Source organism: Polyodon spathula, chromosome 1, assembly GCF_017654505.1.
Source record: "Polyodon spathula isolate WHYD16114869_AA chromosome 1, ASM1765450v1, whole genome shotgun sequence".
Classification (NCBI taxonomy): Eukaryota; Metazoa; Chordata; class Actinopteri; order Acipenseriformes; family Polyodontidae; genus Polyodon; species Polyodon spathula.
This window is the reverse complement of record NC_054534.1, coordinates 79,884,362-79,956,450: the sequence shown is the minus strand read 5'-3', so window position 1 is coordinate 79,956,450 and position 72,089 is coordinate 79,884,362. Positions and strand designations below refer to the sequence as shown.

The 72,089-nt window shown below is 39.4% G+C and overlaps 1 protein-coding gene across 1 annotated transcript in view; it reads right to left on the bottom strand.

The window, feature by feature from the left end:
* Positions 1-71,711: 71,711 nt before the first annotated feature.
* LOC121322910 (Golgi-associated kinase 1B-like) overlaps positions 71,712-72,089 on the bottom strand; it is an 11,687-nt gene continuing 11,309 nt past the window's right edge. Inside the window, exon 4 of the mRNA XM_041263498.1 lies at positions 71,712-72,089. This exon is cut by the window's right edge and continues 165 nt beyond it. Within this exon, the coding sequence (XP_041119432.1) occupies positions 72,047-72,089 (43 nt within the window). The 3' untranslated portion in view covers positions 71,712-72,046.

Genomic DNA, 72,089 nt, shown 5'->3' with positions numbered 1-72,089 from the left:
CTAAATGTTTGCAACTAAGGTTGAGTCAGTATACACCACAGGTGATCAATAGCACCCTCTTGGGCCTTATGCGGCACTATAGAATTTCTAAATGGCCCCAAAGCACAAGCTTTGTGAATGATGATAATGGTAACATTTGTACTGCAGTATGCACATGATATGCCTATTGAAAACAATTCAGACATGCCTGTAAGTTTATGTCAAAACGTTTTTTGAACCCCTGATGCAAGCTCATCGTGGCCATGTACACAATGTTGTTACGGGCACTGTCATTGTAATGAGAATATGACCAGAGCACACAGATAATTACCAATACTATTATTTTATAAGTGTATAATACAAGTATGTTTAATTTTTGCTTTTCTTTTGGTGAAACATTACAGTGTGTTCATTGAAACATAAGCCCTGACTTATAAATGTCTAACCTTATATACTGCAAGGAAAGCGTCAAGAGTTCCATAAAGTACATAATACTGTGTAAAAAATGTCGCCACAATGGAAGTTAAAACATTACAGCACGTATACTGCATGCACATTCCACTGATTAAAGTTATTGTAATACCTAGGCCATTTTTCTTAGAATACTTCAGTGCCATCTGATCCAAAACATCAAATCCATATTTTGTTGTTTAGTAAAAGTACACAGTCTCTGGTATTTATTTTCACTAGTCCCGATGCTAATCGACTGACCAAAGCAGCGCAGCTGACAAGCAGGCACCGGCCTTCAAAAGGCTGACTGAAAACAATAGACTGTCAGTCATTCACTCAGGCAGAGAGTAGAGACTAATCTGATTAAAGCTAAACACATTGCAGACTGGTAAATAAAATTAATAAAGTAGAATACCATTCTGTATAATCAAAATACAATTGTTTTCTGTGTGGCAGTCAACGTGACTGCTCCCGGAGCTTTTAGGTATAATGTAATAAGTCTCCTTTATTTCTGCACTTCTGCATTTCATGCTTTGTGAGAATATTTAATACATCCGGACAGAAAGGTACATGAACGCTCAGCCCCATATCTGTTACACGACTGGAGAAAATTACATTTTAAAAACAAAATGACCTCCGCGGGGCTTCTAGTGTTAAGAGGTCCCCTACAGCACTCTGCCTCTAATAGTAGGGAGGTCAATCATAATTTTAGGTTTTAATAAAATAAACAATGAACTGGCTTTTGCAAACAGTTTACATTCAACTTAAACATATCTAAAATGAAAACACTCCAAAAAATGTTTTTTAAACGTTTAAAAAGGCTTTTTAATGCACCAAAATTAGTTTCTTGTTTGGCAGGCCGCCATCTTTTTTTTTTTTTTTTTTTTTTTAAGCGCCTGTTAGTCCTAAGCTTTCATAATAAAGATTACCCATTTATTTTTATTAAATCAGTTACACGTTAAAAAAAAAAAAAAAAAAAAAACTTTACTCTGAAGTGATTGGCAGTTTAAAATGGGAGGATCTAAGTTTCATGCAAAGAAGCAGTCCTCCTAAAAACCGGGCACCTCCCCGTTTGACGTGGGGTGTTGTCATCGCGTAGGCGCGGCACCGAGGCAGCCGCAGGTGAACCGCATCAGCTGTGCACTAAGTCCGCCCAGCAAATATGTAAATTAATCATTTTTATAGCGTTGTGATTTATCAACCTAGCAAAGACTGAATGAAAACATTTGCACATCACTTAATCCAATCCCTCTATCTCCAATGCCACAAAAGGTTGGTTAATAATTCAAAAATGTTTGTTTACATGACACCTAGACCTACCAATCATGTAATTTTTGTGTTGTTTGAGGGTGGTTATGGTGTTAAAAAAGCGCTCCAAATATTTAAATTGAGGTTTTTCTAATGTTCTGATTGGGGGATTTCTTCTGGACAAAGGGGATTAAAAAGGTCAAAGGGTACTGTGTACTTTTAAAATAGTTTTGAGTGTGTACTATATTTTTCCTTTTGTGGCCATTCCAAAATAAAAAGCATAGCCCCAGGTGCTGCGAAATATAACACAGTGACTAAGTCTAAACAGCACTGTATACTCGTCTTAAAAAAATCACCTATTATATAATAAAATCGACTGTGTTTTTATGGGTATTTGTGTGCAGTTTGTAATCAAGACAAATGTTAAAATAAAAAATAGTCTTATTTTGTGGGGTTGGTTTTATATTTTAAGAAATTTATATTTTTTAATATGGCATGTTTCGTTGGGTGGAGATTTTAGACCTTAGTAAAACAAAATCAACTCAAACATACATAAATATTTTGATACGCACTTGTAGTTGATATAATTGTATATGAATATATAGTTATAAATTTGGATTCATGATAACTCTGATAATCTTAAAACGATTTCAAAATGTCTTGCATTTGTGATGCGCACTCCCATAGGAGCCAAAGTAGCCCACGCTGTGTTCGCTGGCCCTAGTAATGACAGTAAGAAATGCATTAGTAATAAATACTGTGGTATTTCATAAATTCCCTAGGGGATTGTTGCAGGGAACAGTTTTACCTCTCATGACAAGGCAGAACCTCTGACAGCTTAGCGATGGCCCTGTTATCATACCTTTTACCTTTGTGGCTGTGGCACCATCACACATGTGAATTCATAAGGAAGTTGTATTCATGTAAATTCATATTCATTACGAGCATGTATAGTAGCAAAATGCTAGCTGTTTTGTCCTTAAACCTGGGGATCTACCCTTGTGGCTCTGCCTTTTTGATGTTTCCACATCGTCAGTCATCATCTGTTGGCTTCAAGGGGGACTGCAGATGGTCAAAATATTTCTCCAGGTTTTCTCTTTTGATCTGTGGCATCCTTTTTTCATTTGTCCAAGCAAACTGAAGCCCCCACATATGGAAAATATACCTTACTTAAGGTATACAGTGCATTTGTATTTCCTAAAGAAATATTTCTTGTAACCATGCAGCTTGAGATACTACTGTTTTTTTAGGGTTGCCATAAACAAGTAATTAATTGGTAAATTGATTAATTTGTACAGTGGCTGGATCCAAACCACCCATTTATTTATACTATGCATTGCATAGATGTTAATGTAGTTTGAAAATGTAATTTAAAAAACGGGGCTTTCGAGCTGTTATAAATTTGTTTAAAAAAATAAATAAATAAATAAATAATTAAAATACTCTAATTTGAATATATTTCCAAAGAACTACTGTAAGACTAATTAATGCCCCAGGAAATACTGTAATGTTGAAAAACTAACCTTTATCATAACACATCATTGTAAAGATTGCTCGCTGAATGCTACAGAGATATTTTGTGCAGATGTGACCAATGGAAAAAAAAATCTGAAACTCAAATCTAATTGCTAGTGCTAAGGTTAGGATGACAGACTGCATACAAAGCCATCATAAAAAGCCTCATATGGTTTAGTCCAGTATCTAATTTACTTAAATTGTTTGAAGAGAGAAACACAAACTACAAAATGAGAAATAATAAACTTCCTGGGGTAATATACAAAGAGAGTACAATCTGCTGCTCTGCTCTCTCTCTCCACTCTCACTCTCCACTCCACACTGTTCCAGCTGGGCAAGCGCCTTCACTGAACCCTCTCTCCGAATGTAATAACATATGGCTGTACAAACGGCAGCCATCTTGGCTCCAGGCTGTTCACCCACTTCCAAGCCAAGATGGCTGACAGCCACAAAACACACATTCCAATGGGCAAAGCCTCTCGATGGGGTTGGTCAGGAGGGCTTGCGGGTGACGTCAGACCAAGAAGGAGACACGCACAGTACTAGGAAGTAAGAAGCGCTATTGCACATTTTAATAATAGAATAAATGGTTTATGAAAAACAAAACAAAAGGCACAATGGCTGAAACAAAAAAAACAATAAAGCAAACAAACGCTGAACAAACAAGTATCGTGCTGGATTTGCAGCAATTGCTTTATCTTTCATTTCTGTTTCACTCACTTCTCTCTCCCGTTCTCCACTCTGAACACACAAACCTAGTTCAGCCAAAGCTGAGGGTTTTATACATGTGACCGTCTCCAGATTAGTAATAAATTAATCTCTGGAGATGGTCACATTCTGCACAGGTTTAGCTGGATGTGGAATTTTAACCCCATCCATGCTGAAAAACATCAATAATAAAAAAATGTGTTTTTACACACTAAACAATACATTTTAGATAATAATAATAATACAAAATACACACAGGGACGGGACGTACCCTGTCACATCAGCTTTTATAGTTACCAAGGGGAAGATTCTGTCTATTTTCCTGACAAGAATATCATACATGAGGTTCAAGATTTGCAAAAACACTGTGGGCATTGCCATGGAAACAGTTCTCTAGCTTTTCCTTGTTGTTTACTTCATAATATATGTGTAAAGAAATGTGGATACAGAGACTGACTGCATTTGCTCTGGCCTTAAAACATTAGTGTTAAAATGTATTAAATTAGTGAGTTGTAAGATGTTAAAACCTGTTAACACATAATGGATACTTGAGTATTTAATTAACTCCTGTTTTATAAAAACTATTTAAACACCAACATCTTCTGAACAAATTTAATTCAAAATGGAGATAAATATTTAGAATAATAGATCAACAGAAAAAAAAATTACAATTAATTTTAACTTTAGTGGAGTTCGGGGGGTTTGAACCAGAGCTTCGCCCCTTTCTAATTTCACCAGCCTCATTATTGACTAATTTCCTTTGTCTATCATCATTGACTCCTTATTTAAACCCAGTCACAGCTCAACTGTTTCTCTTGTACTTTGCTTTTTTGTATAAGCTGCGACACGTTCTCTCTCCCTGCCGGATCTCCTCAAAATGTCTCATTAATTTCCCTATGTCATCATTTCTCCAATGGAAGCTCAGTACCTTCTACTTCTAATGCAGACCTCTACCCAGCAACCCAACCTGCTGTCCAGGCACTACAGAGATGAAAACCCCCCACCAGGAGGCTCAACTTCCGGAGCATTTTATACGGATCGGCAAACTCGTAAAAACCCTGCACAACAACAATATCAACATCCCGGCTAGAAGTGAGCATATTGCATTGTTCAATAATAATTGTACCTTTATATCTGCTGCACCCACGTCGCCTCCTTCTCGCAAGCATGCTTCCGCAAACTAACTCGCCCAGAGTCCCAGGACAGGCCACAGCACAGCCCCTCCTCTCCAGTCATGGTCGTCCCCTCCTCTCCAGCACAGTGCTGCCAAACAGATCTTATCCTTCAGCTTCATAATAACTTTCGAGGACATGAAGTCCCTCATTCACCCATCGCCGTCTCAATTGCTTCAATTAATACACAGCTCAACGATATGGACAAACGGGTTGTTTCTAACACTGCAGCAATCTCCATTACTTCAACCCTAGTTTTCGCCACTTCAATCATGGCCGCCATCTTTGGGTTCTTCTTTCAATATCTGTGCAACATTAAAGGTTATTTTTCAAGCTTTTAATTTAATTTTTCTAAAAGGGAACATTTGCAAGTACAAAGACAAGGCTGAGTTGTTGTTTCGGTCAAGTTGAATTTTTGGAAACTGGCTTCACACGGCTATTACTTCCCCATAATGTACACTTCCCATTTTCACTGCTATTGAACTAAGGATATTTTCATAATTTTGATTCTACCCCGCCTTGTCAGCAATAAACAATCATTTAGATGGCTTAGACAATCGCTCCAGCACAATTGCAGTTCCTCCTTTAACCTCTTGTGCCAATCTCCACCCTCTCCTTCATTACATGTTCTGTTTCAGCGGCTCCGTTGTTCGCCCCAGCCCAGGCAGTTCCAGCACCGCCCCCATCTATCAGCATTCCAGAGTACAACCTGGTTACAGCATCTGCTTCAGGCTCCCAATCAGCAGCCACCATATGACATCACAACCTCTCCCCATTGACCCAAAGGCAAGTAATAGCAGACACACATAAGCTCTGCACTGCCCCACGGCCACAGACACACATACGCCCTGCACCGCCCCACGGTCACAGATAAACATACAGCTCTGCACCGCCCTGCGGTCACAGATAAACATATAGCTCTGCACCGCCCTGCGGTCACAGACACACATACAGCTCTGCACCGCCCCACAGTCACAGATAAACATACAGCTCTGCACCGCCCTGCGGTCACAGACACACATACAGCTCTGCACCGGCCCACGGTCACAGATACACATACACTCTGCACCGCCCCATGGTCACAGAGTCGCCCAACTTTGAAAGCCTTGCTTGGTCCCCTTTGTAATCTCTCTTTGTCCCATTCATATGTAAAATCTTCGTTCTGCTTCCTCCAAAACCCAGAATCACTGAGTCTCTAATTAAAGTCAAGGTGGACAAATATTCAGGATTAGCTCCATTGGAATAGCGACCTGCAAAATATCAGGAAAAGTGCCTAATAATCAATCTTTACGCCCTGAGAGGCAATTCCACTCCAGTCACAATGCCCTAATTCCATCACAACAACAGGCCACAGCTCCTAGCTCACAAAAGCTGATATTTTAAACGCTTTTAAATCATGCCCATTCATCCCTCCCCCCACCCCGGTTCAAGCAATCATCAATCTGCAATCCCTGTTTTCTTCAGTACGCGCACCACTCTCAAGATAAACCAGAATTCCTCAGCATCACCATGGAAACTGTCAAATCCAAAGCCAGCCTCCCACACGATAATCCTGGAATGCATTTGTCAGCTCATTAACAACTTATAAGTATCAAAATCAATCTCTAAGCGCAACCCATTATGTCTCCTCAGCCACTTGAATTTCGCAGGCTATATCACGCCTTCTCGCTCTCGCCTCAACTGCAAAAACCTGGATTCTCAAGTCAAAATCTTTCAGAAGCAAGAAACCCTCCTCTAGAAGCTTCCAATGCTCTAGCTTTCCTCCAATACTTAGATAGTGGCAGCCATTTCCGCAGTCAAGGCTAACATTAATTCCTATCTAATATATACGCTCATCCTTTCAAATAATACAAACATTAATCCATGGAAACTGGAAATCTGACTTGATTATGAGTTAAGAAGTTCCACTATTAGGAGAACGACTGGAGTTGTGAAACCCAAATCTCTGAATGTGAGTTCACTTTTTTCCATTCTAAGAAGACATGATAGTAGAACCCCACTGCATATTCTTTTAGACTTCCTATAATTGCTCCAAAAGCATCATTACCAGACCTTGGCTCTCTTTCCCCCTGGTTCTCTTCCCACCTCTCTGCTCTCGTCACCAAAGCAGGTTTTTCTCCCCTATTCTACACCACACACTCCTTCAGGATTGGCACAGCCTCTTCAGCAGCTAGAGCCCGCATCAGCCATTACCAGATGAAGACCATGTAGCGTTGGTCCTCTTCAGCAGTTAACTCCTACATCCGACTGCTGCCATCCAATATAACTGCAGCTCACCAGTCTATAGCTAGTATGCCCGGAGTGGGGGCTCCCTCTCCACCAGAACCACCAGAGGTTTTCCCCTAATAGAAGGGTTTTATCCTCTCTGCTGAGCAGATGGCTGACACAAGCTTGTTTCACTAACCATCTATTTTTAGTTATTTTGCTTGTCATTATTTGTCTTTGTCTTTTTTTGTTTTTATGTTATACATTGGCACGTGGTCTTTGTTTGTCTTCACAGGTGTGAGGTCAGCAGGTGTCCATTTTTGGGGGTGGGTAGTGAGTCTCACTTCCCCAGCTTGGATTTCTAGTAACTTTGCAGGCTCTTCGTGTGGTCAGAGGGGACCACCAGGCACACTATTCTTTCACAACTCATGCGCTATATATTGCCTCAAGAAAGAAGGCTCTGTCTTACTTCCTTCTTTACCCTCCTGGCACATGGCCCTCTTACTCTTAGTGCTCAAGTTCCATAACTAACAATTACTTGTGTTCTTTCAGATTCTCTTTTCTTCCTTACGTCAAGGCTTCGTATGAGCTGTTCCGCCCTCTGAGGGTCGAACCCGGTCACTAACTGGGACCTGGTCGTGAAGCCAAGCCTATAACGACTCTTCAAGAAGTCAGAGGATTCTGTCTTTTCAGAGGCCCGGAGGCCATTAGGGTTAGTCTTGACTCCATAGGGAAGGCCCTCTCAGTTGGAGTCTGGCCTGTCCTTTTCTCTCTCCCTTATCTCCTAAATTGCAAAAAACACTCCCTTCCTCTTGCAGCCTTGGCTCCCGCCCTGTGAACTGAAATTAAAATTATTTGACATATTGGATCAATATTAAGGAGAAATTTTAATATATAAATATATATATATATATATATATATTTTGTATGAGTGGTAAACATATCATTATAATCTTTTATTAAATAAATAAATAAATAAATAGGTAATCTAGAAATAGACAAATATAATTATATTTTAAAATACAGCACAGCAAACACATTGTTTTCAGTTAGGTTATAGCAATAAAAGCAATTTATATCAATATTAGTTTTCTTTCTGGCACCTATGGCATTATGAAATATACCATACATAGTTTTAATTTAAACTTCTTTTTTTTTGTTTGTTTCTAGGACAGTTCCCAGGAGTACTGTACAAAAAAGGGCTGTCTTCATTCTTTCTAAAAATACACCCTGTGCCTCAAAGGACGCTGCAGCTAGCACAGCACAAATAGAATTAATTTATTCTTACAGTTCTGTAGTATTTTAAAACAAAATGGTGATTTATTTAAAGCAGGAGCAATATCTAAGCAGAATGACTTAGAAGTATACTTTAAAATGTGTGGCTTTTTCTTATATCAAAAATACATTTGGTCTTTATTGTACTAAATTGATTTTTTTTAAGGTTGTGTGTACTGTACTGTAGATGAACTGTGTAGATGGTAGCGAGACCGAAGATGATATTTAGCCAAACCTCGCGATTGTGCAGTCACTGTAATTATAAGTAGGAAGAAGTTACATGAAAGCTGAGGATGATACCAGCATTTACAGTTCCTCTAGAGTTCATTTAGAAGTACTGTATGCAAGCAGAAAGCTACACGTTTAAATATAGACCTTCAGATAGTGTCTAGACACAGGGGTTCTGATTTGTAGGTTTTATTTTGTATTTCTTTGGTGAAGCCCAGGAAGCCTCTTAAATCCATTAACCAGAATTCAGGGTATGCCTTTCTAGTTTTTGTCTTTTTTGAAAAGCAGGTTTAATGTAATTTTAAATCTGCTTATAAAAATTGAATAAGGAAAACCAGGTAATGCCAGTCTTAAAAAATAAAACACTCCATTTAGATTTGTATTTATTTATTTATTTTGACAAAGGAAAGAGCCTGATCACTATTAAATAATTATTTTATAATAGCTAAACAAGATAAATGAAGGGATCTGACAGGTTGATAATAAGTTCTTTACACCTTTGTTGGGTGAATTCAAGTTTAAACATCATTTCAAGCAGTCAAGCTTTGTCTGGTTTAACAAAAATCAGAAGCCCTATCTATTGTATATGTTGGTTTTGGGGATTGTCTGTGTGCATTTGTACTAACACGTTTGAACTCCAAAACATTGGATCAGCCTGAATAATTTTTTTTTTTCAAATACCAGGGTAACATGCAGTATATGTAAAGTGGTCCTCAGAATGCAGCCCATCTTTGCTGTTGCCTGGTAAGAGTACATTTGCTATAATAATTTGCCAGAGCAGCACGCACTTTTACCACGTGCTTGATGTCAATTTAACCAACACCAATCAAACCAGAAGCAGGTGGCCTAATGTATGAACATCTATGAAAACAACAGTTCATAAAGCAAAAATAACAACATGAAGATACAGTCCAACAAATGTGTCAAGGCTTTTACAATTGTAGATCATTATGTGTTATTCAGTAAACTATGACAGCAGGTGGGATGCATTATAAGCCTCTTAAAAGCAAGTACATTCAGATTTGAGTATTAGTCACGGTGATACATTGTTTTTTGTTGTTGATTCGGGAATCGAGTATTCTAATGATGGTGGTGGCAGACGATGATTTTTGACTGAAGTTCAGACAGCCAGAATTGTTCAGATGCTGGAATCTGCGGATACACAAAGACATGTAGCTGGTAAAATTGGTGTGAGCCATTCAGTTGTTTTCAGATTTGTATACTAGATGTCCTGGGCAAGGTTGTGGGTGGTCAATCACACCACGTAATAGCTGATCTTTACATAATATGGCAGTGAGGAATGACCAGTCCATTGAACATGGGCTCAATATCCGATATGTGTGTCCCTGATGTTATACATATAAAACAAATTAATGAATCTGTTAATTTCATTAAGTAAAGAGTGCTGCCTTGAAATGCCTACATTTTATTCTTGATATGTTTTGGAAAAATTCAGGTTTGAAATGTTAGCCCTTTAATTTTTTTGAGTTGTATATATAGACAGCAGCTCAGTGCAGAAACGAAGCTGCTGGATATAACCCTGACACTGTTTATATCTGTCTAATACTCCCTCTAAACAAGTTTCAGTGGAGATATCCAGATGCTGCTGGCACCATTTCGTTTGGAAAATTAGTATCTATAAATATCATTCATGTTCAATTGGAGATCCTTGGCAGAGGAGTTGACATGTTATGTGTGAAGACAAAAGTGAGAATTAAATTGGCATTCATGTGTGTTGTAGCAGGGATTTCATCAATCCAGAAATCCAGATCATGCAGTAATTGTACAAACAGAGATTACTTTTATCAGGTGGATCTTTAATAATCCAAATTGTAAATACTGAAGTGCAAAATATATACAAATAAACTCAAGCTAAACAGTTAAGCTGGAGTAATACAATACTAATATATACAATTAATTGTCTTGCAAGACATTTGACAGAACTGTTTTCATATACAGTATAAGGGCTTGTGACAGAGATCAAATGAGTCTTGGTGTTAGATCTTCCTCCCGACCTGTGAGGGCACTGTGTTAAAGGAACAGAGTACCCTGGACTAAATGGCATGACAATTTATTCCTTGGGTTAGATGGAAGCCGGCCACCTAGAAAAAGGGCGGAGCTACGATACCCAAACCCAATGACCTGGACAGGGAACGGTGTGGCATCCTCAGATTGGAGGAGCGGATGCACTCGTTAAGCTAAGGGTCATGGGGGAGAGTATATAAGGGGTCGTAGTGTAAGTAATTTGTTCCTTGGTAAATGGTTAGATTCAACCTACAAGGAGCCCGTGTTGTAAAAGTACAAAACCAGAAAATGGTGTGTTTGTTTGTCTGTGGAAGTAAAAACTGTTGTTTGTCATTTTCTAGACTACTAATACGATCCGGAACTGTCGCTACTCAGCCAGCATCAAACTGTGTGTGTTGTGTGTTGCGTGTCGTTGTTCAGGACTGGACTTTTGGTTACGGGTTAAACCCGGGGATTATAAGTACCGAATAATACACGTCGCTGTATCACTGCATCATTATTATTTACCGGTGTTTGCCGTCAGGCTCTGGGCATTGTTCAATCAATAAACACCCTTGCACCTGTAAACTGCTGTCTGTCTGTTCATTCTACCCTGCTGCATTGCCTTCACCAGCACTCACTTACCCAGTTGTCCACAGGGGTGTACAACAGGTGCTTTTTATGAGTCAGGCCAAAAACATAAAGTGCAAGGCAGTCTCTCCCATCACTCCTGCTGACACTCTCGGCTCCTAAGTAACTGCTGCTGCTTCTCTTGCACAGGTTATTTATTTATTTATTTATTTATTTATTTTTAACAGCTTCACTTCTCTTTAGCACCAACAGAACCATTAGATCCATCATTCTGGCCTCCGGGTCCTTGTGCTACCCTGTCCAGCTCACTGGCTGCATTCCTGCCTCTTGCTCCAGACATTCACTGATTCTTTCCGTGTTGATTCAGACTATAGACTGTCTATCTATCTATCTATCTATCTATCTATGAAATAAAAATAAGTTATAGTCTGATATACGTGTTACTTGCAGTCTCTTCTGTATTATACAGCTGCTGGAATCATTACACAAATAGGAAATACCACCACTGGTCTTGACTGAAATCTGTGACAGCAGCAAGTTCATTAATTGTAACTAATAACTATGTGTGCTGATGCTGGAGAGCCTTGTGTCTGCAATGACAGCAGGTTTGCAGGGGAGTTCTGTTTGTGGTGTGCAATGACAGCAGGTTTGCAGGGGAGTTCTGTTTGTGGTGTGTCAAAGCTTTTCATAATGACTTGCCAATGACAATACTTTTTAATATTAAATGGCAATAGACTTGTTTCTTATTTATATCAATTGTGCCATGGCATGCCTAGAAAGATCAATTACTTTTTTTTTGGCTGCTAAGCAAGTGTTTTTTTGCTGTTGTTTTTGAAGTGTCGCCAGAATGAAATCAGTTTCTCTGCTTTGGAGATAAAACAGTTCAACCCAGCACATGCAGTGTACAGACAACAAATCAATAAGCCTTTGGTGTCAGGATTGACACTATTTTATGTCTGCAAGCGATGGTATCTCCACATCTGAAGCTTTGTCTGCTGTCCCCTAACATGTTTCTTTTCAATCTGTCTTTTGTTGAATTACAATTTTTTTTTCCCCAAAATGCTAACAAGCAGCTGGCATTGTGAAAATGAGATATTTTATCAAATGATCAGTCTGCTAAAATTTTCTGGCTTCTTCATATTATATTATTTTTAGCTGCACTGTTATGAAGACCCGAGGATATGCAGGATTATGCAGCTTATTGGAACACCATGAAATTCTGGCAGCAAAGCCTCTGAAACATTCACTTTTTACTTGATCACTCAGAGGACAAAAGTTAATGTAGGCTGACGACTGCAATTGTGGAGGAGGGATAACCTCATGCTCACTAGCAATTATGATACAAGTGGTATATTTCTGAGGCATATCTTTAATAAGGCCAGTTTTCTAATTTGCATAAGTCCTGTAAAGAAGCAGCAACTGTTTAACAGCTTCAGTGATACAGGAATAATATTTTTTAATTGATGAAGGCACTATAGTTAGGTTACTTTTCTGGGACCCTGTAAGCATTTTTAGCAGTACTAGTTTTGAAGGTAAATTTAGGTACTTTGAGACATTCTCTTTAGTAAGAGCTGGGATATACCTTGTGAAGCAAATGAGGAACAGCCACCATTGGGCTACTGCGTATATCAGATTTCGACCTGTTCCACATACAGATTTGTCCAAGGTGTCTATACTGAGGTTTTTTTGGGAGGGTGGGGTGGGGGAGTGGGGGATGCTGAATAGATTTTTCACTCACATGTCTCTATCCCACTCAGAAATTTTAATAATACTATTTTGAATGGCGCCATAACAGGCTTTATTTGGTTCAAAACAATATTAAAATATAAATATGTTTTTATTGCAGCGATAAATCATATCAATGGCCTATCAAAGCCACTGATAAAATATTGTCCAGATGACAGCAGAAGAAAAACAAAATGCTTATCTAATTGTATATTATGTGGAGAACTTAAAGATGATGACAAAAAGTAATTGAAGGAACTAGCAGCATGGCAAATGTTAAAATGAAGACTGGGCTTGGTGCTTTCATCCCGCTTATGCGCGTCCCCCAAGTAGTTTCTTGACATGGCTAGCAGATCCACGTGAACAGGGTTTTTAAGGAAGCTGCAACAGTCCTCAGATCTGCATGTTAAGTGATCATCTCTTTCACATAAGGGGAAAATTAACACCTTTACAGGTAAAATATGTGTTGTAAATCAATGATTTGCAATCTTTTGATGTCTATTCATTTATATTATATTCCCTTCAGGTTCTTACTGCAGTGACTGAGTATGTAACTTATAACCATGTTCAAGAAACTCGGTATCAAGATCTCATACAAAGACATGGGCTATCTCTGGAGTGCAGCAACCTCCTCAAAAGAAGATAGGGAAATACCTTACACATGTGATTATGTCATGAATATGTTTGGAAGGGCAGTTGAGGGCATCCTGGAGCTACTAAATTTCACTTTGTGAATGACCAAGATGATGTGAGAGATGTGATAAAGGATTGTGAGCACAAGAGGATAGCTGGGAACTTCATTAGTGGAAGTAAAAATGTTCTTATCAAGCCTGAAAATGAGCTCCTCTCCTTGTGAGAACTCTCTACCTTCTTTATGAATCCTAATGTGGCTCTAAGCATTGATCTTTCAATAATTTCAATCTTTCTTCACCCCACATGAAGATCAATTGTTCAAGAAGGCCACCAACATGAGGCTGATTCCAAAATGTTCTCAGCCAGAAAGATCCCTCAACAGCAATAATCATTAACGCTGAGGATACTGACGTGACAGTGACAGTGCTGGCCGCTTGCATTTTCCACGAAACTGACTGCTACAGGTTGTGCACTGAAGAAGTATCTTCAATCATCCTCCATCTCCATGTCTTTACAGAAGCTAATTGTGTGTCTGCTTTTTATGGTCATGGGAAAACGTCAATATTTATTAGTGTAACAAGCTTTAAGGAATCCCAATCGCTCTTGTCCTATCCTGGAGATCTTTTGTCTACTACCAACTCTCTCACCTGGGATCTGGAGATCACCACTATTCACTTTATTTACTATGACAAGAAGGCACAATCGATGGGGCAAGCATGGGCTAAAAAGTAGAATCAGATGAAGAAAACAATATTATCAAGTATTCCCTCAGACTCTAACTCCCTCTCTTTCCACATTGCAAGGGCCAATTATCAAGTGGGGGTTCTCAAGACCTATAGCTGTCCAGACCCTCCTCCTTCTTTGTTGGCTCATGGCTGGATGAAAGATATGTCTGGAACAATTATCCCTGTTATTCATTCCACACCCATGATGCCAGAACACATTTCTCTTGTCCTTCCGAGTCAGCAAGACTCCTTTGATACAGGTAGTGATGGAACACATTCCGATTCTTCTACTCATTCATATGCCAGTGAAGATGTAAATACATATGATGACTGATCAGCACTGTAAGCAATAAATACCGACCAAGATACTTAACAAATAACTGGGAGCATCACATTGATACTAAGTTAACAAAGCTTTAAACAAAGCTAAGAATTTTTGATTCAGCACCCCCAGAAACCACAGTTAGACACCTTGGACAAGTCTGTAGGTGGAATGATATACGCAATAGCCCAAGGCGACCATTCCCCATTGTTTTGTGAGGTATACCCCAGCTCATATTAAAAAGAATATCTTGAAATACCTAATACCACTTTCAAATAAGTTCTGCTAAAAAATACTAGTGTCCCAGAAAAATAACCCCACTACTAGCTAAAAGGTTTATCCAATAAGGGGTTGATTTGATAAAATAAATACACCCCCCAATGGATAAGCCACAGCTGTATTTTTAGAGCATTTTACAGCTCCAGAGAATCCAACTAATTTACAACCAACTAATTTACATTGTAATTCCAGGATATCCACAGATGGGTAACCGTATGTTGCTGTAGCCTATTTATTATTATTATTATTATTATTATTATTATTATTATTATTATTATTATTATTATTATTATTATTATTATTTGTTTTTTTAAACTACTACCAATTCTAAACAAGGAAATAAAAAACTCCATGTTAATTAAACAGAGAAACAAGAACATGAATATACTCAGGTATACTCAAACTATTATATAAGAGCCTTCAGAAATGTATAATACCTTTCTGTTCAACTGATCAGAATCATGGCTTGGTCTGGCAAACTGCAGCATTGTGCTCTATATATTAAAGACTGAATTTGAAAATCTCCTACACTGTTGCTATGGAGACAAAATTCAGAGTTTATGCACGTATATGTTACACATTGAAACAATGTATCATTCAAAAGGCATTACATATTTAAAACGTTTCCATCTGCATACTTGAAATGGTTTACAGATTAACAGTTGACATTGCTGTAAAACAATGTAATTGTAATGAATCATACTACACCAAGAATTGCAGCTGTGGTAATGTATACTTCAATTCTTTAACTATACAATGCACGTGGTATACATAGAACACTTCATAAATGTTCATTGAGTTCTTTAGCTATATAATTAGTAAATATGGCTGGATAACACACAAGACCACCTAATTGTATATACATTATGGAGATAAACTGCATGCTGGTCAGCTATTCATTTTTAGAGGAATCACACATTTTATGTAATAATTTAAATACATGTTGGATGTATAAGTTCTTAACAGTTGCATGCTCAACTGAAAATTGTTATTCTATCTGCCTGTCCAAATTAAAATGTATTATTCACGAATATAAATGTGTATGCATTTCTAAATGTGTAACCCAACTGCTGGCACATTTTACAAACTGATCTTTACTATTATCTCAATTAATGGCTCAGTGAACCTATTCTGAGAACAGAGGTTTACTGAAATGCAGCTTTAGATTCCTTGAAGAAACAGAAGCTAGACTCTTGCAAATGTGAACCGTAGCCTACAGTCTGAACAATGCCATCGCAATAAATTACATGCTGACAGAAGCTGCGGAAACCATACTTCAATATCATAATTTTATGAAAAGTATGTAAAACATTTACTAACTGTCTCTCAACTTTTGTTAAAAAGAGTTATTACTGATTTTTATTTATTTATTTGCATGGTACAGGTTAACATTAGTACTCTTAACAAATCTCTAAGCTGAATATCATGTGGTGGTCTTCTATATTTACAAAAGCACAAGCAACATTTTCTCTATAAAACTGCTATGACAATAAGAAGTGCCATCTACATTAAGTGCAATGTTCATACAATCAGGGGTGGTCTTCTATTGATTTTTTTTGTGTTTTTTCAAAAAAATCATATTATATAATGGAATTCTCAAATGAATCAGATTGAAATGTTTTGGAATGTTGGACAGCTGCAAAGGGAAAAGTTGACGTTATTTTTTTAACAACTCGCAAAAACAAAAAACCCACAATCAATATTTTTCTGACATTCATTTTTGTTTTCAAAGCTTTTCAAACAAGCTGATTCATTTTTGAAAATAGCATTAAAGTTCACATGCACTGCATAATGGTCCATTAAAAAAAAAAAGATGAATGCAGAAGCAATCTTTTCTTTTTTACCTTTACTTGGAATGCATCCTTTAACTGCTTTTAGTTGTTTATTAAACAGAGCAACAATGTGTTGTTTCTAACCTCCTATTCTTGGCAGGTATTTCTCTCATAGATAGACATAATGTTGAGTTTTATTACACTTGTTTATTGCATATTCTGTCCCTACTGTGTATGTTGTCTCTACAGCTTCAGCAAGAAGTAGACAGAGCACAAATAGTTAACAGGCCAACATAATCTACTTCAGTGTAAAAGAGACATATGTAACTCCACAAACAGAGGTGCACAGGCAAAGGCAGTTTGTCAGAAAGGAATAAACAATGTTATCCATAGAAAACTAGCAAGAAACTACTCAGAACCATTTTTTTTATTTAAATTTAAGCAACTAAGTCATTTCTTTCTTGTTTATACCATTAGAAGCGTTTTGTTCCTCTCAGAAAATTGTCCTTTGCCTTTCTGCTTCAAAATTGGGACACAGAGTTTAATATCGGTACCATTTCATTTGCAAATAAATTCTACTTATTGCATCTGTTTCTTTGTGAAATTGAAAGAAAAATAAATGGAAGACAACATCAGGAATACAAAAGAGTAGCCGCTACCTATGTTACGTAAGTAGTGTGGTATAAATAATATTGAGCCTGAATGAACGAAGAGCCTCTCTTTTGCAGTGGAAGAAATACACAGCTGTTGTGTGGTGTTCAGTGCTGGACAATGCATAGTCAAAGACCTGGCAGGGGATTTGGTGGCTGGTGTGAGTTTATCTTGTTTGCCCCTTGTTGAATAACAATTCATCCTGATCTTTTCTTTAGCATTAGCAGCATAGTATTAGCTGAGCTATTTCTTGAACAGCATCAGTATTCAGTCTAACAAAAGAATTTGCATCTAGGTTTTCCTCTAGCTCTGGATTTATCAGGGTTTTAGGATAATTCATTTTATTTATTTTTGTATGTGTGAGAGCACAGACTGTTTATTCCCAACTACCCCCTGCTTGTAGTACTTGAACATTCTATAAGTAGAAAAAAATGTTTGCATTTAAATCTGCTATTTTTTTTTAATTCTATTTATTATATCATGTTTTAATTAATATGCTAAATACAGTAGGGTTGATGGAAAATCTGTCTTTGTATTATTAAACATCACAAATAACTGTATTGGTTTTACCCCTTTTGGAACCTTGAAACAGGTATGGTCGTTATGCATAATTCACAAAGCCATGGTTGTATATTGCAGATGCTGAGATCCCACATCAAATTGAGGTTGATGTCTCATTATTGCAGATATAGGGCTGAGATAAATTAATTAATGCACAAATGTAACTCTGCACAGCACTGTGCTGTGTGTCTAATGATCAAGGTTACCTCTAATCAGAAAGAAACAAGAATTTCTTTGGATGATAAAAGGCTTTTTATTCCAATGAGTCACTCAAACCCAGTTGGTCAAACTCAAGGTCAGTCATAGTCTAGATATACAAAGACTTGTTATTTTGAAATAAAATGTATCAGAATTCACTAAACCATTTCCATTGTTTATGATTTCATTTCCAGTGTCTTTAATGGTGCAGGTCATCAGCCAGTCAGCTTTTAAATAGCAAAGTCCTTATGGCAAACACCCTGGTTATGTGTCATTAAATTGTTATTGTTATAAACTAGTATTCCTTATTAATAATACATTTCTTTTTTTAATGGATCATTAAACTTAAGAGTGACCACTAACACATCAAAAAACATAAAACGTCAATAAATTACTGTTAGACCAGACAATCTGCTTGCTGATCCCAAAACACAGTTTTATCAGCAGGCAGCCAGAATATGAGCGGCATATGCATGTATACAATCCAATACACCATTTTTACTTCCACAGTGCGAATCCTGCTGTCAGTGCTGAGGAATAGCTAGTTACATATAAAAAAAAATAATGTATGCAATTTCTGAGACCATTATATATTTGCATTCATTATTATAAAAGTGTTTAACAGTTATTTCATGACAGGGGCATTTAACTTTTATAAGGTGAGTCTACACAGACAAGTAAACATACTCTATAACTAAATCTAAGCATAATTGTCCTTACCTGTCACAGAATCACACTGTGAGACAGCTTGCTGCATGCATTTGCTGTAAGTGGTTCATATATCACCTTCAGTGACATTGCATTTCCATTCTTGAAGCTCCTGGAGGTATAAAACAAAAAGCAATTTGAAGTCCAGCTTATTGGGAATGGTCCACTGAGGGGAAACAGGTATAAAATCTGCTACTGTTGTAGGTTTGCCTGGGAAAAGGTTAAACTATAATGAAGCCAGTGACCATTCTTTTCAATGATAACAAAAAAAACAATGTATTTTGCTAATTTCTTTGGACTATGCAATACATTTTACAATGTAGTTTCATACCCATTAATCTGCCTTTTTTTATAAACCAGCTACAGTAATGATGGCTTATATTACAACCCGTAAACCATTTCAATTAAAGATACGTCAGTTGTTATATAACATGATTTGACCCCACGGTGATTCCGATCACACTCACTATAACACTTTTGTAGAGTTAATTGGCAACAAAACACAAAAACAGTTTGTGCATTTCCCTGTCAGGGGGAAAGCTAAACTAACTTAAATACTGAGCTTGCACTATGTTTAATTATAGCTTGAAAGTTTGTAGATAAACAGAGCTTACTCACTTCATATATGCCAATAATGTGTAGTTTTAGGAAAATCTGTTACTGCCCATAGCCATAGAGGTAAGCTGAATCTGCCAGCATCACCCCAGCCGGTCACACTGAGAGTTAGCATTCCTCACATAGCCTGATCAGAATTACTCACTAGCTCCATGTCCCTAATAAGTGGTAGAAAAAGGCTCTCTAATATGGCAACCTAACAAGCTGCAATGCTTATTAGGTTGGCTCCATGATCCATCAGTATTCTCTGTTACCATTCCCTGAGGGATTACACCACCATGGAGGTACATTAAATCAGCAGTGTGTATGGAAGCTGCTGTTCAATCCAGTGACCTGTATTCTGTGGCTCCCTTGTTACTTCAGCACCTAATGAAACACTGCCTTTCTAGAGTGTTAGACAATCAGCTTAAACTCCTCAGTCCCCACATCTCCAGATGTGTCCTCATGCCCAACATAACCGGCAGTAATATAAAGCTACAAGGTTTTCAGGCAGGAAATCTATAGTACAACTGCCTAGTTCAATAATTGGTTAATCTACAAACCTATTTCACAAACTCAGTCTTGCCTTGCTTTCAAATTTACCGCTTGTCGTTTTTTTGGTTACGTACCCCCACCAGATGTGTCGACGTTGTCCTTTACCTTCACATTATGGATTTGACTCTCCAAACGCTGCAATGCTTCAATTTGCATCAAGTAGTTCATTTCAGTGACTTTGTCGACAAATGTTTCTCATTCAGTAATACTCATGCTCAAAATCCGCAGGTAGATCATAAAATGTAGTCATATTGTTACTTCTCCTTGAATTGCATAAACATCAAATTTAGGACTGCAACACCTCGCTTGTGCAAAAAACCTGTGATGCATATCCAATGCGCCATCAGGAGGTATTAAGGCCATGCGGCGTAGCCGAATGCAAATCAGATGTGCATATCAGAATTTCAGAAAAAGAAAATAAATAGTTCACAGTTGGTAACATATCATAGGATCACAACATTACATTCATATATATACACAGATGCCTAGAAAAAGTTTGTGAATCCCTTAGGATTTTCACATATTTCACATATTTCAGACCTAAAATGTTATTAGATCTTAATCCTAATAATAGCTAAAGATAGCCTGATTAAACAAATGACACAAAACATGATACTTTTTCAACATGTATTTATCCACAAATGATTAAACATTCAATATACATGTATGAAAAAGTATGTGGACCTTTAGATTCAGTAACTGGTGGCACCCCCTTGAGCAGCAATGACTTCAACAGTGACTTTCCTGTAACTGTTGGTCAGTCTCTCACATTGGTTTTGAGGATTTTTGGCCCATTCCTCCTTAGAGAACTGCTTCAACTCGGTGACATTTGAGGGCTTCCTTGCATGGACAGTTCACTTCAGGTCCTGCCACAACATTTCGATGGGGTTTAGGTCCGGACTTTGACTAGGCCATTCTAAAACATGGAATTTCTTCTTCTGCAGCTATTCTTTTGTAGATCTGCTTGCATGTTTAGGATCATTGTCTTGCTGCATGACCCATTTTTGGCTCAGCTTCAGCTCACGGATGGATGGCCTGACATTCTCCTCTAGAATCTTCTGATACAATTCAGAATTCATGGTTGCGTCAATGATGGCAAGCCATCAAAACTACGGCGTCTCTGCTATTGTAGGTTCCTCTGGCATGGAAAAATCCTCACCGAAACCTGTTCCTTGATCCATTATCAGACCCCTGCATCGGAGACCTTAGACTTCAATCACAGGTCATGTATTCCGTAAATTTAAATTCACAAGGCGTGAGCTGGGGGTAGAGATAGGGGTAGAGATAGGGCAGAAGAAGCAGAAGGGAGCGGTTAGTAGGACAGAGTGCCGGCTAGAAAGGACCGGACCTAGGATAGAAGAGCAGGTGAGGCCCACTCTAGTAGCAGACCAGCGAAGCTGGACATGGAAGCTAGGATAGAAGGTGGTCACTAACTGAGCGTGGCAATGCCGACACAAGCTTAGGGGCGGAGGACCCAGCAACCAAAGACAGGATACAGAAGTGGTCACTGACTGAGGGCGGCGATGCCGACATGAGCTCAGGGCCAACGGACCTAGCAACCGAAAGACAGGAAACAGAAGTGGTCACTGACTGAGGGCAGCGATGCCGACATGAGCTCAGGGCCGAAGGCCTAGCAACCGGAAACAGGATACAAAAGTAGTCACCGACTGAGGGCTGCGATGCCGACACGCTCAGGGCCGACGGACCTAGCAACCGAAAACATATATGAGGGTTAAGACTCGTGGAGCCGCCCCTCAGAGGAAATGGTCCCGGAAGACTGGGACACGAAAGGAGATAGAGAGGGAGAGGTACCCAGCATCTGAGACTTCTGTAAAGGGGCGCTCGTTAGACCCCCAGTTGGCTGAGACTTCACGCTGCCTGGGACCTGAGATAAGAAAGAGGTTAGTATGGGACTCGAGCATGAGTAGCCACGTCCCGAACTGAGACAAGATAAGCGCAGGAGCTGCGAAAGAACAGAGTGTGGCCGGGGGTCTGCTCTGACTCACACGGTGAGAACCCCCCTGAAGGTCAAGGGTTAGCTGAAGCCATGCCGTGAGGTCAAGGAAGTGAGATCACTTGCCCCCCAAAGAATGGACCCCCGGCACTCCACCAAATCACCCACACCTGAGACAAACAAAAGAGCACATGCCAGCGCATAACATAAACAAAAGACTAGAAGGACAAACGGGACAAACAGGAGAGTGGTTAGTAAATTTAGTAGGATATGACTATGTGTATACCTGCTGCTTAGTGGAGAGGAAAAAACCCCTTGAAGCTAATTAGGGGAAAACCTCTAGTGGCTCCAGCAGACAGGTAGCCCCCACTTCAGGCATACTAGCAATTTTTTGGAATGGGCTGCAACTATGTCAGAGGGAGATGAATGAACATAAGAATCCACTGCAGAACAGGACCGCGCCGCTGGTCTTGATCAGGCTCTGATTGATGCTGGCCCTTGCAGCGGAGGTGGCTGCAGCGATACGGAAGGAATGGGGTAAACAGATGAGGAGGGAGGCCTGTCCTTGACATTGCTGAAAGGGCAGAGAGCAGACTTGGTCCTTGAAAGCTAAATGAATTGACCGCACCGGGGTTGGTCTGTCTTTGAAGTGTGCAGCCGAAATAAGAAAATAGGAGTTAGAAATAGAAGACGGGTCACATAAAAACGAATATCCACTGAGGGGAAGCAAGAAGCTGAGGGAACTGTGAATTCGGAGCTTTGAGAAAGCCAAGAAGGCTGTGAGGCAGATGGTCTCCATGAATAGATCCTCGTAGGGGGAGAAGCAGCCTTTCCGAAGAGTAGAGATGATTCTAGCATTTTTTAGAAGGAGCAGCAACTATATCAGGGAAAGTTGAATGAATGTAGGTATCCACTGCAGAGGAGGACCAGTTCCCCCACATTCATGATCAGGCTGGGGGGGAAAGGGGGATGAGAGGGGGGGGGCCCTGCTCTAGAGGAGAGGAGGGAGGTCTGCTCTGGAGAAGAGGGTGGAGAGGAGGGAGGCCTGCGAAGAGGCGAGGGTGGAGAGGAGGGAGGTCTGTTCGGAGGAGAGGAGGGAGCCATGCAAGAAGGCGAGGAAGGAGGCCTGCTCTGGAGGAGAGGGTGGAGTTGAGGAAGGAGGCCTACTCACGAGGCGAGGTTGACAGGAAGGAGGCCTGCTTGGGGGGAGGGGCGGAGAAATGGAGGGAGGTTTGCTCGAGACGAGATGAGTGATGATAGGTGTGAGAGGAATCAATGAACAGATGGTCTGAGGAGGGGAGTTGGGGGGGGGGGGGTTCCTGCTGTGGAGATACCTTGAAAAGGGAGATAGGGAACTTGATACTTGACGTGTGAGTGGACCGACCGCGCTGAATTGATCCATCCTGAGGTACGCAGCCAAGTGATGGAGTAAGCATGGAAGGTGGCCGAGAGGCAGCTAATCTCCATGGGTAAATCATTGTAGGGGGAGAAGTGGCTTTTCAGAAGAGTGGAAATTAGCAAATGGAGAATATATTTTGATATAGACAGATGGGAAGGTGAGGCAGGGGGAAAGCCCTTAAGAATCCCACAGAGGGTCAGATAGAATGCTGAATATGGAGAGACTGGAGGGAGTTGGAGAGAATCCCTAGCACGGACCATGAGAGCCAGGTTTTGATTGAAGGGCTATGATTATTCAAATCTGGGCTCAGGGGATTGAAGACGCTGAGCAGGCTGTAGAATAGGAGCTCTTGAACAAGGTGGAGGGCTGCAGACATGTAATGCTGAGCAGATTGAAGGGGGTTACAGAGAGTAGGTTTCAGTTAAATAGCATCTGGAGAAGCTGAGGATTCTGGATGGGGGTTGTGGAAAATGGGACCAACTGACTGAACTTGGATACTGAAAGTAGAGGCAGAAGAGCTGAACCTGAGTGCTGAGGTGGCAGCTGGACTGAACAAACATGAATCGGCTACTGAGTCAGCACGGCTCCTTTGCGCCTCATGTTCTAGAAATGAGGGCAAGGATGAGATGCTTCCTTTCTATGTGTTAGTTAATACAGGATACAGGATCGATCAGCGGTTTGCTACTATCATGTCTGCTTGAAATGGAAAAGGTAAACTCACTGTGGCAGAGCAAAGCTCTGCCCTTTAAATTGGCAGGGATGGGGTTAATTTCCCCTGCCTGCCTGGGTTTATTATGTTCAGGTGGCTGGGGTTGATTAGTTGATTAGGTTGATTAACGATCAATCAGCGCCCAGCCACCTGATATAAAAGGAGGCCTCTGCTTCTCATTTGGGAGGAGGGAGCTGAGGAAGCAGGTTGGTGTTTGTTTTGTGGTTTTTGAATTTTCTAAATCCAGTGAAGGCATTGCCCAGCCTGGAAAACTTTATTTTTGTGAGTTTTGTTTTTGCTTTATTTGTGTTTGAGTATCTGTTATTTTGCCCTTGTGCACTTTATTTTTGTTTATTTATAATAAAATTGTTATTTTTTTTGAACTGCAGACTGTCTCTGGGCCTCTATCCACTCGCCAGCCTGCCACATTTGGTGTCAGAAGTGGGATAGCGCCACCTAGAGGCTCAGAGCAGTATTTTTTTTTTTTTGAAAAAAAAAAAAAATGGGAAAGAAGAGCAGACAGTGGAAAAGGCAGGACAAGCAGCAGCTGAAGAAATGTAAGCTGCTGCAGCCACCGCTGGAGGACCCGGCCAGCCTCTTCCCCTGGTGTTCCTGGTGTGGGAAGGAGGACCATCGTTGGCGGTCCTGCCCAGACGTGCCACCGGCAAACTGGTGTGGCCGGTGTGAGGAGGACGGCCACAACTGGGCAGGATGCCCCTACAACCAGGCCCAGGAAGAGGTGCCGTGTTCACCCCGGGCATCAGGGGCCACCCCACTACCTCCAGCACCACCACCTTCACCACCGTCCCAGGAGATCTGGGACTGGTTGATGCACCCTGAGGCAGACCTCGTCCACGATCTCCCCATAGTTATCAACACGCTGTGGCGTCGAGATGGGGAGAGGTGGGAACAGTGGGAGGAACAGCACCACCCGGCCTCCTTCCCAGAGGTTGCCCTCATGGTGGTTAATTACCTGGCGGTAGACATGGGAGATCCACCGGTCACTCCAATAAAGAGGGGTGAGGAGCTGCCGTCCCCAGAGCCAGAGAGGGGTGAGGAGCTGCCGTCGTCCCCAGAGCCAGAGAGGGGTGAGGAGCTGCCGTCGCTCCCAGAGCCAGAGAGGGGGTGAGGAGCTGCCGTCGCTCCCAGAGCCAGAGAGGGGTGAGGAGCTGCCGTCGTCCCCAGAGCCAGAGAGGGGTGAGGAGCTGCCGTCGCTCCCAGAGCCAGAGAGGGAGGAGGATCTGCCGTCGCTCCCAGAGCCAGAGAGGGAGGAGGAGCCTCCGTCACTCCCAGAGCCAGAGAGGGAGTGAGGAGCTGCCGTCGCTCCCAGAGCCAGAGAGGGAGGAGGATCTGCCGTCGCTCCCAGAGCCAGAGAGGGGTGAGGAGCTGCCGTCGCTCCCAGAGCCAGAGAGGGGTGAGCTGCCGTTCCCAGAGCCAGAGAGGGAGGAGGATCTGCTGTCGCTCCCAGAGCCAGAGAGGGAGGAGGAGCTGCCGTCGCTCCCAGAGCCAGAGAGGAGTGAGGAGCTGCCGTCGCTCCCAGAGCCAGAGAGGGGTGAGGATCTGCCGTCGCTCCCAGAGCCAGAGAGGGAGGAGGATCTGCCGTCGCTCCCAGAGCCAGAGAGGGAGGAGGATCTGCCGTCGCTCCCAGAGCCAGAGAGGGAGGAGGATCTGCCGTCGCTCCCAGAGCCAGAGAGGGAGGAGGGGCTGCCGTCGCTCCCAGAGCCAGAGAGGGAGGAGGATCTGCTGTCGCTCCCAGAGCCAGAGAGGGAGGAGGATCTGCCGTCGCTCCCAGAGCCAGAGAGGGGTGAGGAGCTGCCGTCGCTCCCAGAGCCAGAGAGGGAGGAGGATCTGCCGTCGCTCCCAGAGCCAGAGAGGGGTGAGGAGCTGCCGTCGCTCCCAGAGCCAGAGAGGGGGGAGGAGCTGCCGTCGCTCCCAGAGCCAGAGAGGGGTGAGGAGCTGCCGTCGCTCCCAGAGCCAGAGAGGGAGGAGGAGCCTCCGTCACTCCCAGAGCCAGAGAGGAGGAGGAGCTGCCGTCGCTCCCAGAGCCAGAGAGGGAGGAGGATCTGCTGTCGCTCCCAGAGCCAGAGAGGGAGGAGGATCTGCTGTCGCTCCCAGAGCCAGAGAGGGAGGAGGATCTGCTGTCGCTCCCAGAGCCAGAGAGGGAGGAGGATCTGCTGTCGCTCCCAGAGCCAGAGAGGGAGGAGGATCTGCCGTCGCCCCCAGAGCCAGAGAGGGGTGAGGAGCCGCCGCCGCTCTCAGAGCCCGAGAGGGAGGAGCCGCCGCCGCTCTCAGAGCCCGAGAGGGAGGAGCCGCCGCCGCTCTCAGAGCCCGAGAGGGAGGAGCCGCCGCCGCTCTCAGAGCCCGAGAGGGAGGAGCCGCCGCCGCTCTCAGAGCCCGAGAGGGAGGAGCCGCCGCCGCCGCTCTCAGAGCCCGAGAGGGAGGAGCCGCCGCCGCTCTCAGAGCCCGAGAGGGAGGGGCCGCCTCCGCCACCAGAGGGAGCCGGGCCGCAGTCGCCGCCTCCGCCACCAGAGGGAGCCGGGCCGCCGCCTCCGCCACCAGAGGGAGCCGGGCCGCCGCCTCCGCCACCAGAGGGAGCCGGGCCGCCGCCTCCGCCACCAGAGGGAGCCGGGCCGCCGCCTCCGCCACCAGAGGGAGCCGGGCCGCCGCCTCCGCCACCAGAGGGAGCCGGGCCGCCGTCGCCGCCTCCGCCACCAGAGGGAGCCGGGCCGCCGTCGCCGCCTCCGCCACCAGAGGGAGCCGGGCCGCCATCGCCGCCTCTCCCACCAGAGGGACCCGGGCCGCCGTCGCCGTGCTACCTTGGAGATTCGGGGCCCCCTCAACCAAAGAAGGCTTGGGGGCTCCGACATCAACCCCGCCCACCACCACCCACCATAACAGCCCACCCAAGGGACATAATTGGACTCTTGGGGGGAGGGGGGTGGGGAGGGTGGGGGGAAGGGGGGAGTTGGCCGATTGCGGCCGGTGTACGTTGTACATGGGGGGAGGTGTGTGGCAGAGCAAAGCTCTGCCCCTTTAAATTGGCAGGGATGGGGTTAATTTCCCCTACCTGCCTGGGTTTATTATGTTCAGGTGGCTGGGGTTGATTAGTTGATTAGGTTGATTAACGATCAATCAGCGCCCAGCCACCTGATATAAAAGGAGGCCTCTGCTTCTCATTTGGGAGGAGGGAGCTGAGGAAGCAGGTTGGTGTTTGTTTTGTGGTTTTTTGAATTTTCTAAATCCAGTGAAGGCATTGCCCAGCCTGGAAACTTTATTTTTGTGAGTTTTGTTTTTGCTATATTTGTGTTTGAGTATCTGTTATTTTGCCCTTGTGCACTTTATTTTTTGTTTATTTATAATAAAATTGTTATTTTTTTTGAACTGCAGACTGTCTCTGGGCCTCTATCCACTCGCCAGCCTGCCACACTCACATTCAGAGATTTGGGTTTCGCAACGCCAGTTATTCTCTTAATAGTGGAAAACCTTAACTCATAATAAAGACAGATTTCCAGTCTCGTACCACATCTCAAACCAAGTATTAATGCTGTAACATTTGGGAGGAATAGGATTGCTGAAGAAGTGCCGTATTTGATTAGCGTTAGCCTTGATTGTGGGAATACTGCCACGATCTGCGTATTGGAGGAAGGCTGGAGCATTGTTGGCTCTGGAGAAGTGCAGCTGCAGACCTCAACAGTAAACTAGAGCGACTTTGCAGCTGCGGTATTGAACAGATCTGAAGAGGGAGTGGAAATCTGCTGTAGTGAGGAGCAATTAACAGTAGAGGGTGGGATCTGCTGAATAGAGCAGAGGTCTGAAGAAGAAAACAATGGAATGCTGTCAGTAGTGTGCAGAGGCCCAGCTGTGAGAGCAGAGATTTGCTGAAGCAGAGATCTGGAATAGAGACGGAGGACTACCATCGGTAGAGTGGGGTGGTCTTCTGTAGAGAGTAGGGATCTGCTGAATGCAGTAGATATTGGTCTTTCGGTGTTAAGGCCGATTTAGATGGAGCCAGAGATGGGGCTGCTTTTGGGCAGAGATGAAGATTGCAGAGATCTGAGACAGCTGCAGAACCAGAGAGGATGAAGAATATGTTGCTCTGAGGTGTATGCAAAACCTGTTGATTGGTCGGAAGCAGTTTATTGTCTATTGGGTGTAGGAAGACATTGACTGAAACACTGATAAGTTGTAGGACATGGTTCCATGACTGACTAGCGGCTCGCGTTGATGAAATGATGACTTTTGATGAAGCTGGTCGGATGGGAGGAGCAGCGCCAGATGAGAAAACACGAATCTGGGAACAGGAATCAGTCACAGGAATGGATGCGTGATGCAGGAAAACAGGACGTTACTATGATGGTAGATACTGAGCATCTCAAACAGCTGATTAAGGTTGCTTCATGACCAGGTCCTTGAAGAGGGGAACTGTTGAAATTGGAGAATGTCAATTGCTACAAAAGGTTAAGGAGGAGGTCTCCTGTAAATCCCTCAGAATGACAAAATAAACTGGAGCGTGTGAGCTTCGCAGTGATAGCAAACCAGTTTAGAGACTGTATAAAATTTATGGTGTTACACTGCCATCTAGCGGTTATGATTAGAATTAACCATTGGCATGAGTGAAGCCAGGTAGAATACTTGGTTATTGTGATTAAAATCCTTGTCGGTGTAAAACAACAATTGCGTATTCTTTTAGATTTTAATATCTTCATTACATGTTTTAGGACAGTCATGTATATGAATACGTTAACGCAGTATTTAGATGTCACAATTCGGCGAGTTGAATGAGCCCTTGCAGGTTGTAAAAGCCCAGCATCAAGCAAGCCAGAAAATTGCAGTACTGAAGTAGGGAGCTTGCTGTGCAGATTAAGCTGCCTGGTCACCATGGTTACTTTACCACTCCCTGCAGTCACGCAATGAGGGATAGCCAAAAACCGAGAAGCGTTGGTGAAAAAGTTGCAAAACAGCAGTGTTGTTGAATCTTGTTGTGACGAGTCAAAAGCAAGAGCCACCAGACGGCGAAACGGAGCATGAAACTGAATGGACAGGTCCCTAAAACGTTGAACGTAGCCAATAGAAGTTCAGGGCAGGATCCCATGAAGGAACGGTCATTTTTGCTGGCTCTGGGAGCGGAGGAGGGGGCGCTTGATTGCAAGCGAAGAGTGAAGGAATATTCAGCTGACAGATCTTTATGGTGGATTAAATAGGAATGATGGCAAGGCAAACGCTGATGGCGGGAATGTTGATGTCTTGTTGAAGGAGCTTTAGAGATTTTAATGGAGGGCCAGTTTGTCTAATGAAGACGCGGATGAGATGAGAAATGGAACTGCGGTTGAATGGTGCTGTTGCTGGCTGGAGGCTGGAAAGAGCAGGAAGGACTAAGGCAGGAGCTCCTGCAGCCGAACGGAGAAGCTGAATGATGAGAAACAGCACCGGAGCAGGTAGGAAAATATTTGATAATATCTTGGGAGCGCTGTGCAGAGAATTGACCTCCAGTGAAAGGCAACGAAGTGTAGATTAGCGGAGAAACACGAAAAGACGGTGTCTGAGCGTGTGCTACAAAAAACAAAATGCTAGACAGCAAAAGGTGCAAATGATCAGGGCTTAAACAGTAAATAGGAACTAATTGACAGGAAATTGGAAACCCCCTTGCTACACGCCTCCTGAACTTACGCAAGCTAACATATATCGTACTAATTGTATTAATTGCTCTTTCTGCTTCTAGCTGCCTGTCGATGCGTTTTGCTGCAGTTTGCGTGGACCTTGAACTTTGGTCTCGGGTCACGTATTCATGCATTTGCAGCTGCTCAGCAAAACATTCCTGCGCATGTCAAAAATTTGGTGGGTGGTCATTAAATGCTTACAAGATCACATAATGAACAATATTAAACATTCTCGTTGCCCAGCATCCAACGAAGGACTTTATTCCAGGACCCAACCCTACCATATCCTTTGTTATATTGAAAGAAAAAACAAGCAAACTGCATTGCTATATGACGCCACCTATCATGTATAATTATACTTCTGTAAATATATATATATATATATATTTTTTTAGGCCTGCAGGGGAGGCAGCTGAAGGTCTAGGGCCCCCGGAGACTTTTTCCTTTTTTAGGTTTTTTTTCTTCCCTCCATTAACTTCAGTCACACAAGTAGATATCACATTATGCAATATTATTATTATTATTATTATTATTATTATTATTATTATTATTATTTTTTTTTTTTTTTTTTATGGGTTCTATTTCTTGCATTCAGCACAATGTGTGAGGTGGTGTAGATGACCATAATACCTATATATGTATTTACATATTACTGGTTTTAGTTTTTTGTGCATACAACTGTTGTTCACCAGGATGAACATGTCTGATAGATTTTTTTTTTTTTTATTGTTTGTTTTTTAGCAGGTGGCACCAGGATGCTCCAAAGGATGAGGCTGTGCTCCATCTATTTTTACTTTATCTTCACCCATTGTTGGGTTTTGTGATACATATAAGACTTTGTATTCTAATAAAGGTGATTATTTAATGCAAGATTGTCCTGACTGAATACCTTGTAATTGTATGGGTGATTAGGATAATGTGCCAGAATGCTATAAGCACAGATGTATTATTTTTGTATGCCAGGGCTATCTAGACAGCATTAACTATTGTGTTATTTGATGTACCCCTCTTGTAACTAGGCAGTTATTCACTAGCATTAGAGGTTGATAAAGAACAGTATTATGTCTGCTGTCTGATTACACTGATTTCTAAAGAGCAGACATTTTGCATTGTCTGTGATAATAGTTTTGTAATTAAGAACAACATCTTTTTTAATGAGTGTTATTTTTCATTTTGATTATCTTCTTTAATTTTGTTCATTGCCTTGAACCACATATCCAAAAAGAAATGCAAGTGGAAACCTTAAAAAAGGCCTGTATTGAAGATACAGCTTAGTGATTGTTTAATGTTATAGGACATCTTCAGTATTACAAGCCAGAACACAGATGTTTTGCTTTAAATGGTATTTGCATAGTCTGTGACTGACTCATCAAAGAAGGAAGAGATTGAGGATGTAATGTAGCTAAATGATACAGAGTGTAATTACAAGGCCAAAAACAGACCAATGTTTCATCTTTTTTTTTACTGATAAGTGAGGTAGAAAGCAGGCAATCACTCTTCCCTAGGTATTGCAAACCTACACAGGCTCAAGCCAACCAAAACCAGTTAAACGTGGTTTCCTTTATCAACAAGCAAAATGTCATGATGAACAAATTTAAGTTTTTAAAGATAAATAAAACTGAATTTAAAAATCCAAATGTCAAAAACAAGAACTTTAGATTTGTGCAAATGTTTGAAGACTCCTAATTTTGGTAACAGGGATTGTGCTGTCCTGTACCATTTAACAGCCTTGAAACAGCTCATTGTTATTTGACTGAGAAGGCAGAGTGTTATTATTCTCTGGTTTCCCTGAGGGAGGACAGACTTTTCAAGCTCTTTTGTGCTGTCTAAATGTTATTTCAGCCCTGTTTAGCAGTATGAAGCCTTTGACTCAAGGAAAGCGCTGGGCACAAGTTTGATGGGCAGGGTAAATTAGGTGCCTGACATCTCTGAAATAGGAGCAAAAGCAAGACCTAGATTGAAAGAACTGATTTTATTAAAACAGCAATGTGACGGGTCATGCTCTGTTGCTGGTTTCTCAACATATGCGTGCCGCTGCGTTAGCAGCTGGACGTGCATTGGAAGACGCGTTGCCAAGCAACCGGTTGTGAGCAGGGAAGCTCAATCAGGAGATTAGCGGATTGAAAGTCCCAGGTTGGCTTGACTGGACCTTGAAGAGCGCCAGACCATTCATAAGAAGAGGCTACTGCAACACCATGGCAGCACAGACGGGTGCTGAGCGAAAGCTTGCTTTGTGTACACCAAGGAGGACAGCGTCCACTCCAGAGGAGAGAACTACTGCACGAAACCCTTCCACTACAAGACGGTGCTCGTGAAGACATTGCCCAGCCAAGGCCATCGGATGAGGCCGGCGTCACCGGTAGAACAACAGGACTTGGCCAGGTTAGATTATTAGATTAGATTTTAGGAATACTGCCAAAGTATAGCGAGGGTGTAGCGCGCGCACTCTGTAGCGGGACCCTACTTATAGTGGAGGTAGCCCTAGCCATATTGACGGCACCTTTTATTTGTTTATTTCATTGTGTTTGTTTTAAATATTTTACCATTGTTGGTATCCTAGTGGCAGCACCATTTAACTGCAATTACTAATTCATGGACTGCAATTGTGCTTAAATAAAACCTGTGTGCCAGTGAGGCATGTCAAACGCAATATTCTGTGTCCTGACTTTTAATCCAGTGATCACCCACAAATGTAACACTTCCCCCAGTTACAATTAAAAAGTAATAAAAGACTAGAAATTCTTATTTTCTTTCTGTATAGCACCTTGTGTTCTTGGGGAGGAGTGAGACACATCAGTAACTTGAAAGAATATGGTTTTCTTTTTTTCTCTTCATTGTTTTTTTAATTCTAATCAAATAGTGCATTACATGAATGATTGAAAGCAAGCTTCAAGAAAGAAAGAAAAAGAAAGAAAGCTTATAAGGTCTATAGGAGTGATGGAAGATTAAGCTGGTCGACATGCACTAGGAAGGGTTGCCAGTCTATAAAACTTCTCAATGGATCTACTAAGTGTAATTGTACTATTCCCCAATTTAAGGAAATTAGAACATAAGAACATAAGAACATAAGAAAGTTTACAAACGAGAGGAGGCCATTCGGCCCATCTTGCTCGTTTGGTTGTTAGTAGCTTATTGATCCCAAAATCTCATCAAGCAGCTTCTTGAAGGATCCCAGGGTGTCAGCTTCAACAACATTACTGGGGAGTTGATTCATAAAATCCTTGACCCAGTGACAGACACAGACCGATGAGGAGTGCACTTGATTAAGGATGGATTTCCAGTGAGTGCAAAGCTCAGATTCTGCTCCCAATGGGCCTTTAGGATATACAATCAGAGGCAACATAGGGATAGGATAGTGTAGATCTATGAAATCATTCATTTAGAGGGGCCTAACGAGCGATGTGCATGTTCAGTTAGAGGTGGAGAACCTAGCTTATCCGTTCCAAAGACTTCAACCAGAAGATTTTGCATGAACTCCATGGGGATCCGTTTTTCAACCCCTTCAGGGAGCATTTTTTCAAATCATCTGTTTTTGATAGCAGCAACCTATTCTGTTCGACTAAACTGTAAGGACGGATTGCAACTCTCTTGTCCACATTAGCCAGTGAGACTTTCATATCCTTCAACCGATCAGCCCAGGCATCAAGTGAGGTTTGCACTGCAACAATCATCCTCTTGTTTTCCTCACAGAATGCCAAAATCTCACTGTGGAGCTACTGTTTGATTTACTTCGACATCATTTCAAACATCACTGTCATTTTGGGGCCTAGACTCGCCGTCGCTGCGGACCCAGGCAACAGAAGGATCCCTGAGGTAATCTTTATCGACTGAGCATGCTTGAATGTAGGTTTATACATCTCGGTACAGGTAGGAAATCCTTATTTGATGACTTTAAAAATAAAAATAAAGGAGTAGCAGGTTACTTTATTAAATACAACAATCTCTACAGCATGGTTGTCACCACAGAATATGGTTTTCTGCTATGTAATGCCACTGACATCAAATATAATTTGCTAACGACAAAAAGTGTTTTTATCTCCACACCCAACCTATGACATAAAAAAAAAATTCAGAGCAGTCGACACAATAATAAACGAATAAACACAAAATAAATAAAAAAAGGAAACTAACAAACACCAGTACATAAATTCCAGCAGGCAGGACTGGCAGCTGCAACTAATAGGCAAGACCTTCATACAATATAACACCTTAGCTTCATCCACAGTGCCAAATCAGAAAGTCCAGTGATAACAGTAAAAAAAAAGCATCCCCCTAGACGAGGACAGGAAACCTCTGGGGAATCAAGACTCATACCAGTTTAATCACTGGGAGAGGAGAGCAGCTGTCCTGTATGATGATAATTTGTCTACACCACAAAACTGTGCACAGGTATTCAAAAATTGCAGCAGCATGATAAACTACCATAATAATAATAATAATAATAATAATAATAATAATAATAATAATATAATAATAATAATAATAATAACACACTCATACACAGCTGGTAAAATTGAATATTTTAACCATGGCTAAAACTATTAAGCATAGCAATGAGATTTTTTAAAAAATACAGTTTTTAACCAAAATGTGATTTTGAATGCTTGCAGCAGTTATCTTCAGCACACATTTGAAACTCAGTTGTTGAAGCTTCTCTCATAATAACCTGACCACGTGAAGTATAGTTGTTGTTTTCTTCTTTTGTTCTGCTGTGATCTAGGTTAAGAATAATAAGGGTATCATGCACGAATATGTGGAGTCTCATGTTTGTCACTGTTAATTAATTGATGTCTTGGGAGTCTGGCTCAAGAATTCACTGTCCCAATCTAGTTTCTAGAAGTCAAGGGCACATTTTAAATAGCTCCATCATCCTAATGGAATAAAATCCAAGTGAAACAGTCTCAGTAACTGTTAAAAATAAGTGGGAATTGATTTCCATAAGCCTTCTGATTTTGCTGTGTGAGCTGACTTTGGTTATAGCTGTCATCCCAGTCATCCTATTTTCCCTTTGCTATGACCTTGTAAGAGAGAATTTGAGAAGTTCATTTATTTGTTTCATTACTTTTATTACTAACGATGGTTTGATTTAACAATGTATATTTTTTTAACAAAATATAGTTAAGCTTAACAGTTAATATGAGTATGCATGTTAGATTAAGAAAATACTTTAAGCAGAAGTTGCCTGGAGTTGATAAACAACTAAAAACAGATGCCTCAAGAGAGAACAGACTGCAAGAAGGGGGGGAGGCTAGTAGATAACAGGAAAGTACTGAGAACACACAGTTTGTGAAGGTTGATGTGATAAAAAAAAAAAAAAACACAGTTTGTGAGGCGTACACTGATGTTGTTTTGCCTGCATGTATAAAAAGTTGTGTAAACTCTGCTGCGTTAGAGAATTTTGAAGTTCTCTCCAGCGCTGTAACTCCGCTCTTGTGTGATTACAATAAAGCAACCTCTGGTTTTGAAACTAAAACTTGGTGTGTGACATATCTCTTTTCTTACAAACTTGATTCCCAATCTCATTTATTAGCAACTCCTTGTTAAAAATCAGAAAGCTTACAAGTATAAAGCGAACCATTTTAATGTATTTTCTGCCTACAAATTAATATGCATATATACATTTTGGATTTGAAAAGTCTCACTTTATGTGTTACAAATAAGAACTTTATGTTCAACACCTCTGCTTTCAGCATTTATGCGGTTACCATAGTTACAAGCTCACAAGTGCTAAATTCTCCACACTAAAGCTCTGCATAAAAGACCATGTCTGAATAGAAAATATAAGCTTTAAGACAATTATGTTGCTTTTACATTAGTCTGTAACAAACACTTCACTAGCATTTCATTTTAAATGAAATAAAAAAAATGTAACGATCAATTAACACATCGTGACTGTATACAATGCTTAATATAAAAAAAAAAAAAACACTTGTTCTGTGGGAAATATAAAGAACAAAAATAAATACAGTACAAAGTTTTATAAATACAATATACATACAATAGATTACAGAAAAAAACTGCATAAACAGAACATCACAGAGCTGTATGGACAATTAATGTTACAATATTGTTCCCTTTAACATCTGTTTTTATGTAAAGAGAAAGAAAAGGGGGGTGTTGTGCGACTCATTTTGAGTGATAACATTAGCCAACCATCTATTTTAGCATTAGTGTACGTGTTGGTGGCTAGTGGGCAGATGATAAAGGGATATCTAGATTGACACAAATGGCAAATAATTTGTAGTGACCAAATCTGTATAACCCTTGTATATATTAAGTCATAGTAAATTAACCTATACATTATCCTTGTTTTTACTGTAAATATATCGTTGCTAGAGGTTCTGATTTTAGGGTTATTTTTTTCCTACTTTGGTATATTTTCTTCTCAATTTTTTATTTTTTTTTGTTTTACTTTAATTAAAAATGTTTAATTGGGCTACATGTTTGCACAAATACACAAATATCTATTCGATCATACTTTTAACAAATAGAAAAAAAATCCATTAGGGGAATGTAGGTAGAAATCAGCTTATATTGGTTAGAAGTAAGAATAGACTATTAAAGATCAAATCAAAATGTATTTATAGAGCGCCTTTCATGGCAAGCTATCTCAAGGCACTTCAATAAAGACAGAATAAAACAAAAGATTAAAACAGAACAAAATCAGGTTGAAAGTGTGAAAGACATATTATAAAAGGGAGTTTTTAATCTCCTTTTAAAAATTGCCAGCTTAGGTGTGTCACCGAGCAAGGGAGACCATTCTAGAGTTTGGGCCCCTATAACTGAACACTACCACCTGTCTTTTGCTTTAAAATCATTGGTACAGTCATGCATATTGGGATCAGAGAGGCCGTCCGGGAACATTGGGGATTAAACGCCTCACCTTGGAAATATTTCAAAGGTGAAAAAAAAAGATGCTTTGGTTATTTTCCGAATATATGTGGCTCAAAACAGAGGTCAGGGTCAAAAATTACACCCACATTCCTCATTTCATTTTTTCTGAGAGATCTTTCATTAAAGTCACTCTATACTCTGAGGAAGGTAAGACATTCTAGTATTGTGTACTGTGTGAAGAATATTCCAACAAGGTTACAAAAAGAAAGAAAAGAATGCAACCCTCCATTGTAAGCTCTTTTTATTGAAAGGGTGACAGAGGAGATAAACCATGATAAGGTCTTGATTTAAAGAAAAAAAATAGTGGCGAAGACCACAGTTCTTCATATAACTGTGTTTACATTGTTGACTCACAGTGACACCAAGTGGTAGAAACTCCTACTGTTCTGTTGTAGTTACAGTACACCACTGGCAAATCTAAATAGTTTATAAAGACATTTTAAATTGGTCTGGATACCCAAAGAAACTTGACCAAGCTTTGTCAATTTGGGCTTTGCAATTTAAAAATGTGATACAAAATATAGTGTGTGAAGTGTTCCATCTGTAATAATGGCTCCTTAGTGTCCTTTAGTTGCTGTTATAGACCTAAGGTTACAAGCAGCTTCAGGACCTTTAAGCTCTATCGTTCATAATAAATACCCTTGAGGATTTTTAAAAATAACATTATATGAGGCAATACAAATTTCATGAACTTTCAGAACAGATGTGCTATCCTCTTTCTTTTGTATTATTGGGAAGACTGCAGAATCCTGATAACATGCATTTATTGACCTAGTACATGATTAAACACAACATAGTATGATACATGCATGAAATATGCATGAGGAAAGCATGCTAAACCATCAAATTACAATGAGAATGTACCAAACTATAAGAGAGACTAGTCAATGCAGAAGGTTTCTGTAGAAACTGTAGATGTAACAATGTAGTTTATTTATTTTAATTTGCCCATATTACGTGCAACATAAATAAACTATTGTTACATATGTATATTTACAGTACTGTGCTTTTTTTTTTTTAATACAGATATGTCACTTTTAAATTTTTATTGATGATTAGCCTATGACAATCAAGTAAAAAGTATGTATCAATGGGGATACCCTTAGTTTTTTAATAAGTTTATCAAATAAGGCATGGCTCTGGTCCTTTCACAGTGCTCCCGTGCTGGTGGTGAATACACAGTATTAAGTGCCTGGTGCAGTAGTTTTAATCCCGGGTTAATGCTGGCTTGATAGCAACAGCTCCCAGTTTTTTTTTTTAGCCGTCTAATAATTTATAGTGAGCAGGAGACAGTACGAGAGCGAGTGGGAGACAGAGCGGGAGCGACAGTGGGCGAGAACCAGAACAAGCAGGAGCGTGTGCATAGTCCCTCTACAGCATCTACTGTAATTGCAAAAACTACCGTCTACCAAGCGAATCTACTTACTTAATTACTTAGTCCTCTTCGTTCCCATTGGAACGTCATAGGGCCTTTACCACATTTATCAATTTTTCTGTGTTAAGCCATATGCTTTGTCTCCCTGAGGACATGCCGATGGACTTGAGCTCGGCTTCCAGCCTTCTTCACCATGTTATGGCTGGTCTTCCTCTCTTTCATTTACCTTGAGGGTTCCAGTCGAGGGCATGGTGAGTCTTCCCAGCGACAGCGAGTGGAAGCGACAGCGAGTGGGAGAAGTACAGGCGTGGAAAAGTACAGAGCAGTTTCGAAGCAGTTTGAAAGCAGGTTGACGGCTGCAGAAGAAACTCAACTTCAAAAAAAAAAACCTCAACATGGTCTTCAAGCCAGTAATCTGTGCTTGATGCGGGAAATCCGAGAAAACCCAGCGGAGCTAAACCAAGTGTGCGTAAAGTGCCGCGCGATCCAGGATTTGCATAAACTAGTAAGTATGCTAGAAATGGAGCTGGAAGAAGTGAGACAGCAACAGGATCTTGAGGAACTGGCACACCCACAATTCATGGAAGTCTGCATCACCCCTAACAGACTGAAAGCCACCAGGGAGATAGAAGGTCAGAACAGCTGGGTTCAGGTAGGCAGAAGCAGGGAAAAAAAGAAACTTCGTCAAACACAACCACCAGAAATCAAAACAACCAACAGATTTGAGTCACTTCAGAATTTTGATGAGCAGAACCAACAACAAGAGAATGAAAGGAACAACATCCAGGACCCTATTGACAGTGGTGACCAGACAGCAAAAAGAAGGGAGGTCATGATTGTTGGGGACTCCATATTGAGAAACACAGCAAGTTCAATTCGCAGTTTGGACCCCCTTACTACAACAGTGTGCTGCCTTCCGGGAGCCTCGGTCAAGCACATCACTGAAAACGTGGACAGGCTCCTAGAACGAACAGGAGACGACCCGGTAGTAGTCGTCCACATCGGTACAAACAACATTGGAAGAGACAGACCAAAATCCCTGCAAAACAAATTCAGAGAGCTAGGAAGGAAATTAAAAGAGAAAACCAAAACTGTGGTATTTTCTGGTATACTACCCGCACCTTGCAAAGGACCATATGGACAGCTGGAAATAATTAATCAAAACGAATGGCTGAAGACGTGGTGCACACGGGAAGGCTTCACCTATCTTGATCATTGGACCACATTCTACAACGAGGACTATCTGTATAGACGGGATGGACTGCACTTAAATAACAAGGGAACCAGTCTACTTGGAGAAAAGATCCTCGAGCAGGTTCGGAAGCATTTAAACTAGAAAGGAAGGGGGGAGAAATCAACAAAAAAAAAAACAGAAGGGAGACCGCATCAAAACAAGAACAACAACTCAGGTAAGACAACCATTAAATGTATTTATCTAAATGCTAGAAGTATCAGAAACAAAATTCTAGAACTTGAAGCTACTGCACTAACAGGTAACTATGATGTGATAGGTGTTACAGAAACGTGGTTATCTGAGAGTGATGGGGACGAATATAATATTTGTGGGTATACACTGTATAGGAAAGACAGGCAGGACAGAAGAGGAGGAGGGGTAGCGCTATACATAAGAAACAGTCTTGAAGCCCAGGTGTTAAACCTGGACAAAGAAAATAAAACCGAATCAATATGGGTCAGAATAACAGACAAAAATTCAAAAGGCATAATAATAGGAGCATGCTATAGACCGCCAGATTCAGACGGTGAGCACAATAATCTGTTATACAATGACATTAGAAATGTGTGTAGCAAAGGAGAAGCCATACTAATGGGGGATTTCAACTTCCCCCAAATAAAATGGGAAAACCCGGTGGGTAGCACGAAGGATGAAATAGAAATGGTGGAAATGACAAATGACTGCTTCCTAACACAATTTGTGAAGGCACCCACTAGAGGGGAGGCATGCCTTGATTTAGTCTTTTCAAATAACGAAGATAGAATAACTAAAACAGAGGTCAGAGAACCACTGGCAAACTCAGACCACAACATGGTCTCATTTGAAGTGTTTTTTAAATCCCCAAAAGTAATGACTAAAGCTAAGGTTTACAATTTTAGAAAAGCAAACTATGAAGGTATGAAACAGAGACTAACAGAAGTAGATTGGAGTAAAATAGAGAAAACACCCACAGAAGAAGGATGGTTGTTCTTCAAAAATGTAGTACTAGAGGCACAAAACAATTATATCCCTAAAGTAGACAAATCTAAATGTAAAACTAAATTGCCAAAATGGTTTAATAGATCAATTAAAAAAAATATTCAGCGAAAAAAGGCACTTTACAGAGCATTAAAAAAGGACCAAAAAGAAAGTACGCAGAAAGAGTACACAGAACTGCAAACGCAAGTCAAAAAGGAAGTTAGAAAGGCCAAGAGAGAAATAGAAATGAACATTGCTAAGGGGGCTAAAACCAATTCCAAAATGTTTTTCCAATATTACAACAGCAAGAGAACATTCAAAGAGGAGATTAAATGTTTAAGAGATACAAATGGCAAAATCGTAGATGAAGAAAAAAAAATAGCAAATATGTTAAATGATTACTTTTCACAAGTTTTTACAAAGGAAGATACTGACAACATGCCCCACATGTCATCCAGTTCCTATCCAGTTTTAAATAACTTTAGCATAACTGAGGCAGAAGTGTTAAAGGGACTAGGAGCTCTTAAAATAAACAAATCCCCTGGGCCGGATGAGATCCTCCCAGTAGTACTCAAAGAAATGAAAGAAGTAATTTACAAACCGCTAACCAAGATCATGCAGCAGTCTCTTGACACAGGGGTGGTACCGACAGACTGGAAAATTGCAAACGTAATACCGATCCACAAAAAGGGAAACAAAACTGAACCAGGTAACTACAGACCAGTAAGCCTGACTTCTATTATATGCAAACTTATGGAAACTATAATAAGATCCAAAATGGAAAATTACCTATATGGTAACAGGGTACTGGGAGACAGTCAACATGGTTTTAGGAAAGGGAGATCGTGTCTAACTAACTTGCTTGATTTTTTTTGAGGATGCAACATCGATAATGGATAATTGCAAAGCATATGACATGGTTTATTTAGATTTCCAGAAAGCTTTTGACAAAGTCCCGCACAAAAGATTAATTCTCAAACTGAATGCAGTTGGGATTCAAGGAAACACATGTACATGGATTAGGGAGTGGTTAACATGTAGAAAACAGAAAGTACTGATTAGAGGAAAAACCTCAGAATGGAGTGTGGTAACCAGCGGTGTACCACAGGGATCAGTATTAGGTCCTCTGCTATTCCTAATCTACATTAATGATTTAGATTCTGGTATAGTAAGCAAACTTGTTAAATTTGCAGACGACACAAAAGTAGGAGGAGTGGCAAACACTGTTGCAGCAGCAAAGGTCATTCAAAATGATCTAGACAAGATTCAGAACTGGGCAGACACATGGCAAATGACATTTAATAAAGAAAAGTGTAAGGTACTGCACGCAGGAAATAAAAATGTACATTATAAATATCATATGGGAGATATTGAAATTGGAGAAGGAATCTATGAAAAAGACCTAGGAGTTTTTGTTGACTCAGAAATGTCTTCATCTAGACAATGTGGGGAAGCTATAAAAAAGGCTAACAAGATGCTCAGATACATTGTGAAAAGTGTTGAATTTAAATCAAGGGAAGTAATGTTAAAACTGTACAATGCACTAGTAAGACCTCATCTTGAATATTGTGTTCAGTTCTGGTCACCTCGCTATAAAAAAAGATATTGCTGCTCTAGAAAGAGTGCAAAGAAGAGTGACCAGAATTATTCCGGGCTTAAAAGGCATGTCATATGCAGACAGGCTAAAAGAATTGAATCTGTTTAGTCTTGAACAAAGAAGACTACGTGGCGACCTAATTCAAGCATTCAAAATTCTAAAAGGTATTGACAGTGTCGACCCAAGGGACTTTTTCAGCCTGAAAAAAGAAACAAGGACCAGGGGTCACAAATGGAGTTTAGAAAAAGGGGCATTCAGAACAGAAAATAGGAGACACTTTTTTACACAGAGAATTGTGAGGGTCTGGAATCAACTCCCCAGTAATGTTGTTGAAGCTGACACCCTGGGATCCTTCAAGAAGCTGCTTGATGAGATTTTGGGATCAATAAGCTACTAACAACCAAACGAGCAAGATGGGCCGAATGGCCTCCTCTCGTTTGTAAACTTTCTTATGTTCTTATGTTCTTATGTTCTTATGAGTGATGTTGGGCTGGTCTTTCCACAGGGTGTGTCCAATTGTGGCAAAGTGGTTGGTAAGGGGAACAGATGTCGCGGTGATGTGGTGCAGGAGTGATGAACAGACAACAGTGATTCAGTGAATAAGTGCTTTATTGCTCTTTTCCAGGTCTGGCGACTGTCAAAAATAATAAATCCCCGGCAATACACAACAATGTGTAAAGCACGGGGATAATGAAAACAAGGGCACAGTCCCAAACAAAAACAACGGTACGGTCACCAGTCCTGGGTGATCGAAAACGTGCAGGTGCTCAGTGCAGTGGTGTTCCGGATAGTGCTCTCCTTTCGACAGCTCCGGAGATGTGCGTTAACTGTCTATTAGTGCGACAAAGACAGACAATTACAGACAGACAGAAAATAACACACAGCACGTACAACACTCTTCACAAATACTCTGAGAGCTCCTCTCTCAGTCCTTCTCTCCTAACGTTAACCCAAAGGAAGGAGAAGATCAGCGTTACCCTGGCTGCTATATGTAATCCCGCATGATATCGAGATAAACGGTTGCAGCTGCCTTATTACTTGCAGCTGCCTCTCGTTTACCTTTCAAATCAATACGGTCTTACAACAGAGTCGCGCTCCTCTCCAGGCTGACCCACTTCCCTGATCCGGAAACGAACTGTCAGGCCAGCCCTTCCAGATACTTCTCCTCCTGTTCTTTAGCGCCCTCACAGGTCAGGAGGAAGATTCATCACCAGAACTCATCTTTCCGTCACACCAATCCATCTCCATTTGCGCTCCTTGATCATATCAGATGGGCTTTTGTTGCATTCTTCGCCACAGCTCTTGGCTAGAGATTCGATCTGGCCATCTAATATATACAATCTGTCAAAGACAAGTGTTGACAAATACCTGCAGTTTGTGATGGAGTCTCTGTGTGTTTCCTGGTCTCTGCCCCATACAGCAACACTGACTTGACATTGGAGTTGAACAGTCCAAGCTTTGCTTTTAAATGAATGTTCTTATTTCTGAGGATTGACTTGAGGGTGGTGAAGGCATGGCGTGCCTTGGCAATCCTGACCTCGACATCCTCATCTGTTCCTCCTGTCTTGTTCACAATGTTGCCAAGATATGTGAACTTGTAGGTGTTCTCTCCTGGCTTGTCCCTCCAGGAGAACAGGTGCATCCTGGTTGGTGTTGATTCTCATGCTGTTGGTCTTTTCTGTGTTGATCTATAGGCCAGTAGTCCGGGCTACAGTTTGAAGATTTTCTGTTTTCGCATTTGTTGAAGCGTGTGTAAAAGCAGTCCAATGTCGTCCATGAAATCCAAGTCTTCATCATCACCCAGTCTATCACCATCGAGAAGATCATCTGTGAAAGTAGGCATCAACAGTAAAAAGTGGAGATAGGTCTGCATTGTGGATGATAACTCTGACGATCTTAGTTGGGATGCCGTAGTGCCTCAGGATTTTCCATATAGTTGTTCTGTCCAGTGTATCAAATGCTTTCTATGAAGTTTACATAATGTCCTATTGTAAGTGACTCTGCATATAATGCACAGTTCACAGCCTACCTCTGTAAAGCGCTTTGTGATGGTGGTCCATTATGAAAGGCGCTATATAAAAATAAGATATTATTATTATTATTATTATTATTATTATTATTATTATTATTATTATTATTATTATTATTATTATTATTTTTGTTATTACAGGGGTGACTGCCACTCCAATGTGAAGTGTTGCTATTTGGTCTGTGCACAACCTCCCAGCCCGGAATCCTGCTTGTTCTTCTCTCAACTTGGAGTCCACTGCAGACCTGATCCTCTCCAAAATGAGCCTTGTAAAGATCTTGCTCGGCAGGGATAGGAGTTGAATTCCTCTCCAGTTCTGGCAGTTGCTGATATCTCTTTTCTTGGGAAGTTTTACTATGTAGCCTTTTTTATCCTTAGTGAAGAATCCTAAATTGATGTCCAGTTCTTCCTCTTCTTCAATGATGGATGGATTTTCTACAGGTGCACCCTTGAGCAGGCTATTAAAGTGTTCCTTCCACCGTTCTAGCTCTTCTGCTGGTTTGCTCAGGATATTCCCATCTTTTCCACGTATAGGTTTGTTCGTGTTAGTCTTCCTCCCTAAAAGCTGTAATGTGATGTTATAGAGGTTTCCCATATCATTCCTTTCTGCAGCTTCCTATCAATGAATTCCCACTTGTCTTTTCTCGCACTCTTCTTGGCTTCTGTGTTCTTTGAGGTGTATTCCTTGTGGAGATGCCATTTCTGTGCTCTGGTCCTTGCTTGTCTAAATGTCTGCTTGATTTTTCTTTGGTCTTCAATCTTCCTAATTGTGTCTTCTGACTCCCAGCCCTTAAACTCTCGTCTTCTGAGTCCCAGCACCTCCTCGCATGTTGACGTGAATGTATTTCTGGCTTGTTCCCATTTCTTCTCTATGGAGCCATCGTCTAGGTTAGCAAGGGCTTGATATCTGTTTGAAAGGGAGATGGCAAATTCCTATCGTTTCCCATCTTTTCCCAGTCTGGAGGTATTGTATCGTGGATGTCTCTGTAGACCAATCTTCTTCCTGCTTGTAATTCTAACTTTAAGTTTTGTTTATGCACATTTGTATGGGGTGCCATGTGTAAAAAATAAATAAAAAATAGCGTTAATATTTTAACATGTCTTTTTTTCCCCAGATTTTGCTTAAATCTTGTATTTTTTCCCTAGATTTATAAATGTTGTGAAAATAAATACAATTTTATAAATCTAGTTACAAAATTTATAAATCTAGTTACAAGATTTAACATTCAGCTAAATATTTAACTAAATCTTAAATCTCTTAACAAGATTGAACATTGAGCTAAATATTGAAATGGACAGCTTAATCTATTATCAAGATTTAACATTTAGCTAAATATTGAAATGGCCAGCTTAATCTGGAGTTTGTATGCAAATGAGCTCTGCCCGCTTTGTGCTTTCACGCAATTTGATTTGCTCTTGTAATGTTAATCGAGGAATATGGACATTTCAGCAAAACAAGAGTGCAACCAAATAGTTGCCGATGTGACACAAAACTGAAATGCCTACATTTAAATGAAAGACGCATTTGAAATTCATTTCTAGAATAAGAAGCCATAGTCAATGTGGATAACTATGACATTATCGGGATAATGGAATTCTAGTTAACTCTAAACAATGAAGACAAGTTGTTTATTATTATTATTATTATTATTATTATATTATTATTATTATTAAGCAGGTGCTTTTATCCAAGGAGACTTACAGAGACCAGGGTGTGTGAACTATGCATCAGCTGCAGAGTCACTTACAACATCTTACCCGAAAGACGGAGTACAAGGAGGTTAAGCGACTTGCTTAGGGTCACAGTGAGTCAGTGGCTGAGCCAGGATTTGAACCAGGGACCTCCTTTTCCTTAACCACCAGAACACACAGTTTATCATGGTAGGATATAAGTTAGTTAGGAAAAAACCTGATAAAATATACTGTACATTAAAAAATGACTGGAAAATACTGGAAAGTAATGGCAACAATAATGAATCAATATGGATTAAATTAAGTGGTGTTTAATTTAATCCATATTAAAGATTTAATAGTGGGATTCTGTTTTAAACCTCCAAGTTCTGATGAATCATTAAACGAAAACGTATATGCAAGCATAAAAAAAAAAAAAAAGGAAGGAAGGGGACACCCTAATTATGGGAAACTTCAACTTCCCAAACACAAACTGGGGCCTCAGACGGAATGATAGGGTTAGTGCAAGATTGTTTCTTATCACAAATAGTGAATGCCCCGACTAGATACAATTCATGTCTACATTTGGTATTAACAAATAATGAAGCAAAGATACACAAATTACAGGTAATAGAACCATTAGAAATAAGTGACCATAATATGAAGGTGTTGTGGTAAATAAATCAAGGGTCATACATAAATCAAAGACAATGGTCTACAGTTTCAAGAGAGTAGATTACAAAGGAAAGCAACAGGAGCTTCTAAACACAGACTGGGATAGAATACTAACAGATAATGAAGTTGAAAACAATAGAATTAAATTTAGGACTATAATGTTAGAAATGCAAGATACATTTATCCCAAAAAAGGTGAGAAAAGGTAAACTTAAGAAAAATAAACTATGACAAGTAAATCGATCTATCAAGTTGAGTATTAAAAATAGAAGAAAATTATATATTTCTATTAAAATTAGCAAATAGAATACAAAGAGACCTGTAGTGGCCTAAAAAACATGAGAGCGAAAAGGGAATTAGAGAGACAAGTAGCGGTAGATAGAAGCTTAATCCAAAAGGGTTTTTTTGATATGTTAATGTTAAAAGGAAACTAAAAGAGGAAGTCAGTAGTTTACGTGACAGCAGTGGTAATTTATTGACTAAAGATAATCAAATCACAGATGTATTTAGTCAAAAATGTGTATAAGTGTTTACAAAGTAGTATGTTATACAATATACCAAAGTTAACAGAATGTACACAAACAGCATTACCCGAGTTTGTTATAAAAGAGAATTAAATACTAAAGGAGCTAGCAGCACTTCAAACAAACAAATCCCCAAGGCCTGATGGAATCTGCCCAGGAGTCCTCAGGGAAACTAGAGAACAGATTTTTAAACCAATATGTTATATATTCAAAAACTCTATAAGCAACGGAGCCATCCCACTGGATTGGAAAATTGGCAATGTTGTTCCTATATTTAAAAAGCTACATTTGACCCTGGGAACTGCAGACCTAGTTTAACATCAATCATATAAAGAATCATGGAAACTATAATAAGGACCAAAACATGGCTTTAGGAAGGGTAGATCTTAACTAATGTACTAGATCGTTTTTCAGGAGGTGACTTCTAGAGTGGACAAGGATAGAGCATATGACATAATGATTTTATTAACTAACTATTAATTAAAAGTACCTTATTACCCCTCGGCCACAGTCTGCACGAGATTAAATAAGGATGCTTGACTGTCAGCCAGTTAAATAATCAGTAGCTGATCAGTCACGCAACCTCACAAGGTTTTCAAAAACTAAAAACAATAACCTGGCAGGCGACGTCTCTCTCGTCCGGCCAAACAATACATAATAATAATAAATAATAATATCGGACGGCTTTCGCCATCGCATTAATATATAAATCAAAACAACAATAAACAAAGGGGCGGGACTCTCCACCACAGAGGGTGAGACCTTCACTGTAATATTGAACTACATGGTATTTTGATTATTATTATGATTGTTATTCTAAAGGCAATAGAGCAGTGGGTTTATTATGTATCGTGCATGCTGTTGATTAAGTGTGTTTGATATATGACGGTGTATTGCTGTAATTAGATTAGGACTCTTCCATTAATGAAGTTGCCGTAGGTATACATGTGGAACAAGAGTTTTGTTATAGCCATATGTTCAGTAATCTTCCAATTGAAGGGGTAATGCTAATTCAGTCTTTACTTGTATTAGTTAAGGACTAAATAATAATAATGACAATGATAATAATGAGTAAACAATATAATAGTTTAATGACTGTGTTTGTAACGACAGTAGCCATGCAGGTTAAACAAATAAGTATAAAAGAGAAAGTAAGAAGTACATGACTGATTTAATAAATACCAGATGTAGCTACTAAAGGCTGAACCCTGATATCACCCTGAACAGGTGCACCTGTTCAAAGAGATACCTGGATGGCATGAAAGTAGCAAAGAAACAAAGTACTGTGTTAAAACTCATATCTAACTTTTCGGTTCATAATTTTAATATATTCTAAACTGAGTGAAAAGTTAGTGTTTGTAATTATTTTTAAGTTATTTTCAATGCTACTTTTTAAGCATTGCTTAGAGGCCGCCATGTCGGTTGGAGGCACTGTAAAGCCTTGGTTTTTTATTATGGCTAAACAAGGCCCAGCTAATTTTCAGATACCATATTCTATGTAATAGGTATTATCTGGGACTTCACCAATGGGGAGGGAAGCCTTGTTGATTTTAAAATGAATAATTATATAACTGTGTCACAAAGACGGCTGCAGTGGGTGATGTCAGACCAGAAACCAGGAACCAGGAAATAAACAACAGAGGTGGAGTTTGGTGAAGCTGAACGAATGGTCTCGCTCAGCATTTAATAATGAACAGACAGACAGAAAATAAAAGGTTGTAAGACAAACAAGACACAGGACACAGCACTCATAACCAAAACAAAAAGACAAACAAAACGGACTATACAGACAAAACATGGTGAGCTTCTATTTTAACTATTATTATTATTATTATTATTATTATTATTATTATTATTATTATTATTATTATTATTATTATTACAATTACCTCCATCTCCAATCCCATTCTCCACTCACCGAACACACAACCCCGAGTGAGTGAAAACATGCTGCTTTTATGCAGCTGTACCGAGACTCGATTGCTAGTCAATCATTCAGTTGGAGTCCTGGTACAACTGCACGTGAATTAATAAAGTGCAATTCCCCATGCTCACATATTATTACATTTTACTTGCACGAGAAGTGCTGTGCAATCCTTGTGCCTAAATTCAAATATACATTTTAAACACTCGTGTTACACAGACCCGTTTATATCCTGTGTACCAATGACTATACGCCAACATTATCACACAACATAGAACACAAAATACACATAGGGGTGGGGCACTTTGCCACACAGAGACAGAATGATTGTTGGTGATACATCTCCCTCCCGACATGTGAGGGCGCTGTGTAAAGGGAACAGAGTGCCTGGACTGGATGACCAGAAAATTCATTCCCAGGATTAGGTCGGAAGTCAGCTATCTAGAAAGGGGGCGGAGCTACAGTTAATGAAGACGGTTGTGTCTGAGTTGTGATTGCTGTTGAAAGTGAATCGCTGGTTTTGAAGCCAGGTTATTTATTACAAGCCTGTATAGGATAAGGTTTTGTTTATTGTATTCTATTTATTTTTCCACAAGTTACTAACTGTTTAAATGGTTGCATTTTATCCACTATTCCGGGGTAAGTGCAATAGCAGTAAAGACTTTTCCACTTTTGGATAAATTCAGTCATTTGTCACTGTGAGTTCCTGCAACTTTACTATCACACCCTGGGGTAACAGGTAACAAGTGGTGTACCACAAGGATCAGTATTGGACCATTGCTATTCTTAATGTACATAAATAACTTAGACCAAGCCATAATCAGTAAAGTATGCAAATTTGCAGACGACACAAAACTGGGAGGAATAGCCAACTCCCAATCAGCAACCTTAATAATACAAAGAGATTTAGACAAGATTCACGCTTGGGCTGATGAAATTTAATGAGAATAAATGCAAAGTCTTGCACATAGGGTGCAAAAAAACATTAGAGGCAAGTACAACATGAATAGTAATGAAATAGAGGAAGCTATATATGAAAAGGACTTGGGGGTAGTAGTGGACAGTGCAGAGAAGCTGTGAAAAAAGCAAATAGAATGTTAGGTTATATAGCCAAGACAGCTGAATTAAAATCAAGAGAAGTTATATTAAAATTATACAATGCACTGGTAAGACCACTCCTAGAATATTGTGTCCAGTTCTAGTCATCTCATAAGACACTGAGGCATTGGAGAGAGTACAGAGGAGAGCAACACAGTTCATTCCAAGGATGAAGAGTATATCATATGAAGCTAGACTGAAAGAGCTGAATCTGTATAGCACAGAAAGAAGGAGAGCCAGAGGTGACTTAATAGAGGTATTTAAAATTGTCAAGGGGTTTAACAAAGTAACTGCTGAGAATTATTTTTCACAGGGTACAGAGAACAGAAACAGGGGACCCGGGTGGAAGCTGAAGAAGGGCATATTCAGAACTGAGGGGAGAAGGAGCTTTCTCACAAAAAAGGGTGGTGAACCATTGGACAGGCTGCCGGACAGAGTTGTTGAAGTAGAGACTATTGGATTCTTCAAAAATAGACTGGATGCTGTCATGAACAATACTGTATAACCCTCTCTGTGACCATAATAAGAATGCTGTCTGGAGGAAGGATGGTCCGTCTAGCCAGGGATTTCCAGAGGTTTCATTTCCTCTACTGACTTGGTTGGGGGTGGGGGGTTGTTTTTCCTCTCCTGAGTGCTAACGGACTGTGCTGGCATCAAAGAGAGCAAGCATAGGTGGGCTGAATGGCCTTTTCTTTTTCTAGAATTCCTTATGTTCTTATGTAAATTCTTATAACTGTTTAAAAGAAAAATATGTGTTTTTGTTTTATCATAGACTTAAAACATTTGATCAGATACAAAAGCAAGAAAAGTTGCAAGTCTTGTTAATATTATTATATTACCACCAGAGGGCATACTAAACTATTATTTTCTTTTTTTTTCTGACTAGCCTGGTTGTCTGTGGCATCGTTAAAGAAGGAAACTAGGAAATAAAATCCAAATAAAATACATTTGTATAGAGAAATAGAGTAGGATCAAAAACAGTTTGGTATAATGTTAAAAATAAATAAAAACAATGTCAAAAGAAAGACGTGTACAGATTATAAAACACAGTTTAAAAGTTCATTTTAAAAAGTTAAACTATAAAGGTATGTTTTTAATTTGGACTTAAAGTCATTAACTGGTTTAGCACTTCTATTATGAGGTGGGAGTGCATTCCACAATCTGGAAGAAGAGTAAATAAGCTCTCTCTCTCTCTCTCTCTCTCTCTCTCTCTCTCTCTCTCTCTCTCTCTCTCTCTCTCTCTCTCTCCCTTACTTTATGTTTATGCTTGTGGGAGACACAGCAGGCCTGCATCGGCTGATCTTAAATCATGTAGAGGAATATATGTGAATAAAAGCTGCTTTAGATAATCTGGTGCATTAAGTGCTTCATCAGTCAAAAGTACAATTTTAAAATCAACCAAACTTTACTGGGAGCCGGTGTAGTGAGGCCAACACCGGAGTTATATGATCTCTTTTATTAGTTCTGCTGAAAACCCTAGCAGCTACTGTACGTTCTGTATAAGCTGCAGGCAAGTTAGAGCATTACAGTAGTCAAGTCGACATGACACAGAAGCATGAATTTGTTTCTCAGTATCAGACAAAAGGGAGAAATTACATAAGTTTAGCAATGTTTCTCAGATAGTAAAGGAGACTTTGGTTTTTAAGTTACTGGTTAAATTGGCCAGTTTATGGCTTCTAGTTGCAGCTGAGGTCCTAATAACAGAATGTCTGTCTTATCAGAGCTTAAGTGTAAAACATGTTGGGACATGCACTTCTTCACAGCTGTAATGCACTTAGTTAAGGCTGATTTAACTAGAGCACCACCCGTCTTTACAGTGATATAGTTGTGTGTCATCTGTATAGCAGTGAAAGTTAACACCATAGTTACAAATTGTCTCACCTAGCTCTAAGATGTACAAAGAAAAAAAGAATGTATACAGGTATAGAGCCCTGGGGAATGCCACAAGCAACAGTTAACAATCCAGACACAGAGTCTCCCAATGAAACACATTGCTGTGTGTTAGTGATATATGACTTGAAGACCCAGCTTTTGAGATGATGGTATAGCCCACTTTATCAAATGTTGCATTTAACGAACCATAAAAGAAACACAGCTAGAGTTTGCACTTAACAGTAGAGCTGTCACTGCTCTGCTTAGCGCAGTCTCTGTACTGTGCGCAGAACAGAAACCTGATTGATAGCAGATCTTTCACTGCTCTGCTTAGCGCAGTCGCTGTACTGTGCACAGAATGGAAACCTGATTGACAGTAGATCTTTCACTGCTCTGCGTAGCGCAGTCGCTGTACTGTGCGCAGAATGGAAATCTGATGCCATTTTTCAAGCACTTTGTTATTCCCCAGAAACAAATTCAGCTGGCTAGCTACTACCTTAGCTAGAAATGGCAGGTTTGAAATAGGTCTATTTATTAAAACAGTAATGCTTAACAACTCAAGCAACTCAAAACTTAAAATAAGAGTGTCTAACTGAATGGGAAGTTTTTGTAATCAATTGGATCAAGACTAATAACTGATTTTTTAACAAAGCGCAATGTTTAAAAAAATATATAAATTGAAGAATCATTTATATACGATATGTGATCTTGTACATTTAAGTCAGTCTATACATAATTGCTTAAGTGTGGCTGTTCTGGCATTTCCTTTCGAGATTCGAACAGGCTGCCGTACAGATTGTTTAGGCAGAGACTAATCGGATCCTTCAAAAATAGACTGGATGCTGTCATGAAAATTACTGTATAATCCTCTCTGTCACCATAATAAGACCACTGTCTGGCGGAAGGATTGTCCGTTTAGCGATGGATTTCCACAGGTTTCATTTCCCCTTCTGAGCTGGTTAGGGGGGGTTTGTTTTTCTCTTCTGAGTGCAAACGGACCATCAAAACAATTAAGCATAGGTGGGCCGAATGGCCTTTTCTTGTTCTAGAATTCCTTATGTTCTTATGTAAATCCTTATAACTGTTTGAAAGAAAAATATTTGTTTTCGTTTTATCATAGACTTAATAATGCATTTGATCAGATACAAAAGCAAGAAAAGTTGCAAGTCTTGTTAATATTACCATATTACCACCAGAGGACATACTAAAATATTATTTTCTTTTTTTTCTGACAGATTAGAACTGTACTAGCCTGGTTGTCTGTGGCATCATTAAATAAGGAAACTAAGAAAAAAACTCCAAATAAAATACATTTGTATAGAGAAATAGAGTAAAAAGAAAGCAGGATCAAAAACAGTTTGGTATAATGTTAAAAATAAATAAAAACAATGTAAAAAGAAAGAAGTGTACAAATTATAAAACATTGTTTAAAAGTTCATTAAAAAAAGAAGTTAAACTATAAAGGTATGTTTTTAATTGCCTCTTTGAACGATAACATTCAAAGTCCTTTACCAGAGAATAGGGACCTTATATTGACCAATCAGGTTAAAGGAAAGCTCAGATCCATTTTCTAAGACTTGATGTAGCAGTAACTTTCTGAAAACTGCAAGAAGCCAATAACAGTGCATTTTGTGGTCACTAGATGGAGCCAATGCTTCAGAAAGTTGTATGTAATCTAGGTAAAATATTCTATTATATAAAAAAAAAAAAAAACTGTATCCACCATTTGTTAAATTCACTTCAGTTCCGCTAACTGAACAGACAATTACCAGTGTATGAATTAAACAGAACATTGACAGTTTCACTGAAAAACGATTCATGTCCATAATAGCATTTGTAAAAAGGGTTTATAGAAAAGGAGGAAACACAATGAAAAAAAGCAGATATGTGTAGATATATGTGAGTCAAAAGACATAATTGGCTGTTGTTAAAGGTTTTGAACATAACTGCAACTTGGCTTAACAGGAAGGCTAAACATATTCATTTCAAGGCATTTCCTAAGACATCAGGAACATACTGATACAATCAGACAGACATTCATAAATAATCCTATGACATAATGTCCTTAAGTTTGTGGATCATTTTGTTTTTCTAAACTGTTAATATTACAAAACTTCAGTGCATGACGGAGGAGCAAATATTAGTAGTTCATTGGTTTTATGTTCTTTGTTAAAAGGAAACATGCATATTTGCCCAAACTATGTAAATCTGTCATTTAATTTAGTCCCATTCTCATCAGTTTAAATTGTAGTTTAAGATAGAAAGGAACATACAGGAAGAAGACACCACCCGTGAGGCAGTATGGCTTCCTTTCCTGTTATTCCACAAAGCAAACGCAACTATTCCCAGGTTTCCACTGACTTAAAAATGCTTAACCCTTCCTGCTCTGAAATATTCAACAAAATCAATTTGCCAATAATAAGAGGAATATTGAAGCTGAAAGGAATCTAAAATAATATTAACTTTTTTTTTTTTAAATACAGTACATTTCGTTCCAGTCAAGTGTGGTATTTGGTACATAGCTGGGAAAATGATTGATGGATAGCAAAGGCTCATCACCTCCTTTGATCTAGCATGGTAAGTATTTCCAGTAAAGCAAGACAGTGACAGTGCTCCACTTCTTTTTCCTTACAGTCCCCTTGACAAACAGCTGGGCAAATACTGTTTATACTATTTTTGGAGACATAATAATAGAGCAATTTATGCATAAATGGTCTATTGGAACATTGCCTGGTACATTCTTTAAGAAGAGTATTTTCCATATTCCCTCTTTCTGATAGAATATGCCCCCTATTTTCACAGCAATATCATGTAAACACTGTTAAATGGCATAACATTATCCATTATTTAGGTACTATGTTTTTTATTTTTCTTTGTATCCCCAGTTTCTCGCCTAGTAAAGGCACTACCGTAAGGAATGTGGGGTTCCGGTGGGGGCACATTTGTGCTCCTGCAGGCTGAAGAAAAAACAGCTTAGGTTGGTCCCTTCATCATGCCATAGAAGCGCCTACTGATCAAGCCCCAGACAAGGGAGGACCAGCAAGATTGGCAGCATCTACTGCGTAGCTTAGTCTTGTGAAAACAGGCAGTTCATTGAATACTGATAAGTAAAAGGGTGATACAAGTTCCCAAGAAAACATTCCATTAAACCATTGATTGTTAAAAACTGCATATAAATGGAAAGAACTGTCAACTTTTATATACTCTAACTATGCTGATGGCAACACCTGTATACGGTACACATGGACAACAGAAAAAAATGTGAAACACCTGGTATTTCATGTCACCATAAGTGTTATAATTGTGGTCACATTTATTTTTAGATTTAAACATAAAAAAAAAAAAATTATAAATTGATTGTCTTAATGGTTTTTAATTAGTTTTAACCTAACTTAAAGATATCTGAAACAAAATCTTAAAAATAAAGTTTTTTTAAACCATTAATCAGCTCATTATTGAACCAGTTTAATTATTATTTAACATCATCATTAAATAAAAATAAAAAATGTAGTGTGCTGTATTTTTTTGTAAAAATGGCAAATCGCTGACTTGGTTATACAATAAATGCCTCCAAAAACAACATCTCTCACTGTAAACCACGTGTCAAAAGTGGGCAGCATCGACTCAGCAGCTGCTTCGGTACACTAAGTCCGCACTGCAGTAAAACACGTTGGAATCGTTTTAAAAGGGTAATACAGTAGTCCATCGAGCATTCGAATGTGGTGGGACCAGAGTAAGACTGGATATGTAAAAAGTCGGATAAATGAATCTTGTTTTAAATACCATTTTACACAGATGTAACAATTACAATATTCACACAATTATTGTTTTCAGATTCAGCTTTTATTAGGAAGCTCCCCTAAATCCCTTGCTTAGAAAGATACAGGGTATTAATGCTTGTGACAGAGTAGCCGCCTGCCGTGTGGATGCATGCATTCGCTGCTGAGTGGCAGGCAAGATTTCAAGACGAAGGTTGAAGTTTATACGCCCCGCAGGCAAACAGGGTTATTTACATATCAACACACTGCACAGCTCAAGTAAGCAGCTCATTACCAGCAATGGTAACGCACTTACAATGGTAAGTGCAGCCAACACAGTCTACCAAAACTTTGGTGGGGTGGGATCTACAATCTCTGAACTAATGTTCTCTGTTCAATAATAAACTAACTCTGGCTACTCACCCGGCTGTCTGTAGTTTCGACTTGCTTACTCAGTCTTTGGTATCCAACCCTGGTTCTGGATGTCTCACGCTCTCCCAGACACACACACACACACACACACATTTCAGGTTCTTTAGCCCAGTTGACTTTGGTTCCCTTTCAAATCGAAGACGACCAACAATACTTTTGGGATATGCCTGCCAGAGGTCTGGTATTTACTGAGCATGCCGAAAGGCCCCTCTGGGGAGTGACGTCCTCAGTCCCGCCTACCGAGGGATTAAGTAGTCGCTCCTCGGAGGTTACATTCTCTTTTGCATCTCACAATCATGCAAGTAAGGTAGGTATAGCTAATCTCTCCAGTTACATGATTGATTCTTTGTAAAAGAAGTTGGTGACTGTAGTCAGCTTTCTAATCTTACAGCATCTGCTGTCTGTACTTTTCCTCTGCTTTTTTCAGCTAAAAAAATAATATTATCGTAATAAGTATTGGAGGCTCTCTCTATGAAGACTGCTTTTTTGTTAGCCATCACCTCCGCTAAGTGGGTTAGTGAGCTACTGGCTCTATCAGTGCACAGCTCCTGCATGCGTGTTTGGGATGATGGAAACATGGTGTCATTACGCACAAACCCTTCTTTCCTAGCTAAGGTGGTTATGGCTTTCCACTTGAATCAATCAGTGGAAATAGGGGCTTTCCATCCTCTTCCTTTTTCTCTGGAGGAGGATCGGAGAATGAATTTCCTCTTCCCAGTTCGGGCATTGAGATGTTAAGACGAGACAATCAAATAAACAGTACGAAGGTCACTCTTGAAATCAGGACTTAAAGGATATGTTGAAATAATAAAACCTCTGTTAAGAAAGGGGAATAAGACTAAAAGGCTAAAATATGCACAAGAACACAAAAATTGGACTATGGAACAATGGTCAAAGGTGCTCTGGACTGTTGATGGTTGGACAACGACGCTTGTGCCTTCTGCCAGTTCTGTTGTCAATTCAATGCTTGTCTTCTTTCTATTCCTTAAAGATATTACCTTCAAGTATTTATCATCCTTGTTAGACAGCATTTTGGGTCCAGTCCAGGGTTTGTCAATTAGAAATTATGTTTCTCTGTACTTCTTGATTATGCTTCGGATACCACACCTTGAAAATCAAGTGATGTAAGCTATTTCACTCAATGTTTTTCCTTCTTTATGCAAGTCAAGGTTGTTATAATAGTAGAAAATAGTAGTGGAGGCTTTGAGTAAATATAACATGTCTAATACTGTGGCACAGCAGTGTGTGTGTGTGTGTGTGTATATATATACACATATATGCATGGTCAACTCTCTTTATACCGCCAGGTAAGGGCCATGGGCAAAAAACGGGCAATAAGCGAGGGTTGTGTTAAAGTGAGGGTCAACAAGAAAAAAAAACATACACACACACAACCTTCTATGTTTGCAAAAAATTTGAAGGTTTTAATTTTTTAGTTATACAATTACAGTATCTCCAGGCCATTTTAATAAAACATTAATTTTTTTTTTTTAGAAAAAGAATTATATTGCTCTCGTTGCGGAAGGGAAGGACTGCAGCACTGCACAAACTGACAAGGAAGTCATTTAGTCCACATATCATCTAATTCTGGTTTACAATCTAGGGAAATTATGCCGGTTACTGGCCATCCGTGTGAAAACAGCCTCTGAAATTATTGGTCAGCTTATCTTGAAGATTGCAAAAACCTGAGTAGGCTCATTTCCTACACACACAAAATAAATAAATAAATAAAAACACTCGGAAGCTCCTCCTTCGATGTCAAGTGCCAGTGCAGTGTTTAGCTGTTCCTAGAATCCTCCCTCAGACGTGAGAAATCAATCTGCTTTCAATTCCCAAATGCCATTTTATCTTGAAAATTTTACTGTAAATGAGAATGTTCAATGTAATGGCAAATAAAAAAGTGCAAAATGTATGTATTCAATCATGCATGATACATTTCTATTTTTTCCTTAAAAAAGCTAGTTTGTGTAATTTTTTTTTTTTTTTAATGTAGCTATTTTATAAGCAAAGCAACCTACTCCAACATGGAATCAAAATGGATTTTATTTGGAGTTTTTGCCACTGACGAAGGAACATTCAAAGCAAATCTGGAATAAGGTTCTTCAAAAGCACCATCGGGTAAGATATAAGAACATTTCCAAGGCATTGAATATCCCCCGAGCACAGTAAAGTCCATTATTAAGAAATGGAGAGAATATGGCACGACTGTGAATCTGTCTTGAACAGACTGTTCTCAAAAAGATCAGGGCGAGAAGGGCACTATGGCAACTGTAAAGGAGTTACAGTCTTCCACGGGTGAGCTGGGAGACACTGTGCATACAGCAACAATAGCCAGGGTGCTTCACAAAACTGACCTTTATGGCAGAGTGGCAAAAGGAAAGCCATTGTTGAAAAAAACTCACATCAAATCTCGGCTAGAGTTTGCTAGAAGGCATGTGAGAGACTCTCAAGACCTTTCTTGCCGCGCTGGTATCACGGTGGAAGGGCAAGAAGACCACTTCTATGTTTTCTGATGATAAAAAAATAGAGCTTTTTGGCCTCAAGCACTATGTTTGACACAAGCCTAAGACACCAGCACGAACTCCTTGTGGTAACACCCATGGGATGAGGCGTATGAGAGAAAGAAACTTCGGTATGCTCAAATAGCTGCTGAAGCGGAACAGCGAGGATGGAGAGTCCGCGTTTACCCAGTGGAGGTGGGTTGTCGAGGATTTGTGGCACACTCTACAACCTGGTTTCTCAGCAATGTCGGCTTCAGTGGACAAGAGTTGCATCGCACAGTGAAGAACTTGTCTGAAGAAGCAGAAAGAAGCAGCAAATGGCTGTGGTTGAGACGGAAAGATTCTGGATGGGGATCTCAAGAGGGTAAGTAAGCTGGGCTGATCTGAGTGGAAGATGGAGGGGGGTGATGCTGGGACGCCAGAGTCACTGTTGAGCCCTCTTAAGGTGTTGTGGGCTAGTCGACGAAACACCGAGGACTGAAGGTGCCCACTTGGACTCCAGAGATGTACCCTACTTAGCTCAATCAAGACGGTTGTCATGCTGATGTGCTGGGGAGACCGCAATGGGTTGATCCCCGGAGCCAGCATTGCAGCCGTTCTGTGTGCTGATGCGCTGGGAAGGCAAAATAAGCTGATCCCTGGAGCCTGCATTACACATTACACATTACACAGCAATCAACACCAGACAGAAGAATATCTACATCATCTTATGGAAAGCAACGCAAATGGATGGAGATGCAGATGGATCACATTAGTTTACTGTAAAGCTACATTTTAATTGATGCTTATCTTGGCGAGAGCCAAGTTCAAATCAGCATGAAGTTTAACATCTACTCTCATGTAATGGAAATCATAGTCAAAACAACTGTTTTATGCTACACACAGAATATATAGTAATATGACGTGCCAAAGTTTATTCAGTTATAATTTTGATGGTTATAGGTATGCATGTCCTCTGTTGTACCATGCAGCTACTCAAGCCGAGAACACAAGATGACCAAGTTAGAACACACACAGAATTAACTCACTAGCATCCCCCAAATTCCTGACACTCAGCTCTTTCTAAGTACTTGGTGAACTTTTATCTCCAGGTTCAGGCTGCAGCTGCCTTAAGGGAAAAATGTACTGCCACATTTGCTTCCCAAACAAAATTAGCACAGAGCAAAGCTTCCTAATGAAATAAAACTAATGTGCTGTTGCTGCATGGTAGCCCAGCATGCTAAAATAGCTCAGCTGACAATGGAAACTGTTATGTGATGAGGAACCACTTGGATGTTTAGCTGTAGTTGTTTTTATGATGGATAGGGTTCAGGAAGTCATGTTGGGTGGATTCCCACAAATAAACTGTCAGCTGACCAGAGTCTGAACCACTGAAAGATCCCCAGGCTCTAGAGGCTGCCAGCTCAATTTCCTTGTAATGTCAAACAGCTCAATGTAGCATTAGAAAAGTCCGGTCATCAATCTCAGAATACTGTGATTTTAAAGAAGATTAAATAAATGACCCATTAGTCTTGGGTTTGCTTTATAATAACCTAAACACAGCTGGAGTTATAAAACAAGAAACTGTTTTTTAAATTATGTTGTTTTCCATTTAACTACAGAAAATGAAAGATTTCTGAAATCCAAGCAATTCAAATTAAAATGTTTTTTTTCAAGGTACAAACAGCTTAGTTTCTTGTGGTACTGGTATTAAAGACTATGTTAGTCTGAAAGAGTACAGCTATGGCCAAAAGTTTTGCATCACCCTATAGAATTAACACATTTCCCTTCATAAAGTTGTATGAAACTTGCTGAGTAATGTTATGTTAACATATTGAATTACAGACCATGTTGTAGTTTTCCATATACTTAGCAAAAAACTGCTAAAAATTGAAAATGTGACATTTTGAAATCTAACATGAAGCACTGTATAACTATAACAGTTTCTGGTAGACTTGCGATATCATTTTGTAGTTAAATAAAATATCTCAATAATGTCTCAATTCTAGAATTCTAGGTTATGTAAAACTATTGACCATAGCTGTAGCTACAGTTTCACTACCCTCCATGAATATAATTTCAATCGGCAGATTTTCAAAAAGGTTATTAAAAATAAAAGTACTAATGAAAAGTCATGAAAATGGCATTTTGTGGTTTTGTGGGCAGAAGGAGGGATAGCCCTTGGGTTGAATTCCCAGTCATGGCAGACAGGAATACATATTTCCATACAGAAGGTCAGTACTACATGGATAGAAAAATTCAGGTTGACTAACGTTAGCTAGTCTGTTGCTTGCCAGAAATTAAAAAGGCACAACTCAACAGCAGTCACTTTAAATAAGAGAACACTCACACAAAGCTAGAAACAAATAACTCAAAAGCTTAATTCTCTAAAGCTCTGTGGTACTGTGACAGAGTGTCACAAAGACGGCTGCAGTGGGTGATGTGAAGGCGCTGATGTGCAGTTTAATAATTAAACAAAAACAGCACACGGCATGTGAGGTCAAAATAAATAGATAAACAAAATGAGAAGACACTAATAAAACAGGGTGGACGAACGCTACACAAAACAAGTACAGTGCTGGTGCGTCCAGCACTCGTAGCAATTGATATTTATAATTATGCTTCTCCTCTCTCTCTCCCCCGTTCTCCACTCCTGAACACACAACCCCGAGTGAGTGAAAACATGCTGCTTTTATGCAGCTGTACCAAGACTCGATTGCTAATCAATCATTCAATTGGAGTCTCGGTACAGCTGCACATGAATAAATAAAGTGCAATTCCTTGTGCTCAGATATTATTACATTTTACCTGCATGTGAAGTGCTGTGCAATCCTTGTGCCTAAATACAAATATACATTTTAAACATTCATGTTACACAGACCCATTTATATCCTGTGTACCAATGACTATACACCAACATTAACACACAACACAAATAAATAGCCCAGGGGCGGGGCACTTTGCCGCATGAGTATAAACAGATTATCATAATATTACTATAAACTGGTGTAAGGAATTCACTCAGGAACTACAGGAGTTGGTTAACCCTTAGCGTTCCATTTATCCAACACTTGTCAGATGCGTCAGGTCCAATTTATTTTCACACACGCTGTTTATTTTACACGCTCTGTTTAATTTAAGAGTAAAACAGGTTTAAAAGGCACTGCATGACAAAAGGACATCAGTATTGCATTTCCAGCCAAGCTCCACCCCGTTTGTTGTATTTTTCACATACCTCTTTATAGACGTGCATACTGATAAATCCTCTCCTGATCACTCGTTTTATCACCAAACTCCTCAATAATGCGATCCAAGTCTTTATTTTATTACTATAACATCTAAAAAATCTCTGTGATATTCTTTGAGCACTGGATGCAGAAGCAGCTATCTCTTTTGTTTGTGTCCGTGTTATCTCTGTGGTGCAGGGGCTATCTGTATTGCTCAGATAGGCCCCTTTTTCGGCTTCATTTGGCTCCTATCAGTTTCACTTGGCCATTGAAAGGTTTTCATAGCTTTTTCCAAAGAAAAAATGACTAGAGATCTGTGCTTCATGTCTTTTTGTTGATGTCCGAAAATCATAATATTCTGTCAATAAGTAACCAGCAGCTTCCCCTACTGACTGAAACAGAGAACTTTCTTTAATTCAATGTTTTATGAGAAATGACAATTAAACATGCTTCCTGTTACAAAAAGTGAGTGTTTGTGCTTGGATTGTTGTACTGTTTCAACTTGGTAGTGATTGCTGGTTGGGACAGATTTAACCCCATCCCTGCCAACCTTACATTCCCACGCACTCACTATTTACAGCAGCAGGGCTTCTGCCCTGCCACAGTATCATTTAACAATACAAATTACAACGTCTGTTTGGTATATTTTGAGTGCAGCGTAGCCTCCTCAAAGTACAATTTGATTTTTAGATTTGTTTTCCTATCCCACAAGGTAATATTTTGGACTGTGACTTAATGTCCTGTAGCCCTATATAGCCTGCAGATTCTTAGGATGCCTATCCCTAAAGTATTCAACAGCACCCTCCCTCACATACCCCCACACTTATAGTCTGTCAGATGTGATGTTTAGCCACTAATCTAAATCATACATGTGGAGCTCACCATTCAAAAATGCTTCTGTAATAGGCTTTGTTGAAGTGACAATAATTCCAATACCCAGTGGTGGTGATTTAATTTTCTTTGTTGTGTTCTCATTTATCCTTCTCAGTCAGTTGTAGGATCCTTATGTATTTATAACATACTGTACTGCCACCTCATAAATTAATGCTGGCAGCATCCAAATGATTACAACCCCGTTTTGTTAACATAAAACAAATGTTTGTGGACTTTTAGACTTCAGTATAATGTCAATGCCATGAAAATGCAATATTCGTGTAGTGAACTCATTCATTTACCCTGCTGTCTTTCAGATTATTTCTCAATCAGTCACTTTTATAGCAATCATGTTGTTCCTAAATTGAGTTTTAATATGAAAAAAATGCTGTTAACAATAAACACAGATGGTATTTGTATTCTCTGGGGAAAAATAACTGTTATGAAACAGATGACATTCAATTCATTAATATTCTTTTGGTCTTCTTAAAACATTCCAACATCAGAAGCCTTTGCCCACTGGAGAGAAGGTCAGTAAATTTAAAGCTATGTGGTTCTCTCATCTTAACTATTTAAAAAAATTCCCAAATGTTCTATTTTAGTGGTCTCTCATGTTGCCACTGTGCTCAAAATTCTGAGGCAACCATTTTGTAAGAATCACACGATTCTCCTAGGGATTGGTTGCTGATCAACATGGAATACCTCCTAACTTTTAAGTTTCAACTTTCAAATATAAAGTCTTTTCTACAAAAAACATTTCAATGATGTATAATTCTACATGGATTATTGTGTGTGTGTGTGTGTGTGTGTGTGTTGGCTTTTCATTTTGAATACCAGTTTGCTGCAGCACTTATTAGTTTGTGGATGCTTTTGTTGAGAGCTCTACCTGTTTATTTACTGAAGGTTAGTCTTTGTCTGCAGTGCACATTTTCTTGTAATTGTGCTATCAAATGATTCCTGTTTATGATATGAAAATAGAAATGTGAGGTTCCAATTATTTGTTCTGTTGTCAGATTTTCAAAGCATTGCATATCCCTTCATAAATAACTCAAAAAAATATTGGTTATATAAAAGAAGAATATTTTTCTGTCAACACTAACTACTAAATAAGCAATAACGACAGAAGGAAAACAAAACATTGAAAAGGCAATTCAATCTGTGAATTAAACATATAAAATCCTTAAAATAATAATAAAGGCAATGTTTACAGGTTTCTAAACTCCTTTATTGGGCTTACTGTCTGGTAGTTGACGGTCAGGAAGGTAAAATGTGTACTAGCAATGTCAACCCTTGCAGAAGGCACACAATGCAGATATGGTTTCATAGGAGGCTCTGTAGTCCAGTGGTCAAAGAGAAAGGGGCTTATAACCAGGATGTCCCCAGTTCAAAACCTGGCTCACTTACTGACTCACTGTGTGACCCTGAGCAAGTCACTTAACCTCCTTGTGCTCCATCTTTCGGGTGAAACATTGTTGTGAAGTGACTCTGCAGCTGATGTACAGTTCACACACCCTAGTCTGTGTAAGTCACCTTGGTTAAAGGTGTCTGCTAAATAAATTATTGATGATAATAATAAGCAGCAGATATTTTATCAAGCTTCACTGCACAACAAATGAGTTTTAATAATTGTTAATAATGTGTGTAAATGTCATAGAAATAGAGGATATTCAGTCTAAAGTCTGTATTATATATATATATATATATATATATATATATATATATATATATATATATATATAAGAGAGAGAGGGAGAGAGAGAGAGAAAGAGAGAGAGAGAGAGAGAGAGAGAAAGAATGAACAAGCTTGGCCATAGTTTGGGTTCGTGCCCCTTTAAAAACATGACCCAGAGATAAAAGAGATTTTTAGCACTTATGCGCACTTTTATTCAAAATACAAATAAATGAAACAAAAACCTAGCTCTCATTGTGCACCCACTAAACACTGGCAGGTCCCTGACTAACGTACAGTACAGCTACGCTGTTTAACTCCCTAACAAAACATAACACACTTTTAACAAAAACCTTTAAACCAAACATAGGTTTTACCTCTATATTTGCACACCATAACAATCAAGCTCTTCACTCTACAACCATAGCCCATAACAAAATGGCTGCACTCTTTAAATACCCTGCACCTGGTTCTAATTTGCAATTACCTCCAGGTGCAGGGGATAATTCATAATAAAACAATTAACAATCAAATTAAACAAAAGCAATTAAATTAAACAAAATGTGCATTTGCACATTTTTTTAGGCAGGGAGAAATCTGACCCTCCCCCTACCACCTTACAATATATAAAACACATTTAACAATATCCCTTGTGATCTCAGGTTTTTAAGGTATGTTATTGTTCATTCTTTACACTCTTAACATTGCTTATAAGCATGGTGCCTTTATCGTTATCTGTGTGGTGCAAATACATGCAGTTTGTCTGTTATGACTACAGTCTTTCTATCTTGAAATAAAATAACACCTACTGGAAGTTTGAAAGTTTAAACCTAAAGAGGTTTAATGGTTCAGTTTGTACAGTTGTTTGTGGTCTATTTTTCAGGTCCTAAAATCTCAGTCTTGCCCTTGTATGTCATCGAGTTATTCATAGTAACTATAAAATCAAGAGATTCATGAAACATTCATAGACTGTTATTAAAGTATTTTCATATTAGTCATGTAGAGTGTGGTAGACTGAAATATGGTCAGTCCATGTTTTGAATAATGACCCTAAAAACAGGATAGCATATTCCTTATACAGTATAACTGATGATTGAAACCTTCAAATGTGGCAAACAGTTTTAAGAAATATGGCCATGTCCTAAAGCTATTTCCTAAAACTACATTATCTTCTATTCAGAGATCAGTATAGCCATCATTCTATACCTGTATACAACAAACAAATGAAAATAAGCTGAGGAAAAATAAACAAAATAAAACGACTGCTCTAAATATTAATGTTCAGCTACAAACAGTATCGTCCATGTATAGAGATAGACCCTTCCTTTCACACAGCAACACTTTGCTTATTATATTATCATGTATTTTGTCAAGGGCAGCAGCAACCAGTTTTAGATTAATGCTGTAATATGTCAGGGAATAAAAGAGGAACATCATCACTGTGTAATTATATTTGATGGATATTAATTTCCCTAATCTACAAGCATGCTCTAAAGCATGTACTGTTTGGCTGTTAAGTTATGAAACCTTGATGTTTATACTGGCAATAATTAAAATAATTTGAAGGGGCCTGATCTTTAAATGGAGAACATGGAGAAAACAAACAGCTACTCCAGGCTGGTAAATAACATCTGTTAATAGATAAGAATTGCTGCTTCATTTCTCAACACCATGACAAAGTTCCAATTGATAGCAATAAAAATAAAACGTGTTTATAAAATACATGTTAGTTCAAAATGGAACTGTCAATGGTTTACTAGCTCTTGAGAACATGCCCCTATTTCTCACGGCACTGTGTAGCATGCTGGACTGTTTCAATTGGCACAGCAGTTTGTTTGATGAATGGTTGACTGTTATCTAGCATGCACCATGGTGATGGTGCATAATAACCTTGTACCTTAGCCCACTGGAAAATATGGTCAACTGTTTCTGAAACAAACTTCAAAACTCTTGACTTGTGATAGCACATGGTAAACCATTAACTGTATCATGTTTTTTATGTGTGTGTGTGTGTGTGTTTTTTTTTTTAAATATCGATTTTACAATGCTTTCCACTTGGTTATACTATGTATTTACCTTATTTATTAATACATGCTTTACTATCTCACTGGTCTTTGCCATTCTTACCAGTGGTTTAATAAGCTTTCACTATGCTTTATCACACTTTGGTAAACTATAGTAAACTTCTATCAATCAATTATGTTCAAACAGAATAGCCTGCTATAAAGAATGTCATATTTTATAATGGAGTATAAACTTAAGTCTCCTGATTATGATAACATTTATAAGTACATTTACTGCAATAGTTTATTCCACTTGCTGTGAATGTACGGCAGGTGTTTGTGAAACAATCCTTGTCATTAGTATTCATTAACTAAAAATAGGTTTAAAAGGTTAAAATAGGTTGATAAATGTGCTGTTAGTAATGATTTACATCCTCATGCTACACAATGGTTAAAGTAGTTCTAACTCAGTGGGAAGGAGAGCATCAACGATTATCACAGAGATGCATGTACTACACTAAGTCTGTAGACTCAATACACTTGACTTCATGCACCTTTTTGAAAACTAAACCTCAATGTTAATTTAGAAAGCTGGTCGGAGCATGTAAAAACTACAAATTGCATACAAATTCAGATTTGCAGTTCAAAGTTTTGTTATAATTGAATGTTGCAGTAAAGCATTGCTTCTCCAAGTGTTCTACTTCCCGATTCTTAAAAATTATTTTGCAACCACAAGCGTTGTATTTACAATCCTTATTTTGTATCCAGCAACAAAGATGCATTTAAAAATGTGTGATCTTTTTTCTTTTCATCCCTTATTAAATCAATTCACTTTTAATATTAATTTTGATATTATGTGCGTAGAATTCTGGTTAATTTAGGGCTTATAAAGGTATAATGGTTATTTAAGCAATTTCCTTATTTAAGGATTTCCTATCCTTTGCCATGGCCCCATACAGTCTTGCATAAGATTTGTAAACTTCAATAATGGGGACATACATTTTCTATTTGCTGAAGATTTTGCAGCCAAGTTTGACCATTTTTTTCTTTTTGTCTGACATTACTTCAAAGAAAGGACATGCATAGCATATAATCTTTGAAACCCTATCACAGTATTTTTACTGTTTAAGTGTGCAAGTTGATAATTATTTAAAGTTCAATGGCTATTAATATTGTACATCCCAGTGAAAATGTCGTGTTCTGTAGTAGGGCAATTGCCCTGCACATGGGGAAATTAGTGTTGGTGTAAATTGTATATGGAAACAGGTTTGTTTTGTGTGCTTTTTGGAGTTATTATGTTTAATAAAATGATTGTTTACAGACGGGTGCTCGATTGAGATGTGCTGCCTGCTAGGTTTGGTTGAGAGGAAGGGCAGCGAGTGATTGGCTGTGCAGGTCTTCAATCAGCAGTTGAGCAGGTTTCGACTGAGTGTCCATCAGCATAAAACATCTGGTGGGGATCGTTCTAGGTGACTGCAATGCCATGCTACACAGAGTGGTGCTGCATAAATTCAGGAGAGTGTCCACTCTGCAGGAACTATAGCTACGCAGCCCATGCGCTTGCAGCGGGCATATGCATAATAAAACTGGGAGAGGCAACCTCGAATAGCTGAAGTACCAAGAGCTGAGCGTGCACCAAGGTACTGAAGCACCTACGGGCAGTTAAAGCAGCGGTGCCTACCCTGACTGCGTCTAGTCACACACTTGGTCAGTGTGCAGATATATACCAGGGAGATTGAAGATTGAAGAGTAACAGGGGAGATTGAAGAGTAACAGGGGAGGACACGCTTTTTTTTTTTTGAAGGCCTGATACACAGAGGCAGGTTAAAGCATGACCCTGGTAGAATTACACGGCTGACTAGCTGTTGTTGGGTTTCTTTGTATTTTTTTTTTTAACTGCACTGCAGCTAAAATTCACAGCACAACACAGGCAAAGCGGGATTGTGAGACCAGGCTAACACACAGGTGGACACGAAACAACAACAGTACAACATTTTATTTATTTGTTTATATTTCACCCAACTGCACACACGACAGCCACGACAGAGGAACTGCATTCTCACCAAGAGTGAAGGCTTGAAAAGACACACACACACAAACACGCACTCCTTTAAATCAATACTGCACAGGCAGTCACACATACAACAGACAGTAAAAAAGACAGTAAAAGGAGATTTTAGAGCTGCTAATTCCACGAAAGCGGCAAGCCAGCTTTCAGTGTGAATGCAGGGGAGTTGCAGTCGACCCAGCAAAGCTCTTTCAAAACACACTCAGTTGTCTATACACAGAGGTCTTACCTTACCATCGGTGAGAACCAAGAGAACATGGCTTCCGTGGGTTGACTGTTTAATCCCTCTTGTAGGCGGGACCAAGGAAGTCACCCCAGGAAAGGGCCTATCCGCAGCTCTGATATAAAGAGCTCAGTGAATACCTACCTATGGCAGGCATATCCCATAAGTATGTTTTGGTGGTCATCTTCAAACTGAAAGGGAACTTGTTCCTAATCTCAACAGTGATGGCTGTTGACTTGCAGCACTGGTTCAACGTTGACTCAGTGACTACTGGCTACCTGTAAAGTTCAAGATTACTTTCCAAATTCTCCTGCCCACCTATAATGTCCTTCATCATACATGTCATGAGTACCTTTTCAACATGCTGCCCTGCAAGCTGAGGTCCTCCAACTCTGGCCTGCTTGTTATCCCCAAGCAAAAGTGCACCACACTTGGAGAACGTGATGAATGTTTGTGATGCTTCCACCATCGCTCACTTCAAATCAACTGTCAAGACCCACCTGTTTGCCTGATAGTTGTTATAGCTGTTGTGTCTCTGCTACTTCAGATTTTTCACTCCATCTTCTTATGATTCTATATGACATATGCATCCACAATGTTAGAATTTCCACATCTTAGCCTTGAATTTAATGTATTATGCTTTGTTTTTCACTGCATTTAATGTATTATGCATTGCTTTTTACTATATCTTGTGAAGCGCTTTGTTATGGTGGTCCACTATGAAAGGCGCTATATAAAATAAAGATTGATTGATTGATTGATTTATTACTATAATAAGAACATGTAGATATATATTTTCATTAATTTAAAATCTTATAGTTCATTGCCATTCAATAAAGTGTTCCAGACCCAGAAACGTTGACTTTGCATGCTAAATTGCAACAAACTTGAGAATTGAGTTCTTCTAATTATGTACTAAGTTGAGTACTAGCTAGTACATCAGGGTTAAACTGAAGGTATTCTATATTACGTTATTTTATTATCCTTTGGAGGGCAGAAGACTGATACATTTTGTTTGTTGCAATTGAGAACATCTTAAAACGTAACCTACAGTCTATCTGGATTCATTGCAGTTTAAACTGTCTTTTACTGTCCACCGTACTAACCATAGGATCACTCTCAGTTAGTATGCTACTTTTTTAGTTTAAGGTTAAGTTTAGGTATGCAGCCATGAACAGCACAGGATGACTGGTTAATTCATTTTTAAAGGTTATTGTTGGTGTGATTAATATTGTTCTGACCTTTCTTTGCAGATTTTTTTTTTGTATCTGTTACTAAATCACAATCTCTGGACCCTTTTATGTCACATTTTCACAAACTTTATTACACGGGTCTGTCAGCACTTATCTTAACATTGATGAAGGCTGTAATGTCAGTAACTTCCAATATGAAAACGATTCAGCTGCTAATACTGCCCAAAAAAGTAATCATGCCTAAAAAGCTTGTTAAGAAGGTTGCTGTTTTTCTAGTATTTACATTTATGTTTAGCTTTCCTTAGCAACAGCAGAGCTTGCAGATGAAATTTCAGTTTGGTTTGAACTAACAATATCATGTGAAGGCCTGAACATTTCACTGACAGATGGAAATATTTACTCTGACTCCAGAGCGTTTGTAGTTCAGCCCTTAGTTTTACACTCTGCTCAAGAGATAAGCTGACTTGTTTAATTGAGGTACAATATAATTGCATCTTATGTAATTATTCCAAGTTTATTATTGTTATCAATAATAATAATATTAATAATAATAATAATAATAATAATACAGAAACATCCCCACGCTAAACATAAGTTATAGCTCTGATTCAGTGGGAAGGAGAGCCTGTTTTTGTTTCTAGATTTGTCACACACAAGAAGATTGTAAATGAGATGCATGTCCTACAGTAAATATAAGCCTGTAGATACTCAATAGACTTGCCTTCATGACTGTGAAAAGTCTGTGTTCAGCAGAGTTCTCCCGGAAAGAGCTTGGCTTAAATAAACAGGAGGAGCAGCACAATTGATGGCTCTGGGTTCATGCAAATCTAAAGGGATTAAACCAACAAGAAAGATATGAAAAGGTAGGGGATACAAAATCATTAGCCAGCAATATATGCATAGGTCTATAGTGTGCTTGCAAACATGCTAATATAGAGCAAGGTGTGGTGTATTTTAATAGGTAACGGTAATGGTACTAGGATACAGTATTTAAATTAAAACAGTTGTAATTGTGAACATATATCTCATTTGCTATATCATTCATGCTTTGTTTTTATTTATAAAGCATACACTACTAAATGACTTAATACTGTATGAGTCTTAAAATGACAGTTCATGTGCTATTACACTGTTAAATTACAGTTCATATGCATTAGCAAGACTACACTATGTAACACAATTTTTGTTCCTGGGTAGTAAGTGTTATTTCCTAATTGCTTATGCCTCAAAAGTATAGAAAATGGCTATTATTCCCCACAAACTTTGCTTTTGTGACCAGGACAGTGATATTTCAAAATATCACTATTTCCAATGGGAAAACGGGCAAATGTGTGTCTTTTCGTTCACATAAAGTCAGAAAAAAACAACATATGAATCCAAATTAACATGTATTTATACTACAGTAATACAAACATGACTACAAAAGATTTAGAAGTGAGTAGTTTTTCGAGATTGAATAAAAAAAATAAAAAATAAACACCTTTTTGGAATGTAAACAAACTGGTCAAACAGTTCTGCTGTCTGATAGCATATACCTAAATCACATAAGGCAAACCACTGGAAGACTGGGTAGTAACGGACACAAGGAATTATATTATTTTAGAGACCTTGATCATCTCAGCCATTCAGGTTCTGAGTAGGGAAGCCATTATCCTACCATAGACGTCTTCTAAAGCTGAACAGACTTTAGAGTCTTGAAACCCACTACTGTCTTTAAATAACACAGTAGTCAGTATAGCAAATGGAAGATGATTTTTGTTTTTGTTTTGTTTTTTTTTAAATACAAAGCGCTTAAAGTGGCTGTAGCTATGTGTGGATACATCAATTTATTTCATAATAGTTCCCTGACCAGTTGCTTTCGTGCGCCATTTTGAAAGATGCACGTTACAGTGAACATGTAGATTTATTTTATAAAAGGATGTCTAGGTCTTTCTTTCAAAACTGCACAGTATCTAGTGCATATTCATATAACATAAAAGAGACGATGATCAGGTAAAATGCCAATAACAGGTAAGAAAATGGATTGGAAAGCCATGTTTTTTACCAACCTATTATCAATTTGTTTGTTTTAAGTGAAATGCAATTGTGAACAAGTCCTAGCAAGAAAACAAACATGCAATACAGCCAAACAATTTTATTTTATTTTTTTTGGGGGGGTGGAATTCCCACACAAATACAAACTGGAATAGGACAGATTTCTATTAGCTCTCTAATTATTATTATTTTTTTTTTACATAGCGCTTTTATTGTTTTGAAATGATACTTCTTTCAATTCTGGACTGGAAGTAAGCCACACGTAAAACACAGACAATCCTACCAAAATTCAAGATCTAACCTGATCATCTACCTCCCATTCTCATACTGCAGCACTATTACAGTTTCTTGTAAGTTAGACAGGTGCAAGATAACCAGTGTGGCTTTCTGGTCACGAGGCTCAGCAAATCACTGCAGCTTTTACTCATTCATGGGTATCACTTTGATCCCATGCGCATTAATG